The sequence below is a fragment of the Macrosteles quadrilineatus genome, unplaced genomic scaffold (genome assembly GCF_028750875.1).
Source record: "Macrosteles quadrilineatus isolate MER2022 unplaced genomic scaffold, UCM_ALF_1.0 Scaffold_6__1_contigs__length_79288215, whole genome shotgun sequence".
NCBI lineage: Eukaryota > Metazoa > Arthropoda > Insecta > Hemiptera > Cicadellidae > Macrosteles > Macrosteles quadrilineatus.
This window is the reverse complement of record NW_026542599.1, coordinates 72,115,103-72,187,191: the sequence shown is the minus strand read 5'-3', so window position 1 is coordinate 72,187,191 and position 72,089 is coordinate 72,115,103. Positions and strand designations below refer to the sequence as shown.

Here is a 72,089-nt window from a genome sequence, read left to right as displayed (position 1 = left end):
AATACAATTTAAATTATCTAAACAAAGAAGAACTTCTGTACGAGATAAGAATAAGAGGGGAAGAAACGAGTGATAGTGATGTAGACTCTTTAAGAAAAACTTTAAGATCTTGTATTAACCAGAATACCGATTTAACAAATTTAAAAGGTTCATACACTTTATCTGGGGAAATAACTATAATTGGGGAAAAGTGTGAACAAATTGATTCTCTAATTGAAAAGTGTAGGGAAAATGTAACTAAACTCAAAATAGCTAAAATCAAGGCTAAACTAGTGCATGTACAAAACCGGACTACTAATCTATTACAATGTAAGCTGGATCCAGATAAGAAAGTTAGTTTAGACAAATTAAATCAGCAAATCTTAAATAGTTTTGAGCAATTTAAAACAATGCATACCTTCTCAGACCAGGAAATGGGGGATTTTGAAGAGGAGCTGAATAACTCTATAGTTGAGCATGAAATAATTGGGGACAAATTAAACCAGTCTAAATCTGTAGTTCCACCAACTGAAAACTTCACTTCATCAACACCTCAAAAAGTAGAAATGGATTGTTTTCAACAAAATGTGCCGGGTCAAGTCATAAATAATCAACCAAACTCATGTACAGTTGTAAATAGTAGCCTAAGTCCTAGTAGCCTTTTTACAAAGTTGTCAAACCCATTGGAAATTTATTTAAAAAATTTTCCTGTGTGTAATGGTTTAGAAACAAACACATTGTTGCAGTTTTTGAGAAACCTAGTTACTGTCCGAAATGAAACTTCTTTATCTGAGCAAGATTTGTATGAGATTCTACCAATTTATTCTACAGCACCATTAGTGAATAAAATATTAGAATTCAAAAGGGAATCAAAATCAATTGATTTGTTGCATGCTAATATAATCACTACATTTTTGCCAATCACCTTAAGGGAAAAGCTGAAACAAAATTTAATTTTTCGACCTCAAAAACACCTTGAACCTTTGTCTATATATGTGCATGAAATAAAAATAAACCACCAGGTATTAAAGTGTGATTTAACTGAGAGTCAACTTGTTAGTTTTATTAAGAATGGAATACATCCTGATTTGCGCAACAAACTAATATTTGAGAAGAACCCTGAAACATTTTTAGACTTAGATCATCTTTGTATAAGTTTAAATAATGTAACATACAATGATTACCTCAGAAATCAAGGTTTTCCAGTTAGTAATAGTAGTGTTAGCAAGCCTTATCTATCAACTGATGATAAGCCTAGGATGGATAAACCTAACCCAGGAGTTCAACGACCTAAAAGTCACTACTCAAATCGTAACAATGAGAGGCCTGTTTGTTTCAAATGTCAAAGAGTAGGTCATATTGCTCGTAATTGTTACAGACCAGATCCAAAAAACTAGTTAAGCCAGGAAAAACACGTAGCCTAGACTACAAATCTGTTTTTCCGGACGGCAAGAAAGAATTCGGAAATAATAAACCTGTATATAGTTCTCATAGTCCCAATTATAAGTCTGAACTGAGAAGAGTTGTTAAGGATTTTAATAAAATAAATTCACCTGGATTAAAGAAAGTAAAAGCTAAAACTGTAACACATTTACCCTGTATTTCTGTGGATTTAGGAAACAAATTAAGTGTGGGAGCTTTGTTAGACACTGGAGCTAGTCAAAACTTTATAAGCTTGGATTTATACAACAGATTATTGGGAAATAAATTAATTATGAGTGAAAATACTTGGCAGGGAACCATAGTTGCTGCAAACAATGAACCTTTGAACATAAATAAGCAATGTGAAACTTTGATTAAGATAAAATCATTTACCTGGAAACAAACATTTTTAGTGGTTGAGTTAAAATATTTTGACATGATTTTAGGATACCCTTTTATGTGTGCAAGCAAGTTAAACCTAAATATGGATCGACAAATGGGTTATTTTACATTTAAACCTGAAGATGAAATTAAGTTAATTCCAAGTACAAACCTGAGTGAATTAAGCTTAAGTAGTATTAAAGTAGGAGATGTTGAAATGTGTGAAGAAGCTGAGAAGTTAATTAAGAATTTTCCTACTGTTTTTACGGATAAGATAGGATCAGCACTTGATTTGGAAATTGAGCTTAAAGTGACGGATGATAAACCTGTTAGTATACGCCCTTATTTTTTAAGTCCACCCAAAGTAGAGAAGATGAAAGCTATAATTGATGACTGGATAAAACAAGATGTCGCGGAAGTTTCCACTAGTCCATATAGCGCCCCTGCATTTTTGACTCAAGATGACAGACTTGTAATTAACTACTCTGAACTCAATAAGAAGTTAATCAATGTAGATTACCCGCTAGGAGATATGCAGAATATGTATCAGCATCTAAAAGGAGCTAGATATTTTACAGTCATAGATTTAAACAAAGCATTTTTACAATGTCCCATAGCTTTAGAATCCAGAGATTTAACATCTTTTAGTACAATTTTTGGTAAATTTCGTATGAAGAGAATTCCAATAAAAGCTACCAACAAATTATAAAGATTTTTTAAAATCATAAAAGAAAATGGCGGCTATTTAAAATTACGTAAAATCAACGGTTTTCAAGTTATTTAAGAAACAAAATTTTAAATAGCCGCCATTTTATTTTATGAATTTGAAAAATCGTCATATTTTTTTGGTAGCTTTGTCTAGTTGTCTTAAATGTTTATGCAAAGTTTCCATTTCGTATGTTAAACCATTCTTTAGAAAAAAATAATAACTGAAAAAAAAAACAAAATGGCGGCTGTGTGAGTAATTAAGGATTTCCGGACAATTTAAATATTATATTTAGGTATGTTTCTTACCCAGGAGCAATGCCCTAAAATAATGGTAGAGAGTTCCGGGACACCCTGTATATTTACTATATTAATATAGTAATCTTATGACTAAATCATTCAGCGATGTTGAATATTTACATGTTGAAATAAGCTACTGGGATCAGGGAACAGATAACATTATCTCTCTGACTCAAGTAGTTTATGTTACCTCAGGGAATATTCATCATTTCACCAAACATTGTTATCCAGCAATTCCATCATGGTAAAACAACAAATTTTTGCTTTTTTGAACAAATTTACAAATTTTGCTACCTTGGTAAAACAACAGGTCTATTGCTTACTGTAATTTACAGCCATGCAAAATAAGAACTAAAAAGTAATAACAATATGTATATGTAAGCGTGATCTTGTGAAGGCATCATTTCATTATATAAATCAGTACAACATCATTTAGCATAATCTAGATTTAAAATATTAATCCTTTCAAATCTATTTCATCAACTTTATGCAAAATGTATTCAACTGATTAGAGAAAGTAATTAACTATAATATATCATATAAAAGCTAATATTTCCAAAGAAAATCTACTCTTTTTAAAATATTTCTTGGGTAGCCTATATGCAAAATACAAAGCTACAACTTTTACTTATACTAAAAAAAAAGAATTCAATGAAAAAGGTATATGATAACTTAGCTGCATACTAGTGAACATGGGAGGAGATGGCCTATTGGTACCTCTGTCTCCGAGGTTCCGGGCTCAAATCCAATAAATAAGCTCAAATCCGGGAATAAATAACAATAGGTGGTTATTTAAGTGAAAATTACACAAATTGTAGGGCGAGCCTGATGTGACAAACGGTCTAAGGTCTAGCGACCGAGGAGAAAATTGAAAAAAAAATCTTAACAGCATATTACTGACTTTATTTTCCAATTACATAATGTATTCATGAAGTCCTACCCTCCTTAAATATAATTTTCAACATTTGTCATATAACGAAAAAGCTTCTGGGAAAGGCTACTTAATACTAAAATTAAATTCTAACTTGAGACATGAATGGCTAAAACAAATCCTCCTGTAGAGCCAGAGGATATCCTGTATTATCCTCCCTTCTGAATGTAGATGCTGAAGTTGAGATGTATCGCTCATGGGAATAAATAATATAATTTTCCACTTTACTATCTAAATGTGACGATTATTTAATATTAATCATTGTTTTGTTATAAAAACTAATATTTATTCAAGTGTGTCTTTTAGTAAACTAACAATAGTCAATGGGAATTGAATGGTCTTCTTATTTTGAAGTAAGAATAGCCATATCTATCATGTATAATACTTACACTGTCAGGAAGATGGATATTACCACAACAGTTTAGGCTATCTCTTCACACCTGAATTCCCAAATCCTAATGGATGATTACCTTTTATAAAACGTGTGGGTAGAATCATTACTTCGCTCAATAAACGTATGGTGTGCATTTACATTATATTTGTTTATTTTTTCACTTAAAATGCTTATTTACATTTAAAATACACCTGCCACAACAAACATGTGGGCTAAGTGAATTAAGTTTTCTTCATCGGATCTATGATAAAATATGTCGTTTTATATGTCAAACGTTCTTCCATTGTTTTTCTAAGGACAAGCCCGGGGTTGTTTTTTCTCATTACTTTAGGCTAAAAGTAGAGGTTGCTGCATTATAACTTAGATAGAATCCATTGGTGATATAGTGGGATTTGAACCCGGTACCTCAGGAACCAAAGACTAGACACTCCTTAGGCACTCTAGCTACTAGACCAGCTCACTCCCCATGCAAAACAGAAAATTAATGAATGTAACCAATGACTATATAGTCAATGATGCAAACTAGTATTTTTTATGATGGTTTCATGCTATAAAGTTTATTAACGCCAATTATCTTATTTGAATACTTTCTAATGTGAAAGGCAGTTTACATTATGATCGATGATTAAGGATTTGCTATACCTGAGCTATCCTTTGGTATTTAATTTTGATTGATCTAACCTAATTATAAATTTCAATAAAAAATAAATTGCTACCTATGAGCTTTTCAAAATTAAATATATCTACGCAACAAAGTAATTTTCTACCTGGGTGAAATGAACAGTTAATCTATAAATGATTAAATGTCCATCAGCTACTTCAATTGTGTGCGTTATCCAGGCAATGTCAATGGATTGGTAAGCGTTCATTTTGGGGATTATTTGCCGTCGAGATGGCAACACAAAACATCTGTTAGACTGATCACCATGATTGGTCCAAGGTTTAGAGGACCACAGTGTATTTTTATATTTTTACAATACTATTAAAGATCTAAAATAATATAAAACCAATGCAGTGAACATGATAAGAAATTGAAAAAAAAAGTTTCAACCGTACTCTTTTAGAAATACAATTCTGAAATAAATAGGGTCTATCTATTTATCTATCTATTTGTGCCATGTTAAGTTAACTGTTTTTGGTCTATGGTAAATTCTAAAAAATTTTTAAAATTTGTGTTGATAGAATGATAGCTTTGTTTTGTCATAGGGTACTTTTTACACAGTATAATTACAATATCAGAGTTCTAGCAGGGCTGTAAGTTGTTTTGCAAATAATATAATTTTTAAATCGTGTCGTACGACTTGAACAGCTACCTATTTAAATATCATTAAATCATGGACGCAATAGTGTAGCATGTGGTTGAAAATCTTATAAAATGAGGCAGTTTTTAACATATTTGGCCACCTTCTAGTATACAGGGTGTAGAAAAGTGCAATAGACCAATGTTTTTTAAATTGTTATCATACACCTTAATTTTTTTCTTTAGATCTATTTGCAATGGCGTTTTTACTATCGATCCGTTATTTTTTTTCTATTATTCTTATTAAAACTTTAATGTAGGACACGGAAATGTCCGTTTATACTCAAATCCTTTCTCAGATTATTGGAAAGTTGCTTTATTATGTTTAAAAACATGGTTATTTTAAAAAAAAATTTAAATAATTCTTTGGGAAGCCAATTTTTAGACTTGGAACCTTTTATATGCATCATCGCACTTTATTTACTTTCAACTTAAATCAAAAAATATTTGTCACACTGAGTACCAATCACCCTGCTTTTTTAAATTTGTTTGCTTGATTCTTACAAGCTTTTTAGATCCGAACAAACTTGAAACTTATACATATTAAACTTTTGACAAGTCAAGTTTGCGCTGGAAGCCCGAAGTTTAATTAACTTCTACAAAGGTGTTGTGTTCAAAGAAATTCTCCTTGGAGGGTCTATGGTGAGTCAAACTTTGTATCCATACGAGGTATCAAAGACTTAATTAAGATAACTAGTCTTATCACATGCTTTCAATAAAGTGGACGGTTGGATATGTTTTCTAGAAATTCACCCTAATTGCAGATCTCATTTAGATTATTACATTTCATACTTAAATAATCAATCCTAAATCTATATAAAGTTTTATACATTTTAAAATCATGCAGTATAGTTTTTTGGAATATTATTAGAAAGAGGAAAACATCATGTACACAATTGTACACATTTTTTCGTATTTCATTTTACTTATTTGTTTTTGTAATTGATAAAATGGCCACCATTTTTAAAATGGAGCTTTGACATTGATATCACTCATACTTAATATTAACAAAAACTATAGGTCAGATTGTAAGTTCTATACAATTTTTTTTCTGCAAAAAGATTTTAAAGGGATTGCTAAACTAATAAAATTACTAATATGATAAATTCTTAAAACATGATCAAAGAGGAAAATAATTTAACTAATTATCTTACTAATTGTTGCAATGAGTTTATGTAAAAGGTAAAAGTGTTTCTTAACCTTAGGTGAAAGTTTTAATGACTCTTTATTTAACGTTTTTGTTTAAAGTTCTATTGTTCTTAATGATGCTGTAACTAAGAGTGCTGTATTTCTTATAAACAGTATTATAGTTTTATAACAATATAAAATTTATATATTATTTATATGATAATTTATATATTTTTTTACAATTATGTAATGTACTATTTCTGCTGGAATTAAGGGACCTAGTGTTTTTTTAGTTGAATTTAAATCATTTTACATTAAATTGTTAAGGAACCTTTTTTTCTTTTGCTGAATACAATACTATTAAATAAACACGATATTCTAGACAAACCTTAAAATATAAAAAAACTGTTTGGTTTACGACCGTTACCATCTACTTTTACAACTTCTTTATGGCTTTGCGCATCAAATATGGTTACTGATTCTTTTGTTCAGGGGTCCTTTTTACAATTAATCTTTACAAACTATGTCATATAGATTATTATTATATGAGTAAATCAAGGGCATTTCAGGACAATGTTTGGAACAAAAATATCTTTAAGATAACAACTTATAAAAAACCGTCTAAAGTAATTACAATTTTTATATTTTTTTATCAATTTCCAGGCATATTAACAGCGATTCAACTTTTTAGATAAGCAAAACATAAATCTGAACTTATCACAACAGACATGTTTACGAGAGTGCTATGTAACAACAAGCGTTAAAGGGCAACAACACGAATTTCTAAGAAAGTAATATTTTTCTGTTTACTCCAAAATTGCCACAAGTCTAAGTTATGATTCGGGCTTAGCTTTAAAGTCTAAGCACGTTCCTTTCCCTTATAAAAGTTATAGTAGCTTCTTAATACATACAATCCTTATCGATTAGCTACAGAATGTAATGTTTTCTAGATTATTACTCCGTTTTGAATTGATTGAATAAAACTTAATCTTTATCCTCCTGCATTAGCATTCACCAAGACCAAACAATCTTCCCAATCGAAATCCAATCCAAATCCAAAATTACCGTCGTAGTGTTTAGCATCAAATTAAAAAGATAGTTAGGGTTATTATTAAATTTTTACCATTGTATCCTTTAGAAGTGATGTTATTTTATCAATTGCTAATTATTAAAGGTTAAGATTTAAGATTGTGTCAGCTCTAAGTCCATTTTATTACGTTCCGGGATGTATTAGTAATGTAGCACTAAGGGATTGAAAATAAGCTGTCATGCGTGAAGAGATAAGATAAGCTGATTTAATCATCTCCTTCTGCCTTTGTATCTCCGATGATATTAGAGCGTTTTAGTTATAAATTTGATGAACATTAATTAGTTTATGTTGCTCACAATATACAATGTAATTAAATTCCCCTTTTTCAAATCTTTTGAATATAAGATTGTAAATAGTTCAACTGTCATAATGTGCATACATTTGTGTTTCAGAAAATTACTTACCTTATACTATTTGGTTCATACCTACTATGATTGTCAAAAAGGTTTGCTACTTTAAGGAAAATAGCGATATAAACCATTTCTAGGTTAACAGAGGCATGGGTCATTATTTATAATATTATTTTCCTCCTTAAATGTGTTTAATAAGTTTTTGATAAACAGCCAACCGTGTGTATGAAAAAAGTACGACAACGAAGAAGCGGCCATCGTGACAATATGTATTTTTAAGTGTTGGTTGAGACTCTTAACCCAACTTAACAAATTAATTACAAAGAAGTACATACAACCATTATATGGGAAAATAAACACCTAACAGGGATTGTTCAGTTTGAATAAGTAAAATAAATATACAATTTGAAATTCACTCTAATAATACTACCTCTACAATATTCGACATGGTATCAACAATCTTCATAAAAACAACACAATAGTTTTAAATTATATTTTTTTGATTGAGAAAAGATTTAGTGAGATATACGATATAAAAAAATTTTCATTTGCTATACAATTACCAATTAAAATATTACTGCGTAATATATCCGATAAATGACATGTATCGGTGGTTTTCCCGGATATGGATGACAACTTTGATGTGGTAAGCCTTTGTCACAGTTCACAGTCAAATGTTCACTTTCCATCGGATAAGCTAGCGACTGACTAATGTCACCAATTATTGATTTATATCAAATATATGTCATTTGTTTAGCACACCTTTAGTGGCAAATAATTTGTTTTGTTACAATAACTGTCGACCTCTTGTTACTGTTGTAAATAATTGTTTTTTAATATGTTGGAGTCACAATACTGTATAGGCCTTCAGTGCCCAGGTTCAATTTACTTGTTCCTCTTCTCTGTAATATTGTGTTTGATGTGATTGTTTTAATTTTTTGCTCATAAATCTAAACGGATTAAAATAGTTTGAAAAAGACCTTGTTAATTGGTTACTTTACATTGATAATATTATGGCTTGCATCAACGTTGTTTATAATGATAAAATATACGTTTAAAACTCAATAGTTATGTATTAGTTTATTTTATCCAGAAAGCACGTTACGGAGTCATTTTCTAAACCTGTCCCGTAGCAATAATATAACAACTGTAAAAAATATTTGTAAATAAGAACTCGAGTAAAATTAACATAAATAAGGGATATTAAAATTAATATTTTGGCTAGTCTAAATTATTTTCTAAAGCTTAAATAGCGGAAATTCCAGCATGCTAAATTAAAATATGAAGTAGTTCTAGTGTCAAAATTAACATCATTTTTTAAAATGCATGAATGCCATATGATGGACCCATAAATAAAAAAACAACACAAAAATGCATGGTTGAAGATTTGAAGTACCCTAATTTGAACCAAATACTACAGTGGTGCAAAATTGGAATATTAAAATCTAAAACTTTATAGGAAATAAAGTGTCACGTTATATTAAATTCATCAAAACTGGAGAAAAGAAGATTATTACAATTTAAGATAAATTAGAAATGTTTAAACTTCAACTTCATTGATGATCTAGGTCTTTTATTAATTCAAAAGGTACTGTCTTTTGCAATACTATCGTTCAATCATTAAATTACTGATTTCTTATTACTTTTTGAAGAAATCCTTTGATTTGAATCGCCAACCCTGAAATTATTATTTCGCAATCCAGACCATATTACACAAGGTTTTTCCGTCATACCCAATAGTACTACAACAGCTTATTATCATGGGTTTAATAAATAGGATCATACTTACACAAATATAAGGTCAATAGTGTCAGTGTACAGTATTTAAATTGTACTGTACTGTATGTTGGCCTTTTCACACTAAGATAAAACAAGATCAAAATGGAAATATGTTTGTCTAAGCAGATCAAAGCAGAAAGACAAATATTGTCCGGGATTCAATATAGGACAAACATCTTGTAGGAATACACAAACAAACTGAAAAGGATTATTCCGTACTATTACATCCGTTATTCATTCTTTGAAGTTAAGTATGATTTATACTGAAAGCTATTCCTTGTTCTAAACGTACAGACCGAATAATAAAATATGTACAACAGGTTTTAGGTTATTGTGTTTTATGTGGTTCTTTACTCTAACTAGGTTTGTAAATATGTCCAATACTATTGCTGATAGCGCATTAGTAAATATTAAATGCTATTAACAACTATTGAAAAACTTGTAAATATGGTCCAATATTGACTCATTACAATTTTTTCATTAACAAAAATACTGTAAAATGTGTATTTAAAATATATGCTATTCTAAGAAGTTGGGGGTTCTTAATAAGGAAAAAGAGTTTTAAAATTATATTTAAAAAATATATAGAAAACAATAATTGAGTCCTGAATTTATTTTCCACCACCAGTTAAAGTTGTTCATCTGAGTTTCATATCATTTATATGAGATCAATAGAAAAATGTATAACGTAAAATTTATATTTACTTAATATTTATAAAATGTTGGCCTCCGGGCCAGTATACTCAACAATATACTCAATCATTTTACTGTTTTTAAATTACAAGACAGTAACTGTTTACTTTATTTTTTTTTGTCTTTGAAGTTTGTCAATAATGAATATTAATAATTGTTTTTTCTCATAGAGTATGTGTTTTATTCTTCTTCCAAAAAAAGTGGGGAGTGAGCTGGAGCAGTGGATAGAGAGTGGGACTTCCGTCCCTGAGGTCCCTGGTTTAAATCCCGCCAAATCACCAATGGATCTAAGAGATAATGCCGCAACCCCTAGATCTAGCGTGAAGTAATGCGAAAAACAATCCCTGGCGTCCTAGCGTCCTAGGGCAAAAAAATCTAAAAAGTAACCGTTTAAAATAACCTAACTGGTCTAATAGTTAGTAAAATGGTTTCGAAAATAATATATATAAGCTTACCGTATTTTGAAACAGAAGTTTCCATGAGTCAAGCTGTGTTATATCCAACGATATAAACAACTCATGGATCGCTGGCTCAGTGTTGGCCGCGCGGTCGAGCTTCCCCCACCATGTACTGGCAGAAGCCGACGCAGCCCATACATTCACCATTATAAAACACACTTTTTATTAGCTGCACTGTTGAAATTTATAGGGATAAAATATTGCTAACGCTTGTCAAACTCTTTTTACTAGTTAAACCTTTTATGTCTGTTTTGTTTCTTGCAGAAAATAACCCATTTGAATTCTTTAAAACTACAAATTCACTAAACCCGTTTTGTAGATGTTTTTAGACAACTGATATTGCTAGTTCCAAATTGTACATGGTAAAATAATAAGTGATTACAAAGGAGAATTAGAAAGTACAATATTTGTGTTTGAAATTCTATTTTATTATTTGAAAAAATAGTACATAAACATTTAGAATAATTTTGCTAAGTTTTTGCCGCAGTGGTAACGTAAATGTTTGACGTAAACGCGATATTTTTTGTCTTTCAATGTTTAATGACAATGTATCTTACAAAATAGGTCATAAAAAAGTATGCCTATCACGTTAATGTCAAGCATATATTTGCGGTAAAAACTGGACAAATGTAGTAGGGTTTTTAAGAGTTCAAATGTGTTATTTTCTGCACGAAAAGAAGAAGACATAAAGTTTAGAATAGTAACAGTTTTTGGCATGTATTAGCAATATTTTACATCTATATATTTAAACAGAGCAGCAACTTAAAAAGGCGCGTTTTACAATGGTGAGTGTATGGGCTGCGTCGGCTACTGCCAGTAGATGGTGGGGGGAGCTAGACCGAAAACAGCGCCCGCAGTGCTACTGAGAGCGCAATCCAGTAGTTTTTACATCGTTGGTTATATCCATGTAAAGTAACATCCTGCAACGCTTCACCCTGAAGTTTTGAGGCATTGCACTAACGTGTGCTTAACAGATTTAAGTAAAATACGTACAAATCTTACTTATCTTACTAATACATAAAATGTATCATAAAATAAAAAAGGGTTAGATACCAATTTCAAGGGATTAAAGAGATAAATTATTGATTTATTTTCTGTAAAATATTAAGGGGAAATGTGTTATTGATGTAATTTGATGAACGGAACATTTCTTGGTTTATTATTATCGTTAAGTGCACTGTGAGTGAACTCTATATAATAAGCTAGCTCGTTGCATTGCTTGTAGAATCTGCATACTCTTGTGCATTTTGGATAATAGGTAAAGTATGTTGTCGCAAAACATAGAAACAACTAATGCAAGCCAATTCCTTTTCCCTTGCATTACTTACCCTAGTACTACAATAAGTAAGATTTACTCTAAAAGCTTCTTGTTGTTGTACGATAGTTTTATTTGTCATGTGCAACTCCTAAATACACAACTACCTTATGGACAATAATTTATATGCTTTGTAGCTATTTTATTGTGTGTTGAATTATAATTTTGTAATAATGGCTAAAAATAGATATTATCTGTTGGCCCATCTAAAGCTTTGAGTTATCTAAATAATTTAACATTTTTGATACTTTAAATAATTTTTTTTAGGAATTTAGTACGTATACGCCTTTGAAAAAATAACCTCTTGTATTATAAATTATTTATTCATATACGTATACGTACTAAGTTCTTTAAAAATATTATTTATAATATAACAAGTTTTAAATTATTTAGATAACTCAAAGCTTTAGATGGGCTAACAGATAACTATCTCATTACTTTAAGCCATCATTACAACGTTATAATGCAAAAAATAATAAAATTACAGTGCATATAAACTATTGTTTTTATTAAGTTACAAAATTGTTTCATCATATTTTGGATTTGAGATAGCTTCCAGAATCAAAAAGGATTCGATATTTCACAATTATTTAAAAAATATTATAATATTAAGGAAATCAATTAAGTGTCCATTAAGACGAGAAAAGCACTTAGCATAGAAATGGTATTTTGTTTATGCAAAGAGCCACTCTAAGACTCACGAAACTCTGCTGAAGCATTATTTGGTATCAGCTTTGCATCTATTAATGGCATGAATCAGAACTATTATCGTTTCGTATTTTTTATTGTTTATTATTCTACGCATATACAATACGTATAAGCAAGGTAATATAAGTTAGTATAAGGTAGTATAAGAAGTCTAAGATTATATGTTTGTAGCAGGTTGTTTTTAACGTCTTTTTGTAAGGCCTAATAGTTGATAATGTCTTATATTTTCAAGCTCTTAAATTTAAGAGAAATGTTATTGAAATGTTTTTTATATATTTAATATTATTTTATGTTATTTGAATGTTTTTTTATTTTACTTTTTAAGTTCTCCAAAATTACGATACTATGAAGTTGCAACATTTTACAGTATACTTGAGGGTAAACCCAAAGAAATCCCCGTAAAGCCCAATTATTTTTGTCCGATTACGGTGGTTTGCGAATTCATTCAAAAACTATATATCCAACAAGAAACAATAATGATACATTTTATAATTAGTTAACCATCATTCTTCAAGCTATGCTCAATAAATTATAATTACATTCATATGACAAAAATTTAAAAAATCAAGTTTTAAGCCTCTGAGAAAATCCAAAAGGGAACAATAGCTAAAAAAATCGTTCGATGAAAAAGAAGACCGTGGGGAATATAAGAGGAAAATAGCCGCTAAAAATAATATCTCACTCAAAGGATTGGGGTAATAAAACAAAGAGCTGTGGAAGGCGGTGATAATATATTCTTTATCAAAAGTCCCCAGAGACATGATAAATAAGTGAAGTAACTTCAAAGCTTATAGACTTGGACACTTCGTTTTTTATGTGTTAAAGATAAATGTAGGCCTAATATTGTTAAAAAGTGTTTCATACAAATTAAATTAAATTCAGAAGACAAAGCTAACTTTCAGGCCAAGAGTTTTAGTTGCTTTTCTTGTAATGTACAAATTATAAGTTTTTAGATTCAAACTAAAATAATCATGATGACACTAAAAAATCCTTTGTATTTACTCTTGTTAAAAGCAAAAGTAGCATATAGGTGGCAAGGTTCTTATCGTATTTTTTAATTATAAAAAAGAAGTAACTGTTTTTTGTCAAATTTTATGCATTTATACAGTCAAAATCAACATATTTATTATATCTGGGATCAAAATACTTTAATTTGTTTTGTGTTTAGAGTAAGACTATAATTCTTTAGTTAATTAATTACATAACTATTATGCAATTTTTTTTAATTATATTGCAATTTTTACACGGCGTACAACACATCATGTGTTAAATAACTTTTATCCAAGTAAATTGAAAAAGGAATAAAATATTTATTATTTATGTTACCCACGTCATAATTTACATTATAAAAGTACTAATCCAAAGCAAGATTTTGCAATCGGTATTTTTTTCAGATGTTTTAGCCATTTGCTGAATAAAATATTTTCTTTATAAGATCCTGGGATAGGCTACAATGGTGGGGAAGATTGGATTTGAGATTATCTAATCATTGACCATCGTCAGGGTAAGCATCGGAAAATCGTGATTGAAATTGTTGAAGATCTTGCATCAACAAGATTGCAATGAAAGAATAAATTTGTAGTAACTCATTTTAAAATGAATCAAGATGAAAAATATTTACCAGTATTATACATACAGCCATAGAAATATCAGCGTATATAATTAATATATATTTGGGTATAGTCCATATAAGTAAATATGATAATACCCCTGCTGCAGCAAACCTAGAGACTACGCGAATTTCCATTTAGCTGGCTGAATTTCTACTAAAATATTCCATTATAATTTTCAGATTTATTTCCTATTTAAATTAGATTAATTTTAGTAATTACTTAGGTTTCCTGCCACAGGGAAGATATTGATATGTGTTTTTTTATTGCAATGTTGATAACTTAGTATGAAAAAACAAAATTTTCAAATTTGATTCAAATATATCCATAAATAAGCAAACTTCAAAAACAGTGTATTTATTTTATTCTCCATAGAAATAACGTGGGAGTTTTAAATTTACATTTTTAAATTATCTCCGTAACCATTGGGCATACAACAACGCTTCACTATACAAAATTATTTCCTTTTCTAAACTCTACAAAATGGTTTGCAGAGAATTTATGAAACTTTGTGTTTAAGGGTCAAAATGGGAAAATCTATTTTAACCCCATAAAACCCCCCATAAACCTCCGTTCCCATAGTCCGATTATGCTAGTTTGCGAACTCGTTCGCATAAACGTACGTTTACACGTTTGCACCAAATTTCATCAAAATCGGATCATTTTCTCGACCTATCACACATATCTATGTCGGCTAACGGACATATGTACGAATTTCAACGAAGGGCGTTTTTGGCCTCTTTGGACCTCAAAACGAAAAAGTAAATCGGTCCCGGGGCTAGATCTACCATGAGACCTTTAGGGGGTAATAGCTTATTCCCTAAATGGGAAATTCGCTAATAATGATCAAACCTAAACTTCCATCGCAGTTGGATTTTACTGTACCATATTAATAAATAAATTGCTTATAGAACTTAAAACTAAGTATGAAACTAACAGCTTCTTAATGTAGCGTTATCAAAGCTCATGTTTAACTATATGTAGTATTATTACGTTAACAAACTAACAAGGATGCTTAAACAGTTGACAGTCGTTGATGCTCAAAGTATAAAACTAGTAAATTGTCACACACTGCCATTTTAATTTTTTACTCCCTAATAGTTTAAACCATTTTCATGACTTTAAATTTACATTTATCACAAAACCTTTCTGAAATTTGAAGCATCATTTAACACTGTTTCCCCTAGAGGCATGGTTGGACAACCTGTTCAGAATATTAATAGTGGTTGCGTTAACAAGCAAACTTTGAACTGCGTGACATTTATTGTAATGAGGCTTGAGTAACATGATAACGGGGAAGTAAGGTTAATATATTCAATAACAATTGTCAAAAATTGTAGGTTTTTATCCTAGGACGCTTTGCATGAGCCCGGAATTGTTTTCACATTACTTCAAGCTAGACCTAGGGGTTCCAACATCACTTAGATAAAATCCATTGGTGATTCAGCAGGATTTGAACCCGGGACCCCCGGGAGCTAGATCAGTTCGCTCCTTACGTCAATGTTAGGTAAATATAATGTATATTTAGTACATGACATTTCTAATTATTTACTTTTTATCATGTACGGACTAAACAAATTTTCACAATGCTTTATATAGATTTCCTGAGCTATTTACGCTTTACTTTTAGAGAATGTGTAGACCTGGTAGCATGGAGTTCGCGGTTCAATCATGCTTTATGTATCTAACAAACCGGTAAAATCACAACATGACCTGACACATATATTTTGAACCTGTCGTGACATAATATGTAATGTGTTAAATAAGTAGTTTCATATCAAAATTTGTAACTTGTAAAATGCTTTCGATTTTCGTCTTTTATATTATGTCTTTTTATTACGATCAACTAAACCATTGACAAGAACAAGAGTAAAATAAAGTCAATCTTACATTAAAATACATTCTCTATATTGATCAAGAATATCCAAATTTATAGTAGCCGATCAAATAAAAATCGTGATATGATTGTTGTTTGTTTGTAAAAATGCACAGAAAATACATGGGCTAGCATTTTAGAATATAGGACAAAGCTATTGTCAATACAAATACGATGTTTTGAGCATTTCAAAAATCCACTTTAACCTATCTGAGAATAGTTGCTATGTTTTCCTGTTATGAAGACAACGTTGGCTCCAATTCAGAAGTCGAATACTATACATGTCGTTACACTAGCTGTAGAATTGTGCTGTCCTTATACTCAAATTTGTATCCGTCGTTTGTAGTACTGATTTAAAGTGACGAATTGGTTTCATAGATTTGTGTACATTTAATTATTAATATAACGCATTATAAACTGTTGAATTATAAAATCAAATATTTTTAGGCAATTTAATTTAATTAAACACTCAAAATGTTGTTACCACAGAATGGCTTAATATTATTCCGTATATAATTAAATGCAAATAAAAAGTATTGTAAGTCCAGCTATGTGATATTTGTTTTACCTTTTATTGTGAGTTGAATCAATTCCACCAACCTGAAAAAGAAAATAAAACAGATGAATTTCAATATATTAAATTACATACATTTACAACAATACTTATATGGAACGCTTTTAATAGTTTAATTATAGTAATTAACTGATTATTATTGCTAGACATGTTCAAAATCTGCATTAAATTTAATTAAAAATCGTTTCAGTTTGTAATAGAACATTATTATAATATTAATGAGGTTTCGTTACTACATTCTCAGCATATTATACTTTTGTAAATGGAACTTTTCAAGAAAATGGCTCTAAAAATTTCACGAAGAATGAAACTGGCGTTGAAATACTTTATAGAATTTTCAAGTTAACCACGTCATTATTGTAAACCTTTTAAAACTAAATTTTAGAAGTATGGAGATTATCCAAAGATGCTTGGTAATTAGATGAAAAGGTACGGAAGGAAGGGTTCGATTCCCGACATATCTTCAAAACATTTCATGGGTTTGGACTGCTTTCCCTTTGAAGTGTTTGAAATAACTTCATTGGGAAAATTCCTTACTAGCGTATACATCAGCAAAAAATATCAAACAAAAATAATAGGTATATCAAACAAAAAAAATACTAACTTAAAGTAACTAAAGGAACTAATAAATCACGAACTTGACTTTTCACGTTATATAGATTTTTGTAGTTTTATAAATGTTTCGAATAACATGAAGTAAGTTGTTTCGCACCAAAATAATGTCACGAATATTGATAGGACATTCTGAACAATATTATATTCAAAATATTAAAAAATCCTACGCTTGAACAGGGAACTAAGAACCTTAATTATGGCGTCATTACAATAGAAGTTTACACCAGTTCGGTAAATAAACGGTCGTTACAACTTTGGCCTTTGTTAACAAAAAAACAACTTTGAAAATTCAACAAGAATTTTTTCATTGTAACATTTTATAAATAAATGTAGATATCTTTTCGCCACCATTGATATATTTATAAACATTGTGAAAAACAATGTTATAAATTTTATGATTATAACCTGATAAAATTGTTTTCCATATTTTTACGTGTTGAAAATTTCTCTGTAAGATATCCAAAGTAGCCTTTAGCCTATAAAAGTAAATTAATGTTAATATACTGAAAAATATAATCCAGCCTACAAAGTTTCGTTTTCGCTCCTTAGGATATTTCAGGCGGAAAACTGCATGACCCACATTCTTCTCACTGCCAAGTCAGGAACTTTACGTAGGCTTAGGTAGTAAGTTACGTTTTTTCTTGACTTTTCATTTATTAAACATGATTTGGAAATCGTCTCAGAGTTTAACTGTAGATAATCAGCCTGGTTCTGCTTCCAAACCAATGTAAATCAGCTTATCGCAGTAGCAACAGTCCAAGCTTTGGACGGATTTTCTAACATTCCGTTAGTTCCAACATTGACTATACATACACGTCTCACTATGTAAACGTGTATAATCAATGATTCCAGGTTGTGATGTTCAATATGACAATGTTCTTATCACAACTTTTAAAATGTGTCAATAAAGGAATATGTTATTAGGAATATGTTATTTTAATATTACATGAATTATAAAGAACCGTATGAAGTTTATGCTCAAAATAATTTGCCTCTGAATAATGTACTGATTAAATTTAAATTTATAGTTTAAATGCTATTCGATCAAATGTCAGTTTATCTTTCTTTTCTGGCTTGACCAAAATGATAAAAATGGTGGGTTATGTACGCAGTCAATGGTTATTAATTTTGAAGTTTAGTGCAATTTATTGTTTTAGGAAATATACTCTCCTAAAAGCTCGTATGGATACTAAATTTTCCTGATGATTCATCATAATTCACAAACTTTTCTGAGTATTTTTGTATGTAATAAATACGTGGATGACAGCATTGGAAAAAGAACTCACATTCATCTTTTTTTTAGTTTCAATTAGGTATGTTTTTATTATTATTAAAAAATGTAAGCCGTTTTACGTAGTAGATCTATTAACATTATGGGGAATAGGGATAGAGCTGGTCTATTATTAGATGGTGGGGCTTAGCTCCCCGAGTGTGTTAATGCCCCGCAGCAAACCTGCAGACAAAGTAAATTTATATTTTTCTGAAGGAATCTCCTTAAAAATGTCATATGTATTTCCTTTTTAAATAATGTTAGTTTAATGCTGTTAAGGTATCATGTTAAGGTCTAAAGGTTTGCTGCTACAGGGAAGGTAATGAAGTGCTTTGTTTTTGTTTTTTTTTTTGTAAAATGTTAATTGTCTCACGAAATAAATGCATTTTACTAATTCAATCAAAATATGTTAAAAAAACAAGCAAACTACAACAGTTGACTTATTCTCTATCGGAAAAACACGGTAATTTTAAATTTAAGTTTTTTTCCTTACCAAAGCACATAATAACACTTCAACATACTACAAATTTGTTTTTGTTATCCTCAGAAATAGTTTGGAAAGAAATTACAAAATTGGACTTTTTAATGTCAATAAATGGAAAAAATAGATTTTTATTCAATAAATCCCCCATAAAAGTTACAGTTATCGTATACCTACTTAAAACATGCTAGTTCACGAACTCGGCCAAAAAAAATTAGGGTTACAGGTAGAAAATTTCATCAAAATCTGATCATTTTCCCTCGAGTTATCGTGGTAACAGACAAGCCCACATTTCCGTATATATATATATATATATATATATATATATATAAATTTAAACGTCTCGAAACGAAAAATTAAATTGGTCCCGGGTCTAGGTCTTACCATGAAACCTACGGTAATAGCTTATTGCCGTATTTAGATATACAAATAAAAATGCAAAATGAATAAAAATAATGATCTTGAATGTTAACTGGAATTAGTCCAATGCGTGGATGGAGCTGATAAGAAAAGGGTCAGTAATGATATTTGTGTAGCTTTAAGCCTACCCGCGCCGTTATTATCTGCATAAAAATTTTATGAATTCAATCATTATAAAATAGGCTTAAACTAATAACACCTTAAAAAATATATGTCCAAAAATGTCAATTGCATAAACAATATTATGGATAAAGTACAGGCTATGTTAGCTTAGTACAAGTTAAAATCTAGAAAAAATTATATTGTGTTATTAAACGAAATCAAGTGAAAATCTTGACATATTTTCCAAAACATTGTATACAATAAAATGATTTTATTTACCATAACTATTTTGCTTGCCTTATAAATAAGCAGAAACTAGGTTGAACTAAAAAAAGAAATAAATCTTAGATAATTTAGATTTTAGCAATGGTATGAATATAAAAAGACTATATTCATAATGAACATTTTAAGGTATAAAATATCTTTTATATTTCCTTTCCATGAAATATTATTAGAAAGAGGGGTCAGATAATTACAGTCTTATTACACTAGGTATCTTGAAGAAGAAGTGGAGAAGTTTTAATGACTTCGATAATTAAGGTATCGGAGTTTTGTAGAAGTCACTTAATTTTTACTCTTGATCTTTCAGTAGCAAAAAAGGATGTTCTCATTTCAAAGGTTAGCAAGCAGAAAATCAATACAAAATAAAAATCATATGGCTACTTTGTATAAATTATTATAAGGACACATCGGAAAACAATATTATACGATAACTCAAATTAAGTGGAATAGTATTTAAATTTTAATCGTAATTATTATGAATGTGCTAGATAACAATATTTTAGTTTTGAGCTCAACCACTTATTAAAAGATACTTTTTTTATGATTTAATAAAAATAATTATTTGATTTTGGCTAATTTTGGTTGATGGTGAATACGTGTAATTTTGGTATCAAATACTGTATTATCAAGTTGACGTAAATGCTTCAATAAAAGGTTCTTAATTATTCCATAAAGATGTTATAGCAATACGTAAGAAACCACGAGACCATCTCATGACCTAATGGGCAGTAAGGGTTAATTGACTTTAGATAACGTCTTAATCGACGGAGCAAAGTGATATTTCTATTAATACAGGTAATATAATGTCCTCCATTATTTGTGAGGGCATTAGAGGTAGTAAAGATAAGACTACGAGTTGTTGTGAAACTATTGGTACAACAGCAAACTTCAGTAAATCAAAAAGTAACTAGATGGCCAACACTATACTGTATTTGAAATTTGTCAGCTTTCATTTTCATGCTTGATACATAGTTAGTACATATGGTATAACCATAGACAAAAAGAATTAAATATGTCAGCTGTGCTGCGGTTACCTTGGTTACTATTGATTCTGGCGCACACCGCTGGGAGCGCCGTGTAGTTACGTAGCTCCCAGCGGTGTGCACCAGAACCTATGGTAACCACAGCACAGCTGACGGTCTATATTTAATTACTTTTCTCCATGGTATAACTGAAGAAAAATGAATACGATAACAATAAATAAGATACGGGGACGTCGTCCTGTAATCCAACTATTACGAATCGTGGATATTTATAGGCATGCACTGTGGATGCGATACTCTCTGGTGTAACTTCCGCACTAGTGAGTACTACGACTATCCGCAGTGCTGTACTTATAATTAGACCAATTTGTCATTACGAGTAAAAAATTTGGTTTGGATTCCACTACAAACTGTAGGTACCTTAGTTGCCATTGGCTGTATGGGCAATTAATTAACAGCTAAAAGGAAAAATGTCGGCCTTAGTCACTAACAAGACTACAAGATCGCACCACTCATCCTACTCTCGTCTCCATTCATACTTGGCATAAAATATCTTTGTACGCCCGCCATTTCAGATTGAAGTATTGAAGATCCTAAAAGAGTCATAATCCATATCTATATACGTTACAAATACGCGTATTGATCCAACTACTTAATGGATATTTAATCTTTCATCTGCTATTAAATATTTGTTTTTAAAAAAATAATTAATTCCTATTATTTAATTTAGTTGCTGTACGCAGCGAGAAGTCTCTATAAACAGTTCATATACTTTTGCTAGTAAACAGTAAACAAACTAAAATACACAAAAGTAAGGAAAGAAACCCCTTAATAGTAAACAAATGCTAGAAATATGATGACTGCATTAGAATACATTTCCATCTCCATTCCAACAGATTATCTCACAAAAGATACCTTTTTGTTAATAAACAAATATGTTTTGCATTACCACATCGTGTTATCACAATTCCATATTCTTTCTACGGAATATTTTTTTAAAAATTACCATTAAAAATAAAGTTCTAAAATTAAAGATGTATATTTAAATAAAATCTACTTCACTATTGATTATAACACACGGATTCACTAGCTGGATCATAAATATGTACATTTTACCTAACAGAAATTGGTTTTCTGGAAAGGTGAAGTTGAGGAAAAATCACTTCATTCCACTTTACGTAATGGGAATGGAGAACGTCTTCCCGGTAAATGGCTTCATTCTATTGGCTTAGAGGTGAATTGGATAAGGCACTTACTAAAACTCAACAGTGTTCCAAAAACGTTAATAGTAAAATTAAAGTTAATAATAGTGTTATGGGTTATAATCTTTAATAGGCCCATATGTTAACAAACAATTAGTTCTTTGTTTGAAGTTCATTGTTGGTGATGGTGAGGTAATGTTGTTCAAAGGTTTATTGAGGACATTTTCCATCACGAATGTAAAAAACAATATACAACGTTTCGGGATCTGGAATCTGATCCCGTCTTCAGGTGAAAAAACTTAACTAACACATTACAACTAACAATACACAAACGCCCAACCTAAGTTGGAATACACTACAGAGGGTAGTAGTCAAAAAAAATATGCACTGGATAGCAGTCAAGTCATGATACAACATTAGACCAATTTTTATGTTGTAGTTGTTAGCAATTGCATGTTGTATCATGACTTGACTGCTATACAGTGCATATTTTTTTGACTACTACCCTCTGTAGTGTATTCCAACTTAGGTTGGGCGTTTGTGTATTGTTAGTTGTAATGTGTTAGTTAAGTTTTTTCACCTGAAGACGGGATCAGATTCCAGATCCCGAAACGTTGTGTATTGTTTTTTACATTCGTGATGGAAAATGTCCGCAATAAACCTTTAAACAATTTGTTTAGTATTCTATGGTTTATTTTATTTTAGTCTGGCTTCAACATATGTTTTTAGGGTTTTCAATTTTACTACATGTGATTACAATAATTAGTATATTTTGAAAAATGCGTTTAATATTATTGTTAATGAGTATAAAATGAAAAGAGTATCCTAAATCTTAATGAAATGGTTATTTTATTTTTAATTCTAGAAAAATAATATTTAATATATTTTTTATTTATAATCTTGGTTTTTATTTTTATTTTCTTTTAACTAATCCCATATTCAAATCCAAGGCAGCTCATAGATAGATGCTATTTACTTTTAGAATAAAAAAAAAAACTACTCATAAACAAACATAAATTTTGTTTAAAGGTTTATTGCGGACATTTTCCAACACGATGGTAAAAAAACAATACACAATGTTTGTTTCACAAAACGTGAATTAAGGGTTTTTCCTAACTTTTTACAACAAAATATGGCTTCATGTAATATTTTTAAAACTATATTTTTCCATGGATGTTTTTATTTATTACTATTGTACGTAAATTAATGTTCGTTTAAATTGTTTACAAGAATTAGTGCTTATCCGAGATTTATTGATAGGTTTTGATGCGTAGGTTTAAAACCGTTTGATAAATTTATGTCATAACTTATCATATTTGCCTTAAGCTTTTGAAAGCTTCCATTATATTGTATTGGAGTGTGCTTATCTATTGCAAACAGTATTCCCTCTGCTGCATTTATGATTCTTTTTAGTCCAAAAATAAATTTTGTTATCATTATAAAAAGGTTTTATCGTCAATTTAGACGTTTATATATTCTCATTTGCTGCACATAAGTATAATTGCAGATAGTCATTCATACAGAACTTTATTGCAGCTAATATAATTTAGCAACGTCAGTGATAATATTGTGTTAAATATAAATTTCACAACAAATTAATCTTATCGACTATCTCAAATAAGCTATTACCGTAGGAATCAAGGCAAGACCTAGACCCAAAGCCGATTTACTTTTTCGTTGTGATGTCCATAGAGGCCAGAAACACAATCCTTTAAAATTTATATATATGTGTGTCCGTTAGCACGATAACTTGAGTAACAATGATCTGACTTTGATGAAATTTGGTGCAAACATGTAAATCTACGACATATTCCTATTCGAACGTGTGTTTATATCAACAGTAACCAAAATTACTCAAAAATATACATATATTAATTCTTCACGAGATTTGTTTACTTAATAATTTCTTACTAACTTGTGTTTAAGTCCTTAAAATGAGTCATATCTGCCCATTATAGTATTTCTTGTTGTTATTTTATCCTGTGTACGTTCGACTATCAAAATATCTTTTAACTGTTACAAATTTGTAATTTTTTACTAGTGATAGGAATAAATTTATATTTGTTGACGTCGTCCACATATTTTCTATGAAATTATTGTGTACAAATAATACCGAATGTATTTTAATTAGCTGTTACTAGCTTGCACTCACTTTCACACAAACCTTGATATAACTTATAAAATTTCATTTCTACCTGACCAGGTTTAACCACAGGTTCAGTTCAAACTGATCATTTGATTCGATTACCTGCTTCAATCGGCCAAATAAATGGATTATCAATATCGGTATAACAGAATGTGCCTTGGTTTGATTTGTAATACCTAGATTTAGTGATTTTGCCTAAATCATTAGTTTTTTATCAAGTTATTAACCGATTTTTAATTAATGAATATAAAATGGGGGGGGGGAATCACATTAACTGCTTGTGTTATTTAAGTAGTTTCAAATCTTCTTATGTATTTAAAATAAAATAAAGAAACGTTGAGGTGACGTACTCAAGTATTTTTTTTTTTTTTTTTTTGACTTCCTTCAATTATCATGATTTAAATAATTTTAACCATTTCTCCATTTTTACAATATGTTATGTCAAAAAGGAGTTCAAAACCATCCAGGCTTTAGGTTTTTAAAGAATCCAGAATTTTTTTGAAAAATTAAGAAGGAAAACATTTCCACACCTAAGTCTTGCCCACACCTAAGTCTTGCAGAGTCTTGTGAACCAGTTCCTGATTCAAAATTTCTTTGAGTCTTATAAAATAGGTCAAGCTATCGATAAAAATAATGATTTATATCAACAACTGATTTTGGGTTTGAAATCCAGGATTTGGATTGTCCATTTAAGAAATTCATTGAAAATTCTCATTTCTATAAAACAGCATAAACATTAAAATATAAAAAATACAAAACAATACAAGGTCCAACAAATTGTGTTAAATTCGGACAGTGAAGCCGGTATTTAACCAGTTTTCTATCTGCAATAATGAAACTACACAGTCTATTTTAACGTTTTGCTACCAAAATCTGAAATCATAAGGAAAATAGCATTTCAATACAACTATTCAACGCCTAATAGTTCCATTGGACAAGATCTCCAACAGGTCTTAATTGCGATAAAACCAACGAGTATATGGGTAGAACATTGCTAAATTCGTTGATATTTCCTGTACTTTATATAAAAAAATATTTGATATGGAAACTTTCTTAAGCTAAGTTAGAACTTAGAAAACTTCAAGTAAAAGAAATTATTAAACTCAATAAGTCAAACTATTTTAATATTTTAATCGTAAAATGCATCATCTCATTATTCCAGTTGTGAATGTCAGATGATAAATAAATGAGGTCCAACTCTGTGGAAGGTAATTTACCCGAAGCTGAATCAGAAGTTACAATAATATTTCATCTTGAGAACGGGTTATCTTAATTAGTATTCAAACTTAATAAGGATTTTTGGAGCCATGGCTATTTAGATATTTATATCTGCAATTTAACGTAACCAAAGAAATATCCTTATTTTTAAATATTTCTTTAATTGGCTTTCTTTTAAGTAGAATGACTTAAATAGCTTTAAGTACAATAGCAAAGAACGTATTATCTATTTATAAGTTCATTTTCATGGTGATTTTGCCGTTAAGATAGGAAATGAAAGCCTAGGTTTTCTGTTGTAAAAATGCATTCGAATTAAATTTTGAATGGTAAAATCAATAAGTATAGGTCAAATACTTTAGACTCAAAATTAGAAAAAATAATAATAGTACAAAAATATATTGCATTTACACAAGATTACTGGGGGTAAAATGTGTGTCAATGTGTTAATAGTTTTTCAAAATGCCCCCTCTTGTAAAATGTGTGTTTTTTATGCCAGTAATAGTTTGATAGAAAAATTTTCGTTTTTGTCATTTTATAGCCAATTGTGTAAAAATTAAGAACAATTTTACAATAGATAATATGCTGACGTTTGTATAGTTGCTACCTTTTTATTATTTGAAGAAGTACTAATTCAACATTGTTTTTGATGCTGAATATTTTATTAGTTTAGTAATAATACATGAAATATATCTTTTAGTGTTTATTTACTATTTTCATTTTTTATCCTAAAGTTACGCAAAACTCTAACAACGGATTCACTAGTATATTAAAAACTTGTATCGTACTATTACTCTATTGCAGTGTAAAAAGGGCAAGATTTTCCATTAATTTCTTTGATTCTGCAGACCTCATGGATATATTGTGTACATTTTATAACAAAAAGCTTTTACCTTAAATGTTTAACTTAAGAATACACCTTTATTAGCTGTTTCATACACAGAGCAGACCCTCTACTATGTGGTTTTTAACTGCTCTCTATCAACCCTTACAATCAGTATAAGAACTTAGAAAACTTTGACGAAAAGAAAAGATAAAACTGAATGAGATAAATTAAATATTTTACTTACAAAATTAAACAGCTTATTATTCAAGTTGTAAATGTAATCAAACTTGGTATAAAGTAATTCATCCGAGGCCCAAGAAGAAATACTATGATATTTTTTCTTATGAAAAGTATTGGAGTTAAAAAATATTGTTGACGCTCTTCGATATTCAGATATTGAAATTGTTTTGCAACTAAACTTGCTTGATGAATTTTCGATGTGATAACACAAAATAAATATCTTAATTTTTTACTCCGTCTTTAAATGTTTTCTTTAAGTATGATAAGCTGTACAAAAAAGTAAAACATAAGCATGTAGATTGACTCTAAAGGTCATGGTAACCTTACCATAATCGGATATGGTAGTACTATTTCTCAATGTCATCGGAATAAGGAAAAAACATGATTTTCCAGTTTAATCACTAGGTCCGCACGACTTTAAAAACATTATTACTCTAAAAGTTAAGGGTATATTCATTGCCATAATCGATATAAATTCAGTATTTAATCCGTCCGACTTCAACATACACTAGACCCATATTAGTCAACAAAGTTAATGGTACAAATCTAGTCAATGTTAATTATTTAAGATACATACCAACTTGTTAGCTACACCCTCATCATTAACCTAGCCCCTATGTTGACTCCATTAGACAAGTCCCTAAATATGTTTACTCATCTTAACCCAGCAGCAAGCTATTATTTTAATTCATAGCAAATTTATTTTTCACACAAAATTAAATATTTTAAAGAAATAATGTTTTGTGACATCAAGCCGTTTACAAACGTTTATTGGAGGCCGAAATCCACGTATTGATGTATATGCCAGCTGTCTTCGTTATTTGGGGACCGAGCAGGATTTTACATCCCAAGGGCCGAAAACCAGCTGTTCGCTTACTTACACATTATACATACTTAAACATTATGCATATTAAATTCATAATCAGTATCAATAGCATTACAATATACTTGTTGTATTGTCGCCGCTGCCTAGCAAATATTTATCATTATTTTTGCTGATTCCTCAAATTATTTCCTCACATAACCTTAAAGTTGTAGTAGTAGTGACTATTAGTGTGCACTATTACTGTGGTGAATAATGGTAATAGGGTATAGTATGGTGAACAATAGCGTAAGTCCTCGAATTCGTCTCGAGCTTAAAAACTATCTCGAGTCGGCAATACCCTCTTTTCGGACCTAGATACGAAATATACTAGTATTTGTGTTTTGGATTTTGTGATTGTTAATTCAAAAGTTAATAAAATGTGATTATTTGCTGAGCTATGCTCTATCATCGCAACATTATTTCTACATTACTTCAGAGTACACTTAGAGGTTGAGGCATTATCACTTCCATACACTCCGTTGGTGATTAATGGGATTTGAGCCCGAGACTTTGGGACCTAGTTCCAGCTCTATACATATATTGTATAGAGCATGGATGGTAAAGGGTATATTTTTATATCCATCCTCTATACTCTAAGATGGTCTAAAAAAAACAAAATCTCTAAGATGGCCAGATGATACAGGATATTTGTTTAACTGATGGATTTTTTTTTCAAGAATTACTGTATAATAATTTCGTACAACTACATATACATACACTTAACATATAATTTGGTAGGCCTAAATACTTTATATTATTTTTTATTAAATGCAACTTGATTGTTTTTACAAAAATGCCATTGAATATATTTAAAAAGCTTCGAACCTTGGCTATGACATCGACAGTCAACGTTTGCAAACGGGCGATGAACTGCTGACTCGGTTAAGTAAATGTTTACATCCAGCGATTGGAATAATAAAGATCATATTGGAATTGATTGGATTAAAAATTCAGCTATTGTTCCAATTAATTTTGCAAAACTTATTTCCTATTATTTGTTAAACACAATGTTTATTCAAGGATGGGTCAGCAAATACCAAATACTTGTAAAACAATCGTTTATTATATAGGATACGGGAGTTCCTAAAGGTTTTAGCCGCTTTTTGTAATATCAAAACTGGACCAAGCTCTTGGCTAAAGAAACAGCTGATCTTAGTTTAGATGCTAATCTAAAGATGACGGTTGAATAAAGAGTTATTTTGAAAATATTATCATAAAATGCCTTATGTATTTTTGTTTAATACCATTCTCAATAAACCAACAGGGAGAGGTTTATAAAAACTGTTAAATGTGTTTTAAATGTTTTTAATAATTACAATCAACACAATCTGTCAACTAAGTAAATTACTTCTTGTCAATGAAGAAAATAACCGTTTCCCTATATAAATTTATGTTATCGAAAGTATAAATTATCTTCTTTTTTATTGCTTTCATAACTAATCACAGTTTAACTATATATTTTATCGAGGTGGTGATAAATGTAAGATACTCTATTTCCATCATATTATTATGTTTATAAAATAAATTAAAGGAATCTTTAAAAATATTCCAAGCATTTAACAGGGATATTTATCGGAATTAAATTAATTTAAAGAATTATCGAGTTTGCAAGCCGCATCACTGGTCAAAAACTATTTAAAAGGAACATTAGTGATGCTTAGTTGGGTAGTGAAAAAGTTAGGTGTTTGAAAGGTATTAAAATATTCCTTAAACTTACGCCATCTTCCTTAAATGTTCAATAAAAATAATTGTAGTGAGCTGACAGATGTTTTAAATAGTTTTATTGAATTTTGGTTGCAAAGAAGAAAAAAATAAACAAAGAGACATTCTTTTAGGCTTTTTCAAACAAAAGTGGTTCAAATTGATTTGCTATAAACAATTAATTGATAATTACTTTTAAAAGTATGATAAATTAAACAATAATATTTAGTGGAAACCTCTAGACTTTTATTTAAGGTATTTCTACTATTTAAATGAGGTCCTTTTCACTAAATAATAATAACCCAAGAAAATAAGTATCGGAATGTACTCTAAGTTCAGATATTAGACATTATAATAATAAAATAAACAGCTAACTATTATTTTACTATTTACGTTTGGGTGAAAAAAAGAATCTTAATAAAATGACAATAGCTTAATTTTCGACCTTTAGGTTTGCTTTGTAAAACAAGGTATATTGTATATTCACTACTACAACTAAGTATAATGTTTCTAAACGATTTATTTATGGTTATGAGGTGGGAAGACCTAATGTGTCAATCAAAGAGGTTTCAATATTTGTACATATTTAACTACAAATGCTTATTGGGTTTTCAAATATAAAAAAAAAAACATTAACTTAAATACCAATGAAAAATTGTGACCATTTACAATACTAGAATGTTTTCTAGTTAGAGTGCGTTGCAGGGTTGTTTATCCATCAATTAGGTTTAGGGTACACTATTTAACCTTTATCTACTACCAGAAGTTATAAGAAAGAAATGTTACTTTGAATTGTTATACATGGAACCTTAGTAATCGCTTCATGCTTATCAGCGTACAATTTTATCATTAAAATTATAAACTTGTCAGCTTAAACTCCAAAGTGAAGTAACCATTTCCAAAAAATAATGTATGTAAGTGTCAAAGTCCCACGAACACCATGTTAGAGAAATGCATGTAAAGAGATCCCCTTTATGAGTTCCTTATGTAAATATGATGTAATAAGGCTCGGGGAGAAACTTACCTCATTACCTACGAACCTTGAGACCTGAGCTTTGATAAATATGGTAATAAGGTTTACAAACAAAAATCATATATTTGACTAGTTTCTTTTCTTGGGATAGAGCATGAGTCTTTTTGAACCTCCTAAAACACAGCTTTTTAAATTTTGGATACATTTTTTTGTTTTGAACAATTTATCTTACCTGATCTGAACCAATGACTAACATTTCTCTTATACACATTTACCGTTTCGTCAAAAATTACAAAGAAGAGAATTTTCCCGACTGCTTGAATGGCAATCTATAATCGCCGAAAAAAGAAAAAAAATTTACCTTAAAGGGTTAACTGAAATAGTTTTGCTAGTAAAAATAAGGACCGAAAAATCGTATTGTAATGCATTTGTTGGTTGAAAAAACCAACAAATGCAAAATAATAAATAATAAAATAATAAATAAAACCAACAAAAAGCCAATAATGAGTAAGGTTAAAGTAGTTTTAATAAAAAAATATTCCAATTAATTTCAGAGACATAAACGTTTTGATATGGGTGGAACGTAACATTTATCTATACTGATAAAAAAACTATTGAATCATATTATATTTAAGTAAAACACAAACAATAATTCCTCTTCTATGAATATTATATTGTAAACTAGGAAGATTACTCATGTGGGAAATTAAAAGTTTTAAGCTACTTGCAAATTTTACAGGTAAGTCGTTACGAACGTAGAAGCCAAACGCCAAGTTTTCCTCACAAGTTATAAATTATGTTGTAAATAACATTCTATGATTATATTTTTTAAACATTTTTAAAAGTCATTAAATCTAATTAAATGAGGCAACCTGGTTATTGAATTGCTAAAGATAAGTAAATTCATTCCATTTAAATCCACGTTTGAAAAGAATCTAAATATAAAACTATACATTTACATTTTAATTGGACGTTCTGGGTTTAACTGGAGTTCCTACTTTAATTGGGTATTCTTGATATACATTTTTATATCCGATGATGGTATTATATTTTATGCTACTTGTCCTGGTTATGTCTAAAGCACAAGTGTGAAAAATGCAATTGCTTAGTCTATAAAATTATCCAGTTTGAATAAACCAACAATGGTCATTTTCAATTCTAAAATTCTATATCATGATGACTATTTGTAGTCAATAAAATCCTTTGTAACATTTGGGTCAGTAAAAATTATCATTGATATAGTTTGGACATAATATAGTTTCACCCGTCCATTTTTCTTATTTTTATAATCTAAAATCAATTATTCACTTGAAATTCACCAGGCCGAATATATCCTGTTGCTTTACCTAACTCAATGAAATAGTTTTAGAAATTATATCCATTACAATTATATTACTGTGCAAGATTTGATGTTTGATGAATGAAAAATGATTTGAGTATTGCATCATCTGAGAATAATATTTACGTTTTTAGAGACTTCGGTGGCTTGTTGGGTGACTCCTGGTAAAATTCGATTACTGTATTCGGTTAAGGGGAATCTTAAAAATACTGTTTACAAGTATAGTTTTAATTACAAATACCATTCTATGGTCATCAAAATGTAATACATTGATAAATCTTCTTTCAACATGGATAATTAACTTGAATTCCACAAATTTACGTTTTTAACAAAACATTGACTTGGTATTAAATGTATAAATGCCAAATATAGGATTGGTGGATCGAGTTAATTCAGCTTGCAAAATCTTAAAACTGTATCATTATAAATTTATAGGTATTAAAAAATATTAAATTTTCACCCTAGAAAGCTTAATCCCAATGTATTAGCTCTTTATGTTTTATGTCAGTGTTTATACAGTATAAGTCCTTCATCAGTTAGGTCAGAATCCAACTATTGACCATTCTAAAGTTTACCGTACAAATTTTGCCAGCCAAACAGAAAAAATTAATTGAATACCAACCTTAATCAACCAAAGTCAACAGTGCTAAGACGATTAACAAAGTTTGGTAAAAAGTGTTACATGACGTTTTTTACAGACCAAAAGCCACAAGCAAAATATTATTAGCAGCGTATTAAGTCTGTTATTTTTGTCATATGATTTATTTGTGTTTGAATATGTTTTGTTGTTAGATGATGTTTGTAAACATTGGTTTAGTTTGTAAATAGTATAAATATAACAGTAGTAAGTAGTAGAATGAAAATGTTTACGATGAATCTTTAAAGTCCTTCAAATAAATGTTGTATGGAGTTTACTGTTAGTTGGACGATTGAGGAGACGCCAATCTTTTTAGTGCAAATTTCGAATAAAAAAGTGTAGAATAATGATTAGTGGATTTTTCGTCATTGTTTAAAACGTGAAAGTTACTAGTTTTTCTATTAAGGAGATCCTTGTGTTTTTTTTTTTTTTTTTTTTTTTTTTTTTTTTTTTTTTTTTTTTTTGAAAGTGTAACGCTATGGCATGTAAATATTGCTTTTTATTGTTTATTCATAAAGTCATTTAAAAATATGTTTATATGTGTGTTCATGCATATTTTAAATAAGTATGCATTATTATAGTTTTAATTTCATATAGAAACACTTAAACCGTCTTAATAACACTGTTGGCTCTGTGCCTAATGTACACAGCACATTGTATAGTTATTGCGAGCTTTGTCGTTAAATAAATATTAAAAAAAGTAATTTTGTTTGGTGATATCAAAGATGCTACTGTACTTTTAACAAATCAACATGGAACTTATGTATCAAATGTTAGTTATTTAAAAAAAATTTTTCTTAGGAAACTTTAAAATGGCGAAAAAAATGTTTTTATCGTGTTAAAATTTGTATGTTTTCACAAAGGCCTAGTGTTCCAGTTTAATGAGAATCCGTATCTTGCTTTTAAGTTTATCGAAATATTTCCGATCTTCTCATTCGGAGTTGATAGTTTGCATTTTAACTAAATCGGTTCCGAAACTTCTAAGTTCACAAACTTTTCAATTTAATTTCAATTTCAATTCTACAATTAAATTTCACAATTTCGATTCCAAAATTTCAATTTCACAACTTCGAATTCACAATTGCATTCTAACAATAACACAACTTTCGATTCCACAATTTTATTTCACAATTTCAATTTCACAGTTTCAATTTCAAAATTTCAATTTAACAATATCCATTTCCAATTTTAATTTTACAATTTCATTTCACAATTTCAATTTTACAATTTCAGTTTACAATTTCAATTTAGCAATTTCGATTCCACAATTTCAATTTAACAATTCCATATTACAATTTCATTTCACAATTACTTTTTATAATTTCATTTCATAATTTCCATTTCACAATTTCAATTTCACGATTCCATTTCACAACTTCTTTTCAGAATTTGGATTCCACAATTTCATTTCACAATTTCAATTTCAATTACACAATGTCAATTCCACAATTTCATTTTACACTTTTGATTACACAATTTCATTTCACCATACCAATTTCAATTCCACAATTTCATTTCACATTCCAATTTCACATTTCCAATATCACAATTTCGTTTCACAATTTCAAATTTAAAATTTAAAATTTCATTTGAGAATTTGTATTCCAAAATGCCATTTCACAATTTCAATTTCATAATTTCATTTAACAATTTCATTTTAATTTTTTTTATTCCACAATTAAATTTTACAATTTAATTTCAGAAATCCAATTTCACAAAATAGAATTTCCCAATTTCAATTTCACTATTTTCAATTTCAATTTTACAATGTCAATTCCACGACTTTTATTTAACAATTTCCTTTTCACAATTTCATTTCACAATTTCGGTCCACAATTTCAATTTCACAATTTCAGTCAACGATATCATTTTACAATTTCATTTCGCAATTTTGATTTCTGGATTTGGTTTCCACAATTTCCTTTTCAAAATTTCAATGTTATTTTATTTAACAATTCATTTCACAACAAAAAATTGTGAAATGACATTGTAAAATAAAATTGTAAAATCCAAATTTAAAAATTAAATTAATAAATAAAATTGTGAATTTGATATTTTGATATGATATTGTGAAATCTAAATTGTGAAATGAAATTGTAAAATAAAATTGTAAAATTAAATTGTGAAATCTAAATTGTGAAATGAATTTGTAAAATCTAAATTGTGAAATGAATTTGTAAAATCAAAAGTGTGAAATGAAATCATTACGGAAATTGTGAAATTGAAATTGTGGACTATTTCATTTCACACTTTTGATTCCTCCTTTTGCTATTTTATTTCACAATTTCAATTTTATTTCACAGTTGTTTTTAACAATTCATTTCACAACAAAAATTGTGAAAGGGAATTGTAAAATAAAATTGTGGAATCCACATTTTAAAACGAAATTGTAAAACAAAATTGTAAATTCCAAATTTTGAAATGAAATTGTAAAATCAAAATTGTAAAATGAAATTGTGAAATCAAAATTTTGAAATCAAAAGTGTGAAATGAAATCGTTTACTAAACTTGTGAAATTGAAATTGTGTACCGAAATTGTGAAATGGAAATTGTGAAATAAAAATTTTGGAATTGACATTGTGAAATTGAAATTGTGAAATTGGATTTGTGAAAGGAAATTGTAAAATTAAATTGTGGAATCCAAATAAAAATAAAAAATTTAAAATTAAATTGTGAAAGGAAATTATGAAATTAAAATTGTGAAATGGCATTTTGGAACCTAAATTCTGATATGAAATTCAAAATTTTAAATTTTGGTGTCACAATTCATTTTACAATTTCATTTTACAATTTTGATTTCACAATTTCGTTTTACAATTTCATTTCTGGATTTGGATTCCACAATTTCATTTCAAAATTTCAATTTTATTTTATTTAACAATTGATTTCACAACAAAAAATTGTGAAATAAAATTGTAAAATAAAATTGTATAATCCAAATTTAAAAATTAAATTAATAAATAAAATTTATTGTAAATTTGAAATTTTGAAATTATATTGTGAAATAAAAATTGTGAAATGAAATTGTAAAATAAAATTGTAAAATGAAATTGTGAAATCTAAAAATGTGAATTTGAAATTTTGAAATGAAATTGGAAATGGTAATTGTGAAATGAAATTGTTAAATCATGTAAAATGAATTGTAAAATAAAAATTGTGAAATAAATTTGAAATCGTGAAAGGAAATTGTAAAATAAAATTGTGGAATCCAAATTCTGAACAATATTTAGAATGTCCGTGATTTATCGCGATTTTGATTTTTAATGTCAAACAACAAAAATGAACATGTGTTCACAATGTTATGTAGGCCTATTATTACTTCGGTAAATATAGTTGATCTCCTAGATTGCTGAAAAGAGTGTGTGAAACCAATTCGTAATTAGGGAGGCTAAAGTTGTTGCATCAATATAATAGCTGGTTGTACTTGAAGACAAATTTCAAGGTGCAAACCGAAAAGGTTATTTTATAGGACTCAGGATACTATGTAAACATACATTATATTTTAAAATATCCATGAGATCTCTGCTTTTGATACTTTTTTCCACAACCCTGAATCTGTCTTTACAATGTTTTTTTATTCTTACTGCGGTGAGGATAGGGACGCAAGCCCCTGGATTCCTAAATAGGTAGGTAAAACGAATTTGTGACAATTTTGAGGGAGGTTATACTAAAATTTAATGCCTCCCGAACACAGGCCTTCAATCTGAGCAATGACGGTTTATCCGGCGTCGGTTAAGTGAGGTCTACCATTATTAACAACTAGATATAGAAAGTAGAGTTAGGTATAGTTTATACTAGGTAACCTTTATGAGCAGCTATTAAAAAACGATTCGACACCTAAGAAGTGCTACACCATCTCACTGACACTACCTATTCCTTCTACCACCAGTACCAATTAATTTCAGGTACCAGTTCTGGTATCTTGTAGAGTTGGTCATCTCCTCCAAAGTAAGTGGTTCAAATCCCTGCATTCACCAAAAACCTCTACATATATGAAGTGCTAACATTTGGCTGTTTAAAACAATAAAATCATAGGACTAACATTGAAGGAGATATTTCTTTTCTCTTAAAACCACATCAATTATTCTTTTCCTTAAAAACAAGAGAAATTGCATTTCATAGCTGCACCTTACACATAAATTGGCAATTTCATTAAACCTTTACAGGTTGAGTATTATACAAGCCAGTATATTGGTCCATTAAAGACCCTTGCTGTTATTAAACGAATTAATTTCCGCCGCGTTATTGCTAATAACTATATCCATTACAGTATGAGATTCAATAGATTCTAACGGTCTATTATCAACTATTGAATATATATGCCTCTTTGATCTTGTTTACCATACAATTTAATGAATGAAAGAGACTTCGCAAGATGCATGATTTAATTTAAAGTATGAAGTAACTAGCTCAAATCTAACCTGAGGTGGAATATACTAATTTATGTCTAAACAATATATAAAAACCCTCGACGCAGCAAACCTGCTGGCTAAGATAATGTTAATTTGCTTGATCAGATTTACACTAAAAGCATTACATTTCTAGAAGATATTGAGTTAAATTCAGTTCCACTATTGATAATTCTTATCCGAGTCATCTTTGCTACAACTAGTTGGCAGCTACGGTTGTCCAAATTAAACCAAGGAGACATTTTAATATTCATATGTTTGGAAAAATCCAAAATTTGTGGATTTCCATGTTATCAAGTAAGTTCTGATTTTTTGATAAAAATAGAGTAATGCTTTAAAATAATCTGGTAATGTAGTTGAACATTACCAAAATATTAAAGTGATTTTTTTGCTAATAGTAAAAGTTAGTAGTTTCTGTGTCGGTGTTGTTTTAAAGATATTACGGTCATTTTCCAAAATGGTTAGTAAAAACAAAGTTTTCAAGTCATTTCAGGATTTTAAATTTTAAGTAGTCGAGATATATTATGTTATTTTTTGTCGAGTAATTTTTGGGCGATCCATCAATTAAGTACGGGATCAATTACCAGATCCCGAAAAGACATGAAAACCTCGTTTCCTTTGTGGTCTCATGGATAACAATTCCTAGACCGCCTCTTTAGGCAATAGCCAAATCTCTTATAGAACGCCATAATATTATTTGGGGCAAAATTACATTGAACTTTAGTGTTTATCGAATATGGCTCTCTTAATACTTTGTTGACTCTAGAAATATTTAGTTAATTAACTAAAGTGACTGAAAATGTTTATTCTAAAGGTAAAGCTAAGATACGAACTCTAATAGGACAAAGCCTTTAAAAAGGCTTCTAGCTTGTGAAGCTTCTTCTTCTAAGAATTAAGCTTACGATATTTTTGGTTAGGTGAACATAAGCGAATGAATTACAAATTTACGTCTAGTTTAATTAAAATTAACAGATAACGAACAGTATTTGAAAAGTACTTTTGAACGTGGACTTTGGTTTTATCATGGCTTTTAGAAAAATTTGCGTTATGATTTTTGACATTTATTACATCATATTCTTATTGAGGCTATTTTAAATCGACAATGATTTTTAGCCAAGCAATAAGTAATTTAATTAATTTTCTATTTTAGTTAAAATGTTTTTCCTGAATATTTGTATGAACTTTTGGTATTCCACCAATAGGATCGACTTTTAGAAAGTATTCTACCATAGATTCAAATTTATTCTGCAATAATTATAATCGTAAACAAATAAAAAGTGCTTAGTGCAAATGTATTGGCAACTCAAATTTACGTTTTTTTGAGCGTATTTTTTAAATATTAATAGTTCAGGATTTCAACCAGGAAATAAAAAAATAAATATATTTTCAATTATTTTAACACACGCCCTATGACACAACTAGGACAAAAAATTCAATCTTGACTAATTTCTTCTACTTTAGAAGGTAAGGAATAATGTAATCTATTTATTTTATATATTTATTAACGGATACAACACTTTTACAAAAAATAAAGAGTGTCTTTTTACAAATGACTGGTCAGTACATAAACAGTGAAGAAAACTGGAAACAACAAGATTTCAAGAACAAGACAAAACAAGACATCCTCAAGATAATGTTAAATAAATAACTAACAGAACAATGTAATAGTACAAGAGACTTTCAAAAACAAAACCAGTATTACAAGATAGAATAATAATGATAGCGAGACAGTAAATAATCATGCATCATGCTACAACTCGTAACCGATCCATTTACCACAGGCAAAGCAATGTTGGTGAAAAACATATCAATACTTGAATAAAATAACAATATGATAGACTCTGTAACAAGAAAAATAAACAACAGGATGAACTGTAGTATCAAAAATAAATCATTCAAAATAAGTCATTCTTTTAGTAGTACATTTACTATAATTACAGAGCGGATCTCGTGCCATTCATGTATTTCTGTAACTAATATTAATCATAATGTAATATAATTGGTTTTTGGCTTGTATTTGTTTGGTTAGAGTTAAATACAGGAGTATGAAAGAAGGACATTAAAGCTCCTGCTATTATCAGGATGTTTACTTGTGTACTGGTGAGTGTTGTATTCTGCGGTGTAAGAACTGCAGGAATCGGAATCAAGAGATATTCCTTTTTTCACACTCAGTACAGTGCCTTCAAATGAACCATTCATCAAATTAAGTTTTTTTTAATTATTATTAATTCAGTTAGGTGATCCATTTGCAACTAAAATATGAAAATTTTCCGAAACTAGACCCAGTTCAAGCAGAAAATTAAGGTTTTACAGACAAAACGTACATAGTTTGTTTTCAGTATTTCAATTATTATATTTTTACATAAATTTTTTTATCTTTTTACATTTTGTTTGCATTTTTTTCGTTAATATGTAAAACATCCTTTTGCTCTCTTAAAAAAAAACTCCTTCGTGAAATGCAATGTTAAAAGCATAAATGCACAATCACACAGCATTTCCCTTGTTATGATTAAAACGAAAGGTAGCCTAATACATTTTACACGAAATTACCTAAACCAACGAAATTATTAATTTATGGCAATTTGAATTGATTTTCATAATTTTACAAACAAAAACGAGGCGTGTAGCAATAAATTATACAAAATTGATCTCAAACTTCAGTTCAAAACTCAAATTGTAATTTTCCTTCATGTAACATTCATGAGACAAATTGATGGTAATTCAGGAATCGCTTCTGAATGAAATACCTTTACATCTGAGTGAATAGCGTCGAATATTTCATTTTACTATAATTTGATAATACGACTTTTGAATAGTAATATGCTTAGTAAATTGATGGATTTGTTTTATTCGTAATATTTGTGCTCTGATAGATTGTGTACCAAACAAGAGAAAACTGCGAGAAAAACAAAAAAAACAACAAGAGTAAAATCTGATGTTGAATCATAGAAAATCCACACTATGAACACACCTAACGATGACGTAGTGTACGAACACTACGAGTATATCAATGTCGTGACATAGTTTTTAAACGGGTTTTAATTTGTAAAATGGAATGTGTGCATACCTTTATCCGTAGCATAAACAAATAGATTTGACTATCTGTAGTCACAATAGTTTTATTGTTGTGACAGAGAACAGCTGATTAATATTTAACCTTAAACTTAATCTATTTTTAAACGCATGTAGTATTAACGGCTGCTGCAGTATGAGGAAATATAAAACTACTAGCTGGCCCGACAGACGTCGTCCTGTCCTTTGTCAAATGCTCGTTCATTTTTAAGATTAGCTCGTTCACATTGTTGGTAATCCTTGTAACTTTAATGCTATTGAACATCATAGAACCATTCTTTTTGTCTATGATAGAACAGAACCAACTTGTTTAATTGAAACAGCTGTTAAGATTCAATAATTCCATTTCTCATAAGGTTAACACGGGAAACTCCAGAGCCACTGGGGCGGAGCCCGAAAGGATTTTTGAAATGAGAATATGCCTATATGTTAATCGGGAATGTGAGCTATCATCATGCCAAATTTCAGCCCAATCCGACCAGTATTTTTCGCGTTCACTTGTCACAAACATGCATCCATACATCCAAACTTTCTCATTTATAATATTAGTAGGATAGCATAGTTTGTTGTAGAATATTTGCATGAAGTTTTTACTGGAATGGTAACATTTTTACTATTCATATCTGACGTTTACACACACTTGTCAATAAAGTATTGTCAAAGAAGGATTCTTATTTACATTTTAATAATATAAACTATTGCAATATTAGAGTAAACAAAGTACAGCTTGTAAAAATGGATTACATCAAATCTACTAACCTAGTGAATATATATTTTTTTAATAAAATAATTGCTTTTAATTAATTGATTGTACTAATTAATTAATTGTTTGATCCACTTTTTGGTATTCATATTGTAATTTTTCTGTTGAAAGTTTGTATGGTAAATTTGAAATTATAATTACTAAAAAGTAATAGCAAGTTCAATGTTTTGAATTTCCTAGTTTGTTTGAATATTGTTATGTTTATTAGATTCTATGTCAACCAAAAATGTGTTACTTTTTCATTATCATTGATGAGTCTTAAATCCACTGAAAGAAAATATTCGTTATTTTTTACATTGGTAAGAATAAGCGACAGTGAAACTTCGTAAAATATGCAAGGTTCACCTCCAAACAGCTGTTGAACAACTGTTAATAATTATCTCGTAACCAACCTATCAGTCTAGCTCCAAACATGGTCCAATGTAACATATCAATATGTGTTTCTATAATCTTTCTTTTTGTGGTAAGTAAATTAGTAATAGCAATAAATTGTGGCTAAATGCCTCTATCTAACGTTGTTAAATAGTGTATATTTTACTTTCTATGACAGTAGAAACAGTTTCGATAAAGTAACTGAAGCACATAATATGAAAGCTATTTAAAGTAAAAGAAACATCATAATATCAATGATCTTTTCAGTGAATAAGGTCAAATTCTAAAATAAAAATAAACTACTCCTAATGCTAAAAACACTTTTTTTTCGGTTCCAATGGTGTTCCAGAAGAAGTCAAGGGTTAACCAATTATGCCGTTAAAAATAATAAAATAGTAAAGAATTATCTTGCATGTTTAGAGAAATGCTAAATAAAAAAAGTTTTATCAAGCAGATTAGAACAATTTTGAGACAAAGATCGGACATTCCTTTCAGCTTACCAAGGTTTAAAATAAAATCCAATACGTTTTGAAAGTTCTATGTTTTACTAATAGTCCAGTCAATGAATGATCCAAAAGTAGGTGTAGACTGCGTGAGCAGGTAACTAAGCGATTCCTTCAGAAACTTGTTCAGGGGGCTTAGGGTGTTAACATACCAAAAGTCCTGACTCCTAGGTGGTGAGCCAGGGGGTGGAGGGGGGAAAAAGGGGGGGAAAAGGTACGCATTTTGGGTTTTTTGATTATATATCGAAAACTATCAACTTTTTGTATACTATAGTAAATTATAAAATTGAAGAAGATTAAATTTTCTACAAGAAAAGTATATAATGTGTTTATTTTGGTTCAACAGATTACGAGTTATAACTTATTTAATTGATATCTTATTAAAATACTCCTTCCATAAGAAATACATGTAAATTAGTATGCGAAATGGGGCGAATCCTATCCGCCCAAAGGAAATATAACTGATATTCTGGAAATCTTGACAAAATTTCCAGTAATTTGACACTTTAATCATGAAATTTTGTCAAAAATTAAAGCCAGGGTGAGCGTTTAAAAATGGGATGATTTAAGGTTTTTTTTATATTTCCATTAAAAAAACGCCAAAACTCGACATTTTGTTACCTCGCCCTCGCCTTAATTTTGGATCAATTTTAATGATTAAAGTGTCAAATTACTGGAAATTTTGTCAAGATTTCCAGAATATCATTTATATTTCCTTTGGGCGGATAGGATTCGCCCCATTTCGCATACTAATTTACATGTATTTCTTATGGAAGGAGTATTTTAATAAGATATCAATTAAATAAGTTATAACTCGTAATCTGTTGAACCAAAATAAACACATTATATACTTTTCTTGTAGAAAATTTAATCTTCTTCAATTTTATAATTTACTATAGTATACAAAAAGTTGATAGTTTTCGAGATATAATCAAAAAACCCAAAATGCGTACCTTTTCCCCCCTTTTTCCCCCCTCCACCCCCTGGCTCACCACCTAGGAGTCAGGACTTTTGGTATGTTAACACCCTAAGCCCCCTGAACAAGTTTCTGAAGGAATCGCTTAGTTACCTGCTCACGCACTCTACACCTCATTCCTTGACTGGACTATAAACAATAAATCCATGTCACTTTAACATATTCAGTGAAAACGGAGGCTTTGATATTTAGCACAAGTTAATTTTTAAAAGTGTGTTTAAATTTGGTTACTTATTTGTAGGTTTTAACAAAAGTTTCTTTCGTCGAAGGCGCTTCTCCAGGTAGGTTTCAGTTTTATATTTTATTACTATAGATCCGAGCTTTGCTCGAAATGATCATGAGTATGATTGTTTCCTTACACATAAAAAAGGTTATATATAATTAAAATCTATTGGCATTATGTTGTATTCATTACAGGCACATTCTTGAGCTGTCTCAATGAATGTTTTTGCACTTTGTGTTTGCATGGTTTTCCTTCCCTTAAAATACTTAGAATTCGAAAAATTACTGAGGAAAATAAATTACTCATTCTCATGAAGCAGTGCTTTTTGGGGAATTTCTTCTTGTACAATTTCGAGTTGGGTTTTCATCAAAATTAGTCGGTTATCTTTTGTATAGAATATTTCATATCTGAAAACACAATTCTTGTATGTGGCCTATGTACAGATGAATACCGATATTTTGATTAGATTTGATTAGACCAGCTCACTTGCTCCATTTGAGACGATTTATAGCATTATAAGAACGAATTCACTTATCTATACATTGTGTTCAGCCTAATGTATGTTGCTTTTAGGTATGTATTTCAATTTTTTAATTTCCTAACATTTTTCAATATGGCCACCAACTTTAATTTGTCTTATGGAAGACCCTGTAGCCTATTTTATGATTTTTTTTTTAGAAAATAATAATTACTTGCAGTGTACATTCTGCATCATGTAGCTCCTAAAAGAGGAAGTTTATGGCGAAAATGCCAAGAGTAAATAGGAATTAAAATTGCATCTGCATTCTTAAAAGTCATACAATACACAGTTTTTCTATATTCAAATTTACTATTTACTGCCATTTTTGAGACAGTTAAATTAATATTTGTTTTTTATTTCATGGTATATAAAGAATTTAGATGCAACTTTGAGACTTATTTACTCTTTGCATTTTCGCCCAAAACTTACTTGTTTAGGAGCTCCATGATATGATGTAGAATGTACAACGAATCCATTTTTTACTAGATACTTTTATTTACATGTTCATAGCAAAGTATAAAATAATAAAAGCCAGATCTTACCAAAAAGAAATCTACCAACAAACAAAATCCACAACTTATTTATCCCCGATAAGAAAAACATAGTAATCATTGATTAAAATCATTATAAATCGTCTCTAAAACCATTATACATACAATAATGCTTTAGTGTACTGAATTATAATTTTTTTTCCACTTTTATCTATATTTTATCATATTATTCAAGACGGATCATTATATTTTCATGAGATAATTGCCATGTATTCAAACATTGGAAAATCTTCTACAAAATTATACTGGTGTATCTGGGCACATTGACGATATGAGCTGAGTCGATATTTTGGCAAATTAATAGTGGTTTACGGAAACTAGATTGTATTTGTATCAATTGGTATGTTGAAATGTGTTAATGATTTGAAAAGTCATCAAGCTGGAAAATTGGAATTTACTGCAGACTTTTTAGAGAAGTTAATCCGATAATTATTCAGCTAAGTAAAAAAATAATATGAATTTACAAATCAGAACTCGAACTCAAAAAGAGAGCATTTGAATGTTGTTAGACTAACAAAAAGGGCCAAGGACGTTTACTAACATTAATCAGCAACAAAAACCATTTAATTAATCTCCAACCAAATATTCTCAAAGTCCACCGAGCAGCAGTCTAAAAAACAGTCTACGTACTGTAACTTATCCAGATAGAAAAATATTCTCTTCTCCGATACTACAAAAAAGTTCTAATTTTAATGCGCTTGGATTGTGACATTCAATTCGGCGTATACTTCCATTCACCAACACATTGTCTCGATCAAGCTGAAACAAGAATTTCAAGAGCGTAGATTATAGATTGGCTGGGTAGCCAAATGGTAATAGTGCTTGCCTAACAATCAAAATGTCACTGGTTCAATCCTGAGAAAAGTCAATGGCTTTTTGATGTTTTGATAGCTTTTTGGGAGCTGCTCCTGATCACTGGGCTTTAAAAAAATGGTCCTGGTTAATGAACAGCTGATCATGGCGAGTAACAAAGCTACACAGATCTCTCACCATTCTACAACCATCCTTCAGTCATGTTTGGGTTAAAATCCTTAAACTCACCTAGGTGGCCTCCCCACCTCAATAATTGATAACTGAAAATGTTTTTTGTTTTAATTTTCATTTACATTAGTTAAATACTAGATTTTCGTATCAATAAAATAATTCAGTTGTAATAAATGGCATTAGGCTTGACAACAAAAAATATACTTTACGATTATGTAGCTTGCAATTTTTTTATAATTTTGCAAACCTTAATGACCAACCTTACGGCCCATGTCAAATTTTAAAAGGTTAAATTCGTGTTTTAGCAAAGGATTGTACTTTTGAAGTAAAACATATATGCCCCAAGTATGGAGGAAATCATCAATACGGTTTCTGAGAAAGAATTGCTTCTCACTCATAAGATTATCTATACGATTCATACTCTCATTTTAAAATAGAAAAGAGTGTATATAGTATTCTCTCGTTTCACTTGTTTTGAATAAAGCCTTAATATATAAAACAAAGTAGTTTTAGCTATAGTCAAATGGTGCATTACATAAAAATGTTTGAAAACCCCTAGCCTAAAATATACCTATATAAAACAGAACATGTATTTTTGTTTTATCATATTTTATGCTTCTAGTCTTGAGCGCAAATATCCCCCTGCCTCCTTTTCTAAACAAGAATGAAGCAAAAAAGAAATTGAATTGCCCACCAACAACACCTTTGAAAGTCAATGCAAATCTTGAACTTGAATGCTATTACCAAGGAACATCCTTAAAGGGATTGTTGTTCTGGTACAACACTCATGTGTTAAATATGGAACTGGTCAAATGTGATTCGGATGTTAAGCAATATATAAAGGTGGAGAAGAGGAACGAGCTCAAGGTGCAGATGAACAAGTGCATTGTATATAAGCGATATGAAACCCGTTCCCCTGAAACTAAAAGTTGCAGCTTGACTCTGGTATGTTTATTATTTAATATGTATAGTATTTGTATATGTAACTATACTAATTTGTAAAAAATAACGGTTGATTGAAATGAAATCAGGGTTGTTTTAATGGCTGGATTGCCGAGTGGTTAGAGTGTAACCTAGGAATCAAACGATCCCCAAATCTATCTTGAGAAGAGTTAGCTTTGGTTGTTCAAAACTGAACCCTGCTGTCTTTGATAGTTAATGGCCCTTTGTAAAAGTTCCCTGTCTAATGAAACAGATGGTCTTAGTCAGATATAAAGTTACACTCAATTACATACAGTCTTCCTTTACTAATGTTTTAGTTAAGATCCTAGCTGGGGGTCCCCATTTCAATCAATAATTGGTAATTAAATGTGCATATTTTAGTATTAACTGAAAATGTATGAATAAATCAAATAAGAATATTGATTTATTTCTAATTGTAACCAACCAGAATGATAAAAAAATTATATTTTAATGGCTGAATTTATTTCAAAACTTAATCATCACAAAGTAAAGAGATTATCGGATTTTGTGAATAGCTTATGATATTATTTTTGACTATGTATACAAAGTAAAATTTTAGATGAACAATTAATAAAAGTCAAGAAAGTTCTTTCAATTGTAAATAAACTGCCAAAGGGTTAGAACTGATACCTGCCGAAAGTTACCTTGTTATCAGTAATTGTTAATGGCTTTCAAATATTACTATAATCACAGCCATAGGCTGTTATTCCTTAATCAAATATAGACTGAATGAAGGCTAAATAAAAATTTATTGAGGTTTCCATACCTGAAAAAATAACAAATGTACTTTTTTATTATTTAGACACGAGAAGGGATCTATTGACAGTTCAGAACAAAGTAAATGATATGATGATAAAATGTTAATAATAAAACCACAGCCTCTTATTTAGAGATAAGAGGCTGTGATTTTTAATGTAGGTAGAGATTATTATTTATGTCTCTTGTCTCTTTATGACTATCTATTGTTTTTTATCTATTGTTTACACTTGACGAAGTCTATTGTAATTATAGTGGAATTACTGAATGACCAATAAATCTATTCTAAACTCTAACGCATTGTACTTCAGTAGTTATTTCAGTCTATCTATCACAGGAGGGTCTCAAACCTGTTAAACATGTTAAAGCGAAATACTCAACTTATGTTTACTCGGAATACCATGGTTTTGTTTACTTTAAATGTGTAAACATTCGTTTTCTTCAAAATTTTGTACTTCTAACGTTGGTAGTGGCCAATGGTTTACCTATTTAAATGACCTAAAATCATGTAAGAGACATTAATAAGCAAACTAAAACTTAACTTTAAAATGTGTTCAGCTAATCCCTAAAATGATAAAGATACAAGGGAGAATTTTCAAACTATAGTGTAAGTAAAGTTTTGTTAGCTTATTTTCATTTATTGTAATTTGTAGGGTCAACCTAGCTCTGGCAAGTCCCCAGGTATGTTGTGTTTTGTATTTTTCTAATCTCTTAGTTTGACTAGAACAATAGTATAGATAAATCTTTCTTAAACCCTAATCATATTGAACGTCGCTTTACCACCATTGGTGGTGTGGAATGTCGGTGGTCGCTCAGAAAAGACCTTTTTGAAATGAATTAATAAAATTCTATAAAACTCTAAAATTAATTAAAGACTATCCACATATAGCAGATCTAGGGAACCTTATAATTGTTCTCCATAGCGTTCTTAAGCTGCTTGCCATTATATTCCAATTTTGGTTCAGATATGAACCAAAATGATCTCTCCTGCATCTTGACCCCGTTGCAAGGCACGGGTATAGTGGCTAGTTGATTATAATTATATACTTGAAGTTAGCTGTAACTTTATTATGATGAAAATAAGTACTACGTTATGTTATTCTAATTTGAGTTAAACGTGACTATTTTCACATTGACGCCTTCTTTCACTGATTTAGGCATCATATGTCAGCATAAATGTTTAGCAAGGATGAATGATTAAATACGATTCCAACCAGTTATGTAATTCCTTCACAGCATGTTCTTTGGAGCCTTCTCATCGTGGTTAATTACAATATTTAAAAAATTACGTCTTAAAGACAATACGTCTAAAATGTACTACTGATACAACGTAAAAAAATCACACTCAGGGGAAAATACACAACAGAATAGATTAATAATTATTTAAAATAATATAAGCTATTATTAAATATTACGGTTTGGAAACATTAATTAATAATGTTATGATTGTTCTAGTCACAAGCGTCACTGTCCGTAATGCACTGCGAACGACGAATGAAGCAATTAAAGAAATCATTCCCGAAATAGATGGGACAAATTATAAAGTGCTAACATACTCGAGAATAAAGTACAAAGAGTTGAATGCCATCTACAATATTGTTGATTTAAGCTACTACCTTCATTGCTATGAATCCATCGGCTATGGGCTTTTGTATTATCAAAACGAGTTCGTTTTGTTGATGACCTTGGATACATGTGGTGACAGCGTATGGAATTATGTGATGCCGAAAAAGGAGGACGGTAGACACGAGATCACTGTGCGCAGGAAAGATGGGTGTAACATCTATAACGTATACTTCGAAGGCCTAAAAGCCGATCGTATATGCAGTTAGCTTTGGTAGGTACCTTAGTCATAGAATGTAATAGTCATAGAATGTGACACTTTAATGCCACATTAGCATTGGTTTAATCTTTCAGTAATATGCCATATGGTACGGTTTCATGGGTACACATTGTCATAAAAACTTGCATTAATGCAAACCAAAATGTTGCATGGCGGTAACAATATTATTTTCCAAAATCTTCAACAACTAGGTAAATAGTATGATGCATTTGAAATGGTTTGGATATTATTTGAACATACAAAATTTCAACATTTACAACAATTAGTTGTAATGTTAATTATGCATTTGTTTTAATTGGAATTTTTCACAGTAGTTTACGCAACGATTGCGTAAAGATAGTATTAACGAAACTAGTACAAAATTTAAAGTACGACCCTTGGCGAGTGTCTTTAACACTTCAACGAGTGTCGTTAACACTATTTATGTGAGTTGCGTACACTACTTTTCCTAAGACAGTGTTTTAATTACTAAAAATCACTACTCATAACTTCTAAGAGAGGTTATGTTTTCGTATATAACCTCTCACTGCCGCTGATAGTGATGCAACGAAACATTGTATCAAACACTAATTGCACCAATCAACAATTAAATTGGCCTGAACAGCTGAGTTGAAGGTCGAATCACAAAAATTGTACTGCTTCTCTCTCAAACCTTGAACCTCATTGGTCCGTTACCCGTGTTGTTATGAGTAAAACTATGCTGTTATGAAAGTAAACAGTGCTGTTATGTGAAACTTTTCAATTTTAAGTACTGAACTGAAACAGCTACTTTAAAAAACGGGCGTATGTAAAAGAAATTAATACTATATATGAATGTTTAATTGTTACCTCGTACAAAACTGTAGCAATTTGTTTCCAAAATATACATAACAATTATACGGGAATAACAAAGAGCATTGTTTAAACTAAATTTAATTAATTTTACCAAACATTTTTTAATAAGCAAAGGCCTAGCTAAATATAATAATAGTCCTTTCTAAGGTACATGTCGGCCTTAGTCAGTTACAAAACTACAAGATCGCGCCACTCATCCTACACTCATCTCTATTCGCACTTGGCATAAAATACCGACCTTCCTATGGTCAACATTTTAGATAGCAGTATTAACGTTTATTTACGCCTTTACATTTACAAATTGTTAATTTAAAATAAACAATCTCCGTACTAAAATCCCTTATCCTTTTTGTATCATAAGGATATAATAAAAAGCCCCAATTTAAAGCTTTTTGAATAGCCTAATTTAATGTGATTGTTTTTTTTCAGAAACAGCTTTCATTCAGGAATGGATGACGATTTGAAACCATCTTGTTAATAAACATGATTTTATCACATGAGTACTGTATAGTTTTATACCCATTCACATAATTGCCTTTGCTATTTTATTGTATAGTTTTTAAGTAGCCTATGTAAAACGTTTGTGTCACACTATGCATTTCCCCAGTTTGTGTGGCATCACTAACATCATAGTCTATACTGTTTTAATAGTTATTTTCCTACAGTCACCTGACAAAGTGGGCTTCCTTGCACTGATTATAGTACAGAAAGCTGCTAATTGCTGCATTCACTTACTTTGCCGCACACTTTTTACTTGGTCGCACACCAGTATTCCAACCAAACAACACAAAACAGCGTGTTTTTTACGCGTAGTTTTGTTCTGTTGATTTGTCTGTATAGTCAATGGATATGCATCTTGCTGAGTCTGCTTGGTTACTAGCTAGCTAACTGAGCTGTTACCGATGCTACTGGTCTTATATCCGTTATTGTTCATTGTTGACACTACCTATCAGTAGACTTAGAGAGTCATATGTGTATACATACAATGCTGTGTGCTGTGTGTATGCAATAGACTGTAATGTTAGCGACAAGAAGTTAACTTACGAAGAAACGTTAAAATAACGTGACATAAAGGCATAAGGTGACTCAAACATCCTAACTACTCAATAAGTACAGGCTACAACAAAATATGTCTTATATAATTTAAGTTTTAGAAACGGGAATGGGGAAATATATACTATGTAGAGGGTGTTTCTAAAGTCTCTCTCAAAACTCAGTGGGCATGTTCCTAAGGTCAAAACAAACAAAAAATATCACATAAACATATGCCCTATCTCGCTTCGTTTTCCACCCGTCAGTTTAATGTATTTTTTACATAACTTCCCATAGCATTGGAACCACTTGAGATGCCAACTTCAAACTTGGTACGTGCATGATGACTAATAGGAACTATTGTCTTGCAAAGTGTCAAGTTTTTATTTTGTATAATTTCAAAATGGCGGCCATTTTAATTTTTCAAAGCTTAATAATAAAAAAAAACCATAGGATTTATAAATACACCCGCCACAGCAAACCTGCAGACTAAGCGAATTTCCATTTGCCTGATTGGATTTACTCTAAAAATATCACATTTATTCCCCCATTCAAATAGCAATGGTTTAACGTGTACTTAGGTTTGCTGCAACAGGGAGGGTAAAAACGTGTTTCTTGTGGAATGTTAATAGTTTAGTATGAAATTAATACATTTTCCAAGTTTGATCAAAATATGTTCATAAACAAGCAATATAAAACAATTTCCTTTTTCTCCATAAGAATAACATGGGAATTTTAAATCCTTTCAAACAAATTTTCTGTAACTATTATAGGTGCATAATAATGCTTCAATATACCAAATTGTTTTTTAAGCTCTACAAAATGGATTGAAAAGAAATTGGAAAAAATTTATGGTTTTAGGATCAAATGTTTGAAAAACAAAATTTTACCCAATAAACCCCCCCCCCATAAACCCCCGTTCCCATAGTCGTATAATGCTGGTTCACGAACGCTCCCGAATAAATGTAGGTTTACACGTTTACCAAATTTCATCAAAAGCGGATCAATTTTGTTCGAGTTATCGTCCTAGGACACACGCACATAAACAGGTGACCACAAGAAATATATAAAAAAGCATAAACAAAATGTATTAAAATACAAACACCAACACGCCAAACAATAGAAGATTTTATAATATTCATTTTCTTATTGTTATGTTTGAGGATTATCAGACAGGACCATGACGAAAGAGAGTAAAAATCTGAATCCCAAATGGCGTCAACAATCCTTATTAAGTTTGAATACTAATTAAGATAAACCGTTTAAGAGATAAAATATTATTGTAACTTCTGCTTCAGCCAGGGGTAAATTACTTTTCACAGAGTTTTACCTCATTTATTTATCTTCTGACATTCTCAACTAGAATTATAAGTTAGTACATTTTCGATTAAAATATTAAAAACTTAGTTTATTTGAGTTTTAGAGTTTGTTTACCAAAATTATTTTCATTTATTCGTTTAAAGTATCAAAACTACTGTGACGTTATGTTTAGTAAACAGTAGGCCTAAGCGTACAATTAAACCATCATACATTAACTAACATTAAATGAAATGTCCATTGCACGATTAAATTGCGGTTAAAAACTATTTGTTTAAGATGTTGGTGGCCTTTTGTACCTTGCATTTGCCAACCACATGGATCACTGACGCCTGTGCGTGGAATGTATACAGCAAAGCAAGGGGTGAGCCTGTACAGTACAAGGGTGATCTGTACTGATTAAAGATCCGAACCCATGACATCGCTGCCTTGGCCACCGACTCACCGAATCTTGCAATCATTTCATATAAGACATGTGTTTAGTTTATCTTTTCCACGTAAATCTAAAAGTGTTAAATGCTTGTTTTCAAATAATAATTTCGTTCATGAACAGTTTTTCGTAGCAAAATATTTTACAGAAATTATATCGATGCAGGATTAAATTGGTAAAACATATTTCAATAAATCTAAGACAAAAAACAAAGGGCTGCAAGGCATTTCAAAGCTCAAAATGTATTGTTAAAATATGTTTAACAAATTTCACATATTAGTACGAAGTGGTGGGTCCAATTCACCTCTCTAAGCCAATAGATCGAAGCCATTTACTGGGAAGACGTTCTCCATTCCTATTACGTAAAGTGGAATGAAGTGATTTTTCTTCAACTTCGCCTTTTCAGAAAATCTATTTAAGTTAGGTAAAATGTATATATTTGTTACCCTAACGATAAATCTGTGCGTTAGCTATTTGCGTCCTATGTTTTTCTTCAAACACATACTTTTAATTTTTATTGTTTTTGGTATGGACCATGGTTTAATAAGTCGGATGGTTAGTAATTTAAATTTTGTCTCAAAGCTAACTAAAATAATCGCTACAAATTTTTTGCCTAAAACAGTAAAATATCATTCTCAACTATAACTGAGTAAGAACCTGAATGTATTAAATATAAATACTAACTATAACTACTAATATTGTGATGCAAAATAGAATAAAAATTATTTTCAGCCACTGCAGGCTGTAAATATTTATACATATGGATTTCCCAGTAATTTATATCTCCAAATCTACCGTCTTGGCCCTAATAGTAGTTCTGTTGTCCTTTTTATTACGAAATGTATACAACACAAGGCTTACTCACTAGGTGTTCCTTAAATAAAAAAAAATAAAAAATAAAAACACTTTGCTTTAAAAAGGGCTAAGAGTTCAAGTTCTAAAAGTATCCTATATTGGAAATTTCTGCTTTAAAAAAGAGATTTAATGGGTTGATAGTAGGCATTCCCGTTTAATGAAACTGTTCTGAAGCATTAAGCTCTCTAAACTTTTCTACTTCGGTTTGGATTTAAAGGGTTAATCAAGTGAAAATAAAATGTACATATTTTAATTGGATCTAAGTATGAACTTTGTCTCACAGTGCACAGGAATAAATGTACATGGTTGGAAATTGTTTATACATATTTATGCCTTGTGGTCTAGCTTTCAAATTTTAGAATTTTGCAAAATAAAGAAATTCTTTTGAGTCTATCGTTACATTATTTACCTTGAATATAATGTAATTTTATTTATTAGTTGTACGTATTAAATTCGTCAATGTATCAATGTAGTTAAACCAATTAATAGTAGTTTATAAAAAAGCAGCCTTATTTAAACATAAATTGATACAGTATTTTAATTTCTCACACTGATATCCTCATCTTTATATGGAATTTGGAGAATTTCAAGCTTTAGACATGTCGGAATTATTCGCCTATTAAAGTAGCATTGGTTTTACGAGTGCTTGGGTTTGATGCTAAAGGTAAGGTAATAAAGAGTATATTAATTTCAATGGTTATTATAAAATAATTTGAAATATACTGCTGTTTTTTTTTTTTTTTTTTTTTTTTTTTTTTTTTGGGGGGGGAGGGGGGAGAGGTTATTTTCTCTGTAACCGGTAATTAATAATGATTCAGTATACAAATTATTTTCTTTAAGCTCAACAATAGTTTGGAAGGGAATTTAAAAACTTGTTTGAGTGTCAAAAATGGGGGGAAAATGTGCATCCCATTAATTCTCTATAAAACCTTTTTCCTATCTCACGATGGGTAGCCTCTGGACCATACAGCAACAATAATAATGGTTTAATTTACCTCTGTCAAATATGGTCCTTGCGTAGTTTGTCACTACTGCAGTTTCGTGCTCGTGGAGCACATCTGCAGGTGGTGAAGGTCAAAAAGCTCAAACATTTTCCTCACGTGAAGGTCGTCAATTTTTTGGAATCACACCGAAAAACACATAACACACGAACGGTACGAAAAAAACATTTATAAATTTGGCCTTAAAAAATTGACGACCTTCACGTGGGGAAAATGTTTGAACTTTTTGACCTTCACCTGAAGATGTGCTCCACGAGCACGAAACTGCAGTAGTGACAAACTACGCAAGGACCATATTGACAGAGTCAAATTAAACCATTATTACTTTTTCCTATCGCCTGACTATGCTGGCACTTAAATGCCAAATTTAATCTAAGTCAAATAATATTTACTAACGGACACACGCAAACATTATTTAAATTTGGATTGTTTATTTCCACTGTGAGACATCAAAACGGAAAAATTATCGGGCTCTATGTCATGGTCCTACCATGAGACCTACTATAATAACTTATTCCCTATCTAGTCCCTGAACTTCCATAAAACCACTTTAAATATGCAAATCATATAACAACTCCTATCATGAGATGTTACAATACGAAATGCATTTTTAGTTTTAACAAAAATAACGTCCAAGAACAATTCTAATGGGGCAACTTTAGATGGTAATGTATTCTGATGTAGTCATCACATCTCTAGGACTCAGTTACTATCGAGTTTATCTTGCCTTACTTTCTTGTATTCTAGCTTTTTTATTCTTAGAGTAGTTCATCTAACTATTACAACCTAACCAACCTAATCAAACATAACCTAACCTAACCTAAGCTTATTTATTTTGCAATAGTTCATCTACAAGAATTGTTGAATTAAAGAATCTTTTAGAGGATCTTCTTGCTAATCACAAGGAAAAATTTATATAAAGGATTTTTTTTGTAAATACAAATCTAATAAATAATAAATGTACTATTAAAAATAAATAGTGTGGATACACAATATTTTATAATCCAATATTGGTACGTAATTTATTGCATTTCTCAATACATCGGTATATCTGAATTTATTATTTTATTTATCTCTCTTTGTAGTAACTATACTAACAAAAGCTTACCAGATCATGAGAAAAGTTAGTAGCTTTTTGACGTTTCAAAACATTGGGAGTAGTTGAACTCCTGGGGTGAGACTGAGCGACACAGCGACTATTTAGTTGAATGTGTGCGCATCTACACTTGTTTCAATGGATACCAAACCTGGAGCGATAGTCCCGCAACAATTGAATGGTACTGGATAATGAAACAGATAGTCTTAGTCAGTGACAAAACGCAGATCATCTCACTCCCACACTCATCCATCACTCATAATATGTTTCAAATATGCACCTAGGTGGCGTACCCATCTCAAATCATACTATATAATCAATTTATATTTAACTGATAGTTAATCAATAATTAATTACTAATAATGGAACAAAAATTTGATTGGACCTCCTACAAGTTGGAAATGTAAAATTAACCAATGTTTTATTTTAATATCTTACACGATAGTTTCTTAACAATTGTAAGCTTAACAAACCAACTGCTAGTAACCTTAACTTTTAGGGTGGTCAAATAACCTGTATCACAGGAAATATTACTTTGCTTAGTCCATTAAGACGTTATCAAAGGTAATCTAGCCTTTACTGCCCATTGGGAACTTGTAATTGCCTCTTAGTTTTCTTACTGTTGCCATGACACCTTTATCACATCGTTAAGAAATTTGTGTGATTCATAACTTCTTGTACATAATCGCGTATAAATGGATACACGTTTATTTAAAAAAGGTGATTGTGTAAAAAAAACCACAATCATAGTCATCTAGAAAATAAATAATATCATACGTAGTTATGACCTTAAAAATAAAATATTCTTGTATTATATTTAACTCCTATAATATGAATTAGTAATTATAAAACTGAATATTTATAATACAAATTTATGAACTAAAGCTACATAGACACAATTTTTCTAAAGTGGTTTTATGTATTGCTACTTAAATTTTACCTAAGAATTGTTTTAGTAAATAGCCAAGTGAAACCAGTATCTTTCTAAATCTTCTGTCAAAATTAATAGATGATTCTTGCATTTATTCATGCAAGACAGTGATTTTATTAGGGTGCGCAATCCATTAAAATTTTACTTATTCTTTTAATGTAGCCTACTTTCTGACTCTTTATTTTTCTTTACTTTTTCCATGAGCATGTATGAGGCCTATCCAAATGGGCTAGTCCAAGGAGACCTCATAACTTTTAAAGAATACATTAAAACTATTTTTATTTATTATCTAATGAAATTAATATTTTACCATAAAACGTGATATCCTTAAATTAGGATAACACAACAGGTATGTATAGTTTGAGTAAGTTATTTTAAAGTTTACCTAATATCATTTTAAGAATTTACTAACGTTCATAGTTATAAGGTGCATGTCATATTTTAACTAATAGAAACAGGTTCTGTTTTCTAATTCAAACAATTATTTAGCCCTTGATTAGGTAGATAAGCCATCAAGAATTTTTTTAGTTACAGATTAGTCAACACAAGACCCTAGAGATCACAGAAAATAGTCTCATACATATTTAATACTTCTGCTAATGAAAAGTTATGGTTTAAAAAGCAATTAGATCTTATTAAGTTAGTAAATAATTCTGTTTCACCTGCTAGTGCAACTAGACATAATGAAAGTAAAGACTGGAGAACCAATTCCTTGTAAACATAATAGGATTTATTTTTGTAAAACTCGTATTAGTGAGACACAGTTAGAATGTTAATTCCTAGATGTCTTGCAAAACCAATGAAAAAAAAATTAGCTGCAAAAAGCCTAAAACCACCAATTGAATGCAATGTAACATTGTATACATTGTGCAAGCAAAAACGTTGACATGTAACGCTTGCAATCTCCCAAACCAGCAAAAACTGCAATTATTGTGTCAACACCACATGTTGTGTTGGTTTATTTCATAGTTTAGAACATTTATTACGGAATTTTATTTTATATTTAATATAATTAGACAGATATCTTTCATTTATTAATTTTAACAGATACACCCTTTACAAAATAATACATGTTTTAATTACAAAATCAGAATGATAAAATAACAATTGTATTGCAAATAAAAAATAATTTGCTTGTAACCATTGAAAAAAAAACATAATTGCACCAAAAATAACAACAAAACAGCAACATAATAATAGTAACAGATAATAATGATAAAACATAACATTAATAACATTTGATAGAAATTGAATATGCGTTTGAAATTGTGAAATTGGAATTAGAAATAGAAATTGTTAGAATGAAAATTGTGAAAACAAAATTGTGAAATGAAATTGTGGAATCGAAACGGTGGAATTGAAATTGTGAGATCGAAATTTTAAAATGAAACTGCGAAGGAAAAAATTGTGAAATATTTTAAAATTATAAAATGAAATTGTAAAATCGAAGTTGTGAAATTTAAATTGCGAAATGAAATTGTGGAATTAGAATTGCGAAATTGAAATTGTTTACTGAAATCGTAAACCGAAATTGTGAAATTGAAATTATAAAATGAAATTGTGAAATCAAAGTTGTAAAATGAAATTGTGGAATTGAAAATGTGAAATTGGAAATGAAAATTGTTAATGGAATATATGAAATCGAAATTCGTGAAATAGAAATTATGGATTGAAATTGTGAAAATTGGAATTGTGAAATGAAATTGTAAAAATAATTGTGATATTGAAATTGTAAAATTAAATTGTGAAATTGATATTGTGGAATCGAAATTAAAATTGTGAAATGAAATTGTGGAATCGAAACTGAAATTTTAAAATGAAATTGTGAAATTGAAATTGTGGAATCGAAATTGAATTTGTGAAATTGAAATTGTAAAACGAAATTGTGAAATTGAAATTTTAAACCGAAATTGTGAAATGAAATTGTAAAATTAAAATTATGAAATGAAATTGTGGAATTGAAAAATGTGAAATTGGAAATGAAAATCGTTAATTGAATATATGAATTTGAAATTCGTGAAATAGAAATTGTGAAATAGAAGTTGTGAAATCAAAGTTGTAAAATGAAATTGTGGAATTGAAAATTTTGAAATTGGAAATGAAAATTGTTAATTGAATATATGAAATCGAAATTCGTGAAATAGAAATTATGGATTGAAATTGTGAAATTGGAATTGTTAAATGAAATTGTGAAATAAAAATTATGAAATTGGAATTGTGAAATGAAATTGTAAAATAAAAATTATGAAATTGAAATTGTGGAAACGAAATTGAAATTGTTAAATTGATTTGTGAAATTGAGATTTGCGGAAATCAAAATCAAAATTGTGAAATGAAATTGTGAAATCAAAATTGTGAAATGAAATTGTGAAATCAATAGTGTGAAATGAAATTGTGAAACCAATAGTGTGAAATGAAATTGTGTAATAAAGTGTGAAATAAAAATCGTGAAATAAAATTTTAATCTCAAATTTTACAGTTTCATGTCAATGTAGTTAAACCAATTAATAGAAGTTTATAAAAAAGCTACCTTATTTAAACATAAATTGATACAGTATTTTAATTTGTCACACTGATATCCTCATCTTTATATGGAATTTGGAGAATCTCAAGTTTTAGACATGTCGGAATTATTCGCCTTTTAAAGTAGCATTGGTTTTACGAGTGCTTGGGTTTGATGCTACAGGTAAGGTAATAAAGAGTATATTAATTTCAATGGCTCATTATAAAATAATTTGAAATATACTTCTGTTTTTTTTTTGGGGGGGGAGAGGTTATTTCCTCTGTAACCGGTAATTAATAATGATTCAGTATACAAATTATTTTCTTTAAGCTCAACAATAGTTTGGAAGGGAATTTAAAAACTTTGTTGAGTGTCAAAAATGGGGGGGGAAATGTGCATCCCATTAATTCTCTATAAAACCTTTTTCCTATCTCATGATGGGTAGACTCTGGACCATACAGCAACAATAATAATGGTTTAATTTACCTCTGTCAAATATGGCCCTTGCGTAGTTTGTCACTACTGCAGTTTCGTGCTCGTGGAGCACATCTTCAGGTGAAGGTCAAAAAGCTCAAACATTTTCCTCACGTGAAGGTCGTCAATTTTTTAAGGCCAAATTTATAAATGTTTTTTTCGTACCGTTCGTGTGTTATGTGTTTTTCGGTGTGTTTCCAAAAAAATGGGAAGTTATGTAAAAAATACATAAAAATGATGAGTGGAAAACGAAGCGAGGTAGGGCATACGTTTATACGATATTTTTTTTTGACCTTAGGAACATGCCCACGGAGTTTCGGGAGAGAGTTTAGAAACACCCTCTACATATATATTTCCCCATTCCCGTTTCAAAAACTTAAATTATATTAGACTTATTTTGTTGTAGCCTGTACTTATTGAGTAGTTAGGAGGTTTGAGTCACCTTATGCCTTCATGTACCGTTATTTTAACGTTTTTTCATAAGTTAACTTCTTGTCGCTAACATTACAGTCTATTGCATACACACAGCACACAGCATAGTATGTATAAACATATGACTCTCTAAGTCTACTGATAGGTAAGACCAGTAGCATCGGTAACAGCTCAGTTAGCTAGCTAGCTAGTAACAACCAAGCAGACTCAGCTAAGGTGCATATACATTGACTATGCAGACAAATCAACAGAACAAAACTACGCGTAAAAAAACACACTGTTTTGTGTTGTTTGGTTGCAATACTGGTGTGCAGCCAAGTAAAAAGTGTGTGGCAAAGTAAATGAATGCAGCAATTAGCAGTTTTCTGTACTTTAATCAGTGCAAGGAAGCCCACTTTGTCAGGTGAATGTAGGAAAATAACTATTAAAACAGTATAGACTATGATGTTAGTGATGCCACACAAACTGGGGAAATGCATAGTGTGACACAAACGTTTTACATAGGCTACTTAAAAACTTTAGAATACAATAGCAAAGGCAATTCTGTGAATGGGTATAAAACTATACAGTACTCATGTGATAAAATCATGTTTATTAACGAGATGGTTTCAAATCGTCATCCATTCCTGAATGAAAGCTGTTTCTGAAAAAAACAATCACATTAAATTAGGCTATTCAAAAAGCTTTAAACTGGGGCTTTTTATTATATTCTTATGATACAAAAAGGATGAGGGAGTTTAGTACGGAGATTGTTTATTTTAAATTAACAATTTGTAAATATGAAGGCGTAAATAAACGTTAATACTATTATCTAAAATGTTGACCATAGGAAGGTAGGTATTTTATGCCAAGTGCGAATAGAGATGAGTGTAGGATGAGTGGCGCGATCTTGTAGTTTTGTAACTGACTAAGGCCGACATGTTCCTTAGAAAGGACTATTATTATATTTAGCTAGGCCTTTGCTTATTCAAAAATGTTTGGTAAAATTATTTAAATTTTGTTTAAACAATGCTCTTTGTTATTCCCGTATAATTGTTATGTATATTTTGGAAACAAATTCCTACAGTTTTTTACGAGGTAACAATTAAAAATTCATATATAGAATTAATTTCTTTTACATACGCCCGTTTTTTAAAGTGGCTGTTTCAGTTCAGTTTTTAGAATTGAAAAGTTTCACATGACAGCATTGTTTACTTTCATAACAGCATAGTTTTAACTCATAACAACACGGGTAACTGACCAATGAGGTTCAAGGATTGAGAGAGAAGCAGTACAATTTTTGTGATTCGACCTTCAACTCAGCTGTTCAGGCCAATTTCATTGTTTACTGGTGCAATTAGTGTTTGATACAATGTTTCGTTGCATCACTATCAGTGGCAGTGAGAGATTATATACGAAAACATAACCTCTCTTAGAAGTTATGAGTAGTGATTTTTAGTAATTAAAACACTGTCTTAGGTAAAGTAGTGTACGCAACTCACATAAATAGTGTTAACGACACTCGTAGAAGTGTTAAAGGCACTCGCCAAGGGTCGTACATTAAATTTTGTACTCGTGTCGTTAACACTATCTTTACGCAATCGTTGCGTAAACTACTGTAAAAAATTCCAATTGAAACAAATGCATAATTAACATTAAAACCGATTGTTGTAAATGTTGAAATTTTAATGTTAAAATAATATTCAAACCATTTCAAATGCATCATACTATTTACCTAGTTGTTGAAGGTTTTGGAAAATAATATTGTTACTGCTATGCAACCTTTTGGTTTGCATTAATGCAAGTTTTTTGGACAATGTGTCCCCATGAAACCGTACCATATGGCATATTACTGAAAGATTATATCCATGCTAATGTGGCATTAAAGTGTCACATTCTATGACTATTACATTCTATGACTCTACCTACCAAAGCTTACTGCATATACGATCGGCTTTTAGGCCTTCGAAGTATACGTTATAGATGGTACACCCATCTTTCCTGCGCACAGTGATCTCGTGTCTACCGTCCTCCTTCTTTGGCATCACATAATTCCATAAGCTGTCACGACATGTATCCAAGGTAATCAACAAAACAATCTCATTTCGATAATACAAAAGCCCATAGCCGGAGTCATAGCAATAAAGGTAGTAGCTAAAATCATCAATATTGTAGATGACATCCAACTCTTTGTACTTTATTCTCGAGTATAACACTTGATAATTTCTCTTATCTCTTTCGGGAATGATTTCTTTAATTGCTTCATTCGTCGTTCGCAGTGCATTACGGACAGTGACGCTTGTGACTAGAACAACCATAACATTATTAATTAATGTTTCCAAACCGTAATAATTAATAATAGCTTATATTTTTGTTAAATAACTATTAATCTATTCTGTTGTGTATTTTCCCCTGAGTGTGATGTTTTTACGTTGTATCAGTTGTACCTTTTCGACGTATTGTCTTTAAGACGTAATGTTTTTAAATACATGGTGATTGGTACTCAGTGTGACAAAATTTTTTTGGTGTAAGTACAAAGTAAATGCAGTATGATGATGCATATAAAATGACCCAAGTCTAAAAATTAGCTTTCCAAAGAATTATTTTATGTAACTATGTTTTTAAACTTAATACAGCTATTTCTCAATTACCTGTAAATGGATTTGAGTAGATAATGTCATTTTCACGTTCTACATTAAATGTTTAATAAGAATAATACAAAATGACAAAGGATCAGATGTAAAAACTCCATTTTAAATAGATTCAAAGATAAAAATTAAGATGTTTGATAAAAATTAAAAAAAAAAACATTGGCCAATTGCATTTGTTCCCACCCTGTATACAAGAAAGCGTCGGAATATGTTAAAAACTGAGCCAATTTATAAGCTTTCCAACCATATGCTACACTATTGAGCTTTATGTCTGCTTATGTACGCTTTCGTGGTTTGAAGACTACAAAGCATGGTGTCTTTAACATTTGAAACATAGAAAGTCGGCATGTATTACTCAAAAGTTGTATTTTTGTTTCAGCTTGAACAGTAAAAAAGTTCCCTGTTTTCTGGCATTCAAACCACTAAAACAAACAAAGATATATCTAAACCTCAATAGTGTAGCATATGGTTGGAAAGCTTATAAAATGGCGCAGTTTTTAACATATTCCGACTCTTTCTTGTATACAGGGTGTGAAAAATGCTATAGACCATAGTTTTTTTTTTATTTTTATCAAACATCCCAATTTTTATCTTTTTATATTTTATTTACAGTGGAGTTTTTACAACTGATCCTCTGTCATTTTAGCGAATTTCCCATATAGGGAATAAGCTATTACCGTAGTACTCCAGGTAAGACCTGGACGCGGGACCGATTTTTTTTTCGTTTTGAGGTCCCTAGAGGCCAAAAACACAATCCGTTCAAATTCATATGTATATATATATATCATATTCATATATATATATATATATGTGTGTGTGTGTGTGTGTGTGTGTCCGTTAGCACGATAACTCGAGCAAAAATGATCCGATTTTGATGAAATTTGGTACAAACGTGTAAACCTACGTTTATTTGAAAGAGATCGCAATCCAGCATGATCGGACCATGTGAACGGGGGTTTACGGGGGGTTTTATGGGGGGTTTTATGGGGTAAAAATAGGTTTTTCCTATTTTTTACCCAAAAAACTTAAAATTTAGCAATTTCTTTACAAACCATTTTGTAGAGCTTAAAAAACAAATAATTTAGTATATTGAAGCGTTATTATGCGCCTAATGGTTACGGAGAAAATTCCAAAAAATTGTAAATTTAAAATTCCAATGTTATTCTTACGGAGAATAAGTAAACTGGTGTAGTTTGCTTGTTTATGAACATATTTTGATCAAATTTGGAAAATATTTTTATTTCTTACTGACTATTAACATTTTACAAAAAAAGAACAGTTTTACCCTCCCTGATGCAGCAAACCTAAGTACTTGTTAAACTAATTCTATTTAAATAGGGAATAAATGTTATATTTTTAAGTAGACATTTCAGTGTAAATCCAATCAGTCAAATGGAAATTCGCTTAGTCTGCAGGTTTGCTGCGGCGGGGGTATTGTATTATTCTTATTCAAAATTTAATGTAGAACACGAAAATGATATTATCTACTCAAATCCATATACAGGCAATTGAGAAATCGCTGTATTAAGTTTAAAAGCATGGTTTTTTTTTTGAAAATTATAAAATAATTTTTTGGGAAGCTATTTTTTAGACTTGGAACATTTTATATGCATCATCACACTTCATTTACTTTGTACTTACACCAAAAAAAATTTGTCACTATGAGTACCAATCACCCTGTATTGTAATTAACCACGATGAGAAGGCTCCAAAGAACATGCTGTGAAGGGATTACATAACTGGTTGGAATCGTATTTAATCATTCATCCTTGCTAAACATTTATGCTGTCATATGATGCCTAAATCAGTGAGCCAAAGAAGGCGTCAATGAGTAAATAGTCACGTTTAATTCAAATTAGAATAACTGATGATGCAAACAATTAAAACTACATATTTAGTTTTCATAACGTAGTACTTATTTTCATCATAATAAAGTTACAGCTAACTTCAAGTATATAATTATAATCAACTCGCCACTATACCCGTGCCTTGCAACGGGGTCAAGATGCAGGAGAGATCATTTTGGTTCATATCTGAGCCAAAATTGGAATATAATGGCAAGCAGCTTAAGAACGCTATAGAGAACAATTATTAGGTTCCCTAGATCTGCTGCATGTAGATAGACTTTTATTAATTTTAGAATTTTATAGAATTTTATTAATTCATTTCAAAAAGGTCTTTTCTGAGCGACCCCCGACATTCCACGCCACCAATGGTGGTAAGCGACGTTCAAGATGATTAGGGTTAAAGACAGTTTTATCTACACTATTTTTGTAGTCAAACTAAGACATTAGAAAAATACAAAACACAACATACCTGGGGACTTGCCAGAGCTAGGTCCACCCTACAAATTACAATAAATGAAAATAGACTAACAAAACTTTACTTACACTATAGTTTGAAAATTCTCCCTTGTATCTTTATCATTTTAGGGATTAGCTGAATACATTTTAAAGTTAAGTTTTCGTTTGCTTATTAATGTCTCTTACATGATTTTAGGTAATATAAATAGGTAAACCATTGGCCACTACCAACGTTAGAAGTACAAAATTTTGAAGAAAACGAATGTTTACACATTTAAAGTAAACAAAACCATGGTAATCTCACCAACGTCCAAATAAACCATAAGTTTAAAATTTCTTAACGCTTTAACATGTTTAACAGGTTTTAAACTGGAGTGATAGATAGAGTAAAATAACTACTGAAATACAAATATCTTTGCGTTAGAATTTAGAATAGATTTATTGGTCATTCAGTAATTACACTATAATTACAATAGACTTTGCCAAGTTTAAACAATAGATAAAAAACAATAGTTAGTCATAAATAGACAAGAGACATAAATAATAATCTCTACCTACATTAAAAATCACATTTTATTATTAACATTTTATCATCATATCATCAACTTTTTTCTGAACTGTCAATAGAAGATCACTTCTCGTATCTAAATAATAAAAAAGTACATTAGTTATTTTTTCAGGTATGGAAACCTCAATAAATTTTTATTTAGCCTTCATTCAATCTATATTTGATTAAGGAATAACAGCCTATGGCTGTGAATATAGTAATATTTGACAGCCATAAATAGTTACTGATAACAAGGTAACTTTAGGCAGGTGTCAGTTCTAACCCTTTGGCCGTTTTTTTACAACTGAATGAACTTTCTTGACTTTTATTACTTGTTCATCTAAAATTTTACTTTGTATACATAGTCAAAAATAAAATCATAAGCTATTCACAAAATCCAATAATCTCTTTACTTTGTGGTGATTAAGTTTTGAAATAAATTCAGCCATTAAAATATAATCTTTTATCATGCTGGATGGTTACAATTAGAAATAAATCAATATTCTTATTTGATTTATTCATACATTTTCAATTAATACTAAAATATGCACATTTAATTACCAATTATTGATTGAAATGGGGACCCCCACCTAGGTGCGTATCTTAACTAAAACATTAGTAAAGGAAGAGTGTATGTAATTGGGACACCCCGTGTAACTTTATATCTGACTAAGACCATCTGTTTCATTAGTCAGGGAAATTTTACAAAGGGCCATTAACTATCAAAGACAGCAGGGTTAAGTTTTGAACCAGCAAAGCTAACTCTTCTCAAGATAGATTCGGGGATCGTTTGATTCCTAGGTTACACTCTAACCACTTGGCAACCCACCCATTAAAACAAACCTGATTTTATTTCAATCAACCGTTATTTTTTACAAATTAGTATAGTTACATATACAAATACTATACATATTAAATAATAAACATACCAGAGTCAACCAGCAACTTTTAGTTTCAGGGGAACGGGTTTCATATCGCTTATATACAATGCACTTGTCTATCATCTGCACCTTGAGCTCGTTCCTCTTCTCCACCTTTATATATTGCTTAACATCCGAATCACATTTGGCCAGTACCATATTTAGCACATGAGTGTTGTACCAGAACAACATTCCCTTTAAGGATGTTTCTTGGGAATAGCATTCAAGTTCAAGATTTTCATTGACTTTCAAAGGTATTGTTGTTGGTGGGCAATTCAATTCCTTTTTTGCTTCATTCTTGTTTAGAAAAGGAGGCCGGGGGATATTTGCGCTCAAGACTAGAAGCATAAAATATGATAAAACAAAAATACATGTTCTGTTTTATATAGGTATATTTTAGGCTAGGGGTTTTTAAACATTTTTATATAATGCACTATTCGACTATATACAGCTAAAACTACTTTGTTTTATATATTAAGGATTTATTCAAAACAATTGAAACGAGAGAATACTATATATAGGCCTACCCTTTTTTATTTTAAAATTAGAGTATGAATCGTATAGATAATCTTATGAGTGAGATGCAATTCTTTCTCAGAAACCGTATCGATGATTGCATCCATACTTGGGGCATATGTTTTACTTCAAAAGTACCATCCTTTGCTAAAACACGAATTTAACCTTCTAAAATTTGACATGGGCCGTAAGGTTGGTCATTAAGGTTTGCAAAATTATGAAAAAGTCATAAGCTAAAGAATCATTAAGTATATTTTAAAGTATGTAATTGTTTCAAAAAATGGCAGTAAATAGTAAATTTGAAAATAGAAAAACTGTGTATTGTATGACTTTTAAGAATGCAGATGCAATTTTAATTCCTATTTACTCTTGGCATTTACGCCATAAACTTCCTCTTTTAGGAGCTACATGATGCAGAATGTACACTGCAAGTAATTATTATTTTATAAAAAAAAACATAAAATAGGCTACAGGGTCTTCCATAAGAAAAATTAAAGTTGGTGGCCATATTGAAAAATGTTAGGACATTTTAAAAATTGAAATACATACCTAAAAGCAACATACGTTAGGCTGAACACCATGTATAGATTATTAAATTCGTTCTTATAATGCTAGCAATCGTCTCAAATGGAGCAAGTGAGCTGGTCTAATCAAATATAATTAAAATATCTATTCATCTGTACATAGGCCACATACAAGAATTGTGTTTTAAGAAATAAAATATTCTATACAAAAGATATTCTATAACGACTAATTTTGATGAAAACCCAACTCGAAATTGTACAAGAAGAAATTCCCCAAGAAGCACTGCTTGATGAGAATGAGTAATTTATTTTCCTCAGTAATTTTTAAAATTCTAAGTATTTTAAGGGAAGGAAAACCATGAAAACACAAAGTGCAAAAACATTCATTGAGACAGCTCAAGAATGTGCCTGTAATGAATACAACATAATGCCAATAGATTTTAATTATACAGGGTGTCCCGGAACTCTGTACCAATATTTTAGGGCATTGTTCCTAGGTAGTTAACATACCTAAATATCATATTTAAATTGTCCGGAAGTCCTTAGTTACTCACACAGCCACAATTTTGTTTTTTTAAGTTATTATTTTTTTTCTACGGAATGGTTAAACATACGAAATTAAAACTTTGCACAAACATTTATGACAACTAGACAAAGCTACCAAAAAATTATCACGATTTTTAAAATTCATAAAACAAAATGGCGGCCATTTTAAATTTTGTTTCTTAAATAACTCGAAAACAGTTAATTTTACAAGAATAACTTTTTAATGCAATTTTATTACAAATCGATTGACACCTTAATTTTGAAGATTGGACAAGTATTAACTGAGATATGGTAGTTTTAGTCAATCGATTTGTAATAAAATTGCCTTAAAAAGTTATTCTTGTAAAAATAACTGTTTTCGAGTTATTTAAGAAACAAAATTTAAAATGGCCGCCATTTTGTTTTATGAATTTTATAAATCGTCATAATTTTTTGGTAGCTTTGTCTAGTTGTCATAAATGTTTGTGCAAAGTTTCAATTTCGTATGTTTAACCATTTCTTAGAAAAAAATTAATAACTTAAAAAACAAAATGGCGGCTGTGTGAGTAACTAAGGACTTCCGGACAAGTTAAATATGATATTTAGGTATGTTAACTACCCAGAAACAATACCCTAAAATATTGTTAGAGAGTTCCAGGACACCCTGTATATAACCTTTTTTATGTGCAAGGAAACAAGCATACTCATGATCATTTCGAGCAATGCATTATTATATATTAACTATATATTAATATTACTGTATAGTAATAAAATATAAAACTGAAACCTACCTGGAGACGTGTTTTCGCTTACAACGAGAGAAACTTTTGTTAAAACCTACAAATAATAACCAAATTAAAATACATTTTGAGAATTAACTTTTGCTAAATATCAAAGCCTCCGTTTTAACTGAATATGTTAAAGTGACATGGTTTTATTTTTTAGTAAAACATAGAACTTTCAAAACGTATGGGATTTTATTTTAAACCATAAGGTAAGCTGAAAGGAATGTCCGATCTTTGTCTCAAAATTGTTCTAATCTTCTTGATAAAACTTTTTATTTATCATTTCACTAAACATGCAAGATAATTCTATCCTATTTTATTATTTTTCATGGCACAATTGGTTAACCCTTGACTTCTTTTGGAACGCCAACGGGACCGAAAGAAAAGTGTTTTTAGCATTAGGAGTAATTTATTTTTATTTTGAATTTGACCTTATGCACTGAAAAGATCACTGATATTATGTGTCTTTTATTTTAAATAGCTTTCATATTATGTGCTTTAGTTACTTTATCGAAACTGTTTCTACTGTCATAGAAAGTAAAAGAGAGACTTTTAGCCACAATTTATTGCTATTACTTACGACAAAAAGAAAGATTACAGAAACACATATTGATATGTTACATTGGACCATGTTTGGAGCTAGACTGATAGGTTGGTTACGAGATAATTATTAACAGTTGTTCAACAGCTGTTTGAAAGTGAACCTTGCATATTTTACCAAGTTTCACTGTAGCGTATTCTTACCAATGTAAAAAATAACGAATGTTTTCTTTCAGTGGATTTAAAACTCATCAATGATAATGAAAAAGTAACACATTATTGGTTTACATAGAACCTAAAGGTGAGTGAGCGTAGCGAACAAACTTCAACCAGGACGTGATTGAGCCATGCGAACGAGATAATCTTGAAAATTAAGGAGTTAAACGGGGGTTACAGCTAGTTATCTAATAAATTAGTTAGTTTTATATTTCCTCATACTGCAGCCCAAACAGTCGTTAATACTACATGCGTTTGAAAATAGATTAAGTTAAAGGTTAAATATTAATCAGCTGTTCTCTGTCGCAACAATAAAACTATTGTGACTACAGATATAGACAAATCTATTTGTTTATGCTACGGAGGTATGCACACATTCCATTTTACAAATTAAAACCCGTTTAAAAACTATGTCAAAAAATTTATATACTCGTAGTGTTCATACACTACGTCGTCGTTAGGTGTGTTCGTAGTGTGGATTTTTTATAGTGTTCTCACATTACGCCATCGTTAGGTGTGTTCGTAGTGTGGATTTTCTATAGTGTTCGTACACTATGTCGTTGTTGGGTGTGTTCGTAGTGTGGATTTTCTATAGTGTTCGTAAACTACGTCGTCGTTAGGTGTGTTCGCAGTGTGGATTTTCTATGATTCAACATCAGCTTTTTCTCTTGTTGTTTTGTTTGTTTTCCTCTTTCAGTGTTCTCTTGTACACAATCTATCAGAGCACAAATATTACGAATAAAACAAATCCATCAATTTACTAAGCATATTACTATTCAAAAGTCGTATTATCAAATTATAGTCAAATAAAATATTCGACGTTATTCACTCAGATGTAAAGATATTTCATTCAGAAGCAATTCCTAAATTACCATCAATTTGTCTCATGAATGTTACATGAAGGAAAATTACAATTTGAGTTTTGAACTGAAGTTTGAGATCAATTTTGTATAATTTATTGCTACACACCTCGTTTTTGTTTGTAAAATTATGAAAATCAATTCAAATTACCATAAATTAATAATTTCGTTGGTTTAGGTAATTTCATGTAAAATGTATTAGGCTACCTTTCATTTTAATCATAACAAGGGAAATGCTGTGTGATTGTGCATTTATGTTTTAACATTGCATTTCACGAAAGAGTTTTTTTTAAGAAAGCAAAAATATGTTTTACATATTACGAAAAAAAACGCAAAAAAATTAAAAAAGAATAAAAATTTATGTAAAAATATAGCAATTGAAATACTGAAAACAAACTATGTACGTTTTGTCTGTAAAACCTTCATTTTCTGCTTGAACTGGGTCCAGTTTCGGCAAATTTCCATGTTTAAGTTACAAATGGATCACCTAACTGAATTATATTTTTTTAACTTAATTTAATGAATGGTACATTTGAAAGCTCTGCAAAGTGTAGAAAAGAATTATTTACTCCTGCAGTTCCTACACCGCAGAATACAACACTCCCCAGTAAACAGACAAACATCCTGATAATAGCAGGAGCTTTAATGTCCTTCTTTCATACTCTTGTATTTAACTCTAACCAAACAAATACAAGCCATAAGAAACCTATTGTATTAAATTGAGATTAATATTAGATACAGAAATAATTGATTGGCACGAGATCCACTTTGTAATGTACTAAAAAAATTACTTACTTTGAATGATTTATTTTTGTTACTAGAGTTTATCCTGTTGTTATTTTGTTTTTGTTACGAAGTGTATCATATTTTTATTTTCCTGAAAGTATTTATCTGTTTTTCATCAACATTGCTTTGCCTGTATATACTGATTATGCATGAGTATTTACTGTCTTGCTATCATTATTGTTCAATGTTGTTATACTGTTTTCTTTTTTTTGTCTATTGTATTATTACCTTGTTCTGTTATTTAAAGTGAATCATTATCTTGAGGTTATCTCGTTATGTCTTGTTCTTGAAATCTTGTTGTTTCCAGTTTTTTCACTGCTTGCGTATTGACTTGTCATTTGTCAAAAAGACACTGTATTTTCTTGTAAAAGTGACGTATCCGTTAAAAAATAAATTACATTATTCCTTACCTTCTATAGTAGTAGGAATTAGTCAAGATTCAATTTTTTTCATAGTTCAAAGGTTGCGAGTTAAAATAATTTAAAAAATATTTTTTTTTATTTTTTGTTATTTGCTAATTGAAATCTTGATAATTTCTGAAAGCCATGATAAATACTAAGTCCACGATCAAAAATACTTGGTTCGTTATAATATGTTATATCTTATTAAACTATAGACGTAAATTTGTAATTTATTCGCTTATGTTCACTTAACCAATAATATAGTAAGCTTTCATTCTTAGAAGAAGAAGAAAAAACCTCACAAGCTAGAAGCCTTTTAAAGGCCTTGTCCTATTAGAGTTTGTATCTCTCTTAGCTTCATCTTTACAATAAACATTTTCAGTAATTTCAGTTAATTAACTAAATATTTCCAGAGTCAACAAAGTATTAAGCGAGCCATATTCGATAAACACTAAAGTTCAATATAATTTTGCCCCAAATAATATTATGGCGTTCTATAAGAGATTTGGCTATTGCCTAAATGGCGGTCTAGGACTTGTTATCCATGAGACTAGAAAGTTCTGTGTTGCTGCCCATTTACATTGCGGATATCATATCGTGATTAAAGGAAACGAAGTTTTCATGTCGTTTCGGGATCTGGTAATTGATCCCGTACTCAGGTGATCGATTGCCTAAAACATTACTCAACAAAAAATAACATAATATATCTCGACTACTTGAATTTTAAAATATCTAAAAATGACTTGAAAACTTTGTTTTTACCAAACATTTTGGAAAATGACCGTACCGGTAATATCTTTCAAACAACACCGACACAGAAACTACTAACTTTTACAATCAACAAAAAAATCACTTCAATATTTTGGCAATGTTCAACTACATTACCAGATTATTTTAAAGCATTACTCCATTTTTATCAACAAATCAGAACATACTTGATAACATGGAAATCAACAAATTTTGGATTTTCCAAACATATGAATATTAAAATGTCTCCTTGATTTAATTTGGACAACCGTAGCTGCCAACTAGTTGTAGCAAAGATGACTCGGATAAGAATTATCAATAGTGGAACTGAATTTAACTCAATCTCTTGCAGAAATGTAATTCTTTTAGTGGAAATCTGATCAAGCAAATGGATATTAAAATAGTCAGCAGGTTTGCTGGATGAGCTAGTTACTTCAAAATTTAAATTAGAGCATGTCTTGCGAAGTCTCTTTAACATTCATTAAATTTTATGCTAAACAAGATTAATCATGCATATATATTCAAAAGTTGATAATAGACCGTTAGAATCTATTGAATCTCATACTGTAATGGATATAGTTATTAGCAATAACGTGACGGAAATTAATTCGTTTAATAACGGCAAGGGTCTTTAATGGACCAATATACTGGCTTGTATA

The 72,089-nt window shown here is 30.0% G+C and overlaps 2 protein-coding genes across 2 annotated transcripts; one reads left to right on the top strand and one right to left on the bottom strand.

The window, feature by feature from the left end:
- The first annotated feature begins 40,946 nt into the window (after positions 1–40,946).
- LOC128997183 (uncharacterized) lies at positions 40,947–49,559 on the top strand. Its single transcript, XM_054422780.1, has 6 exons — positions 40,947–40,997; positions 42,627–42,666; positions 45,286–45,608; positions 47,036–47,063; positions 47,838–48,219; positions 49,489–49,559. The coding sequence occupies exons 1-5, from the start codon at positions 40,947–40,949 to the stop codon at positions 48,212–48,214; spliced, it is 819 nt and encodes a 272-aa protein (XP_054278755.1). The 3' UTR covers positions 48,215–48,219; positions 49,489–49,559.
- A 10,143-nt stretch (positions 49,560–59,702) lies between these two features.
- LOC128997348 (uncharacterized) lies at positions 59,703–68,495 on the bottom strand. The gene is made up of 6 exons (XM_054422985.1): positions 68,461–68,495; positions 67,887–67,932; positions 65,540–65,868; positions 64,077–64,104; positions 61,039–61,414; positions 59,703–59,773 (listed from the first exon to the last, which is right to left on the bottom strand). Coding segments are annotated over exons 3-6 (588 nt in total). The 5' UTR covers positions 65,723–65,868; positions 67,887–67,932; positions 68,461–68,495; the 3' UTR covers positions 59,703–59,772.
- Between the last annotated feature and the right edge of the window lie 3,594 nt (positions 68,496–72,089).

Bases quoted from the DNA above. Each gene is read 5' to 3' on its own strand.
- LOC128997183 (XM_054422780.1), top strand. From the start codon at position 40,947: ATGGTCCAATGTAACATATCAATATGTGTTTCTATAATCTTTCTTTTT. The intron at 40,998-42,626 runs GTAAGTAAATTA...ACTTATTTGTAG, and splicing joins CTATAATCTTTCTTTTTGTG to GTTTTAACAAAAGTTTCTTT. The intron at 42,667-45,285 runs GTAGGTTTCAGT...TTATGCTTCTAG, and splicing joins CGTCGAAGGCGCTTCTCCAG to TCTTGAGCGCAAATATCCCC.
- LOC128997348 (XM_054422985.1), bottom strand. From the start codon at position 65,722: ATGTTGTTCTGGTACAACACTCATGTGCTAAATATGGTACTGGCCAAA. The intron at 64,105-65,539 runs GTATGTTTATTA...TGTAATTTGTAG, and splicing joins AAAGTTGCTGGTTGACTCTG to GGTGGACCTAGCTCTGGCAA. The intron at 61,415-64,076 runs GTATGTTGTGTT...TGGTTGTTCTAG, and splicing joins TAGCTCTGGCAAGTCCCCAG to TCACAAGCGTCACTGTCCGT.